The sequence below is a fragment of the Salvia miltiorrhiza genome, chromosome 6 (assembly GCF_028751815.1).
Source record: "Salvia miltiorrhiza cultivar Shanhuang (shh) chromosome 6, IMPLAD_Smil_shh, whole genome shotgun sequence".
Taxonomy (NCBI): Eukaryota; Viridiplantae; Streptophyta; class Magnoliopsida; order Lamiales; family Lamiaceae; genus Salvia; species Salvia miltiorrhiza.
Window position 1 is genome coordinate 20,605,636 of NC_080392.1, and position 70,538 is coordinate 20,676,173.

Here is a 70,538-nt window from a genome sequence, read left to right on the forward strand (position 1 = left end):
ATTCAAAACTGTAATCTTTCGCATAGGCATTGTATCGAGCAGGTGGTGTGCTCAGCTTAAAAACCAAAAAAAATAAAATTAATACAAACTCCAACTCCACCTCCAATACGCAGAAACAAATTAAGAACAATCAAGAACACCATTTCATCACGATGCCGTCAATCGATTAAGTTTATATTCAACACAAGTTATTCTAAATCTGAGTGTCAATCTATTTAAGTGAATATCGGTGTCAATCGCTTCTCTTAGCACACTTTCAGATTCGAAGCCGTTAATCGATTACACATTCAAGCGAATATGGGTGTCAATCGCTTATCTTTTTTCCGTTCTTTTTATCCATTGAGCTTCGTCTTGTTTAAAAAGAAAATCATCGTCTTGTTCCTTTTAAATGATGGCTGCACCTCTTATGTTCTGTTTGTGTGATGTTTCTTTGGAAATAGATGGCGTCGATCATTTTAATGTAAATGGGTATTTTTTTTTTAAATTTTAATGGCTGAAAATGCCACATCATTTTAATGGTTGAAATGCCACATCATTCTAAAAAAAAAATTAAAATACACTCTGGCGATCCGGCGAGCCACGTCAGTTTTTCGGCGCCGGAAAATGGACACGGGGTATAAGTGATACAAACTTAATAGTTGAAGGTTAAAAAAATTATTTTCAATAGTTCAGGGTATAATTGATAGTGCGGAAATAGTTTGGGGTTTAAAGTGATATTTACCCTACATTTTATAGATGTCTGCTCAATATACACATAGATCTACCCTCTCACAGTCAAATCTGAAGTTTACTCTGCAGTTCAAAACTTCTTCCAAATGGTTAAATGTCAGTTCAACACATCCATTAAAAGTTTTAGATCAGATTGTGGTGGTGAATATATGAAGTTAGTTCCATTCTTTCAGAACTTAGTTGTTATTTCCAACACCCTTGTCCACATATACACTCTCAAAATGACAAAGCCGAATGCAAACAACAACACATTGTAGACATAGGTCTCACTTTACTTAGCCAAGCTTCAATGCCTTTAACCTACTGGTGGAATGCATTTGAAGGTGTTGTATATCTGATTAATCGGCTTCCTATTGTGTCTTTAGCAATGAAATCTCCCTATGAATCCTTGTTTAACAAACTACCGGATTACAATACTCTTTATGTGTTTGGATGTACCTATTATCCTTATCTCAAACCATATCTCCGACATAAACTAAATTTCAGATCTCAAAAGTGTCTATTCATTGGCTATAATAATAACCACAAAGGCTACAAGTGTCTAAATGTTGATGAAAGAACTTATATTGCAGATACCGTACATTTTAAAGAAACTGAGTTTCCTTATGCTGATATGATTTCACAACTGTCAGCATCTGATACTCTTTCCATGGTTTCCACAGACTCTCTCCCTATTCTTCCAATTCAAAACTTAGAAAACTTATAGGACTTCACAGACTCTTTATCTACTTTAGTAAGTACAGCTCATCTTCAACTGCCACTCTTTCTCCTCCTCCATCTCCTCCTTCTCTTCCTCCTCCTCATCCTCCTCCAACTCCTCCTCCAGTTACTAACCATCACACTATGCAAACTCGAGCAAAGAGTGGAATTCACAAACCAAAGATCTATACAACTTATTTGTCTGAACCTCCCACCTCTTCAGCTATTCTAGCCTTACCATTGTCCTTACAAGAGGCTCTTACTAATGAATGGTAGTATCAGGCTATGAAAAAAGAGTTTGATGCAATTCTTGGCAAAGGTACTTGGATATATACTTATCCCCCCTGATCCAAATCAGAAAGTCATAAGTAATAAATGGATTTTTCGGGTTAAGTTGAATCCTGATTACACATTAGACAAGTTGAAGGCTCGGTTAGTAGCAAGAGGTTTTGAACAGTTAGTTGGGGTGGACTTCATTGAAACTTTCAGCCCAGTAGTAAAACCAGCCACCATCCGTTTAATATTTTCAATGGCAGCAACTAAAGGGTGGAATATTCACCAAATTGATGTGAATAATGTATTTTTGAATGGTGAACTTACAGATAGCATATACATGGCACAACCAGCTGGATTTGAAGATAAAGTTCATCCAGACTATGTATGCAAACTTCAAAAGGCTATCTATGGGTTGAAACAGGCGCCTAGGGCCTGGTATGACACACTCAAAGCATAAATCTGTAGCTTGGGATTTAAGAGGTCAGATTCTGACTTTTCATTGTTCTATCACAAGGAAGGTACCTCTACCACTCTTATCTTCATTTATGTTGATGATATTTTAATCATTGGTTGATGAGTACAAGATTCAACTAAACATTTCAATGGTAAGGGATTTTTCTTGGTTCACCTGATTTTCCATGAACATAACAGAGAAAAGCGTAAAATGTTGTAGGTGGTAAATATCGTGTCTTTCTCATTATGAAATGAGGTTATTTATAGTCGTTACAAGGAATGATATTATAGTACTTTTACAATGTTTCACGCGCTCCGCGCACTAACTACCTAAACCTAAGAGGATACAGTACAAGGAAAGGTGTCAGGTCATTGTCAGGGCTTCTGTCGTTTAGTGCAGGGCTGTGGAAACCTGGTCTGGAGATCCGCCTCTAGAATTTAGTCCCAGTCTCTGTCTCTGGCTACGGGCCTCCGACTTTGTCTCTGGGATCTGACCTCGGGCTACATCTCTGAAATTTGGCTTCAGGCTTCGGTTCTGGGGTCTGGTCTTGGGCCTCAGCTCTGGAGTCTGGTCTCGGGTCTAGGCTCTGGAATCTCTTTCATCTTCTCTGGTTCTCTAACTTACGTGTATGGGTCACGTGTCAAGATCTCAGGGGAGTACATATTTCATCCCTCATCACTGGTGATGATACAAGTCTGGTTCAAAAAGTTATTGATACTCTACATGCCAAAATATTCAGTATCAAAGATAAGGGTAATGTCAGCTACTTTCTTGGTATTGAAGTCACTCATTCACATGGTCAATTTCACTTATGTCAAAGAAAGTATATTCAAGAACTTCTGGCTAAAACAAAAATGGCAGGATGTAAGCCTTGCTCTACTCCAATGACATCAGCTACTAAGTTGTCTAGAGAATCAGGCACTATCTTTGAGGATCCAACACTCTATCGAAGTACAGTTGGGGCTCTGCAATACTTAACGTTGACAAGGCCAGACATAGCTTTTTCGGTTAACAAGCTAAGTCAATTTCTGGTTGCTCCAACAAACTTACATTGGGCTGCGTGCAAAGGCTTCTCCGATACTTAAAAGGTACAGACACCATCTCTTTATCCTTTGGTCCTGTTGGATTTGTATACTGAAAGCAAGAACATTTTATGCTTGTATACAATGTTTCCTAAGTTCACTATTTAATCTCCTATCTGATTGTGTTCATGATTGCATATGTATGTCCTTTGTCTCTATATAAGTAGATTATATGGTGTGTTGTAGATCACAGAAGACCATATAATTGGAATAACCTTAAGAGATATAAACTGATCACAGCCGAGATGACTCTAGGATGAGCCGTTGGTTTAGGCTGCAGTATAGATGGAAGGAGTTTGTCTTAACAACTTGTCTATACTGGTACGTCGTAACGTATTGATAGGATCACAGTGAGATGTATTCTTCTATCTGACATATGTGAAGGATCATGATCTCGGTGACTTAATAAGATCTTAATACTAATAAGGTTTCAAATATATATGTTGATTCGTGTATCACTTTGATTTACTATGGGTGAGAGTTATATATTAACTTGAGTACTCTGTATCTTGGGTGATAGTGGTTAATATATGATATTTGGTTATCTGTATTAGTACCCGTATCCGGTATAGGATAATGACATCCCCTTAAGGAGCTCAAAAGGTTTATTGCGTTAAACCCTGCAGGTTGATTAAGTTCAGACGCAATAATAAGGGTTTAGTGGTACTACTTAAGGATTACAAAGAGATTAATTAATATAAGCTGTCAGAGCTTTAATTAATTAATGGATGTCGGATATTTTAAATACGAAGGTCTAATAAGTCTAAATACAAGCCCGACTCATCATCGGTAATAAAGGGGTAAGTCAATATTGATTCTCTAGTGGAATGAATATATATTTATGAATTAATTGTGATCTGGGCTGATCATAAGAATTAATTCATTTGAGGCCCATCTTTATTTCTTATATCTGATCCCTGGACTGGCCCAAAGTCTCCTGAGCCCAGTAGGAGTCGCCTACTACAGTTATTAAGGCCCTCTAGGTCTGTGTTTTGTCTTTAAATACATATATCTGCTCTCAGAATAAGATACACAAAAATTATGATTTTAGAGAGCAGAGCAATAAGGAGGCGCCAACTGTAGGGGTCGAATTCTCTTGGAGTTCTCATAGTTCGTTGTCCATACAATGTTGGGAACTGAGTCAGATTTTCGCAGGAAACCAAATTCTGGCAGTCTCCGAAAAATAGTTCTCTACAGAACTCCGATTGAGATGAAACAAGCGGCCACATAAAGCTCTTTCGAAGATGAAGAAGTTGTATTTCTGCAAAAAATACGATTGGAGGTCGTTTGAGGGATCAAACGGAGTGTTGAAGTTGGCTGACCTGTTCAGTGACGAATTGGATCAGAATTGGAGTCTTTTGATTCAATCGTCAACAGCCTCTGCGTTCAATTCACAAGTAAGTGATTCTAACTCCAAGGTGCAGCACTTAAATTAATAGGAGCATGCTAGGTTTAATCGATGTATGGTGAATTAAGATAATCCAAGAGAGGCAAATCAAGTATTAATTAAATTTAATATTCCTTCAGGTCCATCTTCATCTTCACAGTTAGTAGCCTATTCCGATGCCGACTGGGCTTCTTGTCTTGATGATTGACGGTCGACTAGGGATCATTGCATTTTCTTGGGCTCTAATCTTCTATCTTGGTCAGCCAAGAAACAGAAAGTGGTTTATAGAAGCAGTGCCAGAATGCAATTGATGTATCTTGGCAAATGCTACTACTGACTTAATATGGCTAGCATCACTTTGCTCTGAACTTGGTCTCTCTATGTCTCCTACACAACAATTATGGTGTGACAACAAGAGTTCCATTGCTCTTGCTAGTAATATGGTGTTCCATGCTCGTACAAAACATATAGAGGTAGATGTTCATTTCATTCGTGAAAAAGTGATTGCAAAGGAGCTTGATGTTGGGCATGTTCCCTCCAGTGATCAATTGGCTGATATTTTCACTAGGGCACTTGCTGACTCCAGATTTTTTTTAACTATGTCAAAGGCTAAATCTTGGCTAGGTTTCAAGGGATGCATTAGATATTTATGGATGGCTACGGCTACGTCAGCAGCAGTTTAGCATGGCCACATCTAGAGCTGGCAAAACGGGCCCGGCCCGACGGGCCGGCCCGGCCCGCCCGTGTTTAGGGCTGGGCTGGGCTGTATAAAATATAGGCCCAGAAAAACCCGGGCCTAAAAAGCCCGCCCAATCAGCCCGCCGGGCTGATCGGGCTCCGAGGCTAAAAAGCCCGGGGTTTTCGGGCTAAAAAGCCCGCTCGATTGAATAAGATTTAAATTTATTTTTATTAATTTAATTTCAATTAAATATTCTGTTTTTAATTTTATTAACCTAATTTTTAACATCAAAGACGTGAATGACTTAATGTGAATATGTGATTCTGAAAGACTGAAACCCTAAACTTCTCACCACCCACCCAGCGCCGCTACACCACCCTGCGCCGCTGCACTTCCCTTCGCCGCTGCACTTCCCTGCGCCGCACCACCCTGTCGACGATCACGGAGCCGCCGCGGTGCCGCCTATTAAACATACCGATGTCGAATGATTGTGAAATAGGTATGTTCTGTTCCTATGTCGAATGATACAGGTTGTGCATGTGAAAATATACTCTTTTGTGATTGAACTTGTACTTGGTCTACTTTGGTTAATCGATTTGAACACTAGTAGTCTGACTATATTATATTGTGGTTTCAATCAAGAGTTCTGCATCCCTAAGCAATTACATATTAGTGGATATTTCCTGTACATTTTTTTAGATGCCTAGGAAACTAATCATCTGAACTTGAAATTGATGAATTACAAAATGAAAATTTTCCTTTAAAAGAGTATAAAACATAATAAGTTAATGTTGATATGAAAATTAGTGGAAATTTTCGTAGTAAGTGGAAATTAGTATAAAACATAAAATATAGTATAAAACTCTTACTGTCTTACATTAGTATAAAAACATAATAAGTGTTTCATTGATGTATTATGTATATTATAAAACATAATAATTTAGTGGAAATTAGTGGAAATTAGTATAAAACATAATGAGTGGAAATTAGTATAAAACATAATGAGTGGAAATTAGTATGAAACATAATAAGTTAGTGGAAATTTTCCTGTTCATTGATGTATATTATAAAATATAGTTACATAATGAAAAATTTCCTTTCTCCTTATCTGATTTCTTACATTTGTTGCTTTTCTTAGCTCTATAATCTATTGCTTTCTTATCATATGATATAAAGTTGTTTCAGTTACAAAGTGTCGTTATATTCAGTTGATATGCAAATCAATATATAATTATATACTATGATTCTCATATATACATGAACTTGATTTTGTATTCATACGCAAATTAATAAAGCATGAATCTTTGTTTTTTTTTGGAAATAAGTTAATGTTTTGCTTATCTGGGTGGCTGGAATATTTTATTCCATATTGCTATGTTTGTGTGTCTTTGATATTAATATACTTTTTTAATTTTCAATGAACAGATTTAACTCAAACCACGGATGCTATGGACGATGATGACGTGCAAGTGGTGGAATCGGGTAATGCTCCGACTTCTATGAGCTCTCCAGGTACACTTGATAAGTGTAAGGGTAAGGGTAAAAGTGTTAGGGAGGATGATTCTACTGTTGGGAAGGAGTGTAAAAGGTCTAAGTCTGAAGTGTGGAACTTCTTTGATAAGGTTGGCAAAGTAAATGGGGTGGAAAAATGTAGATGCAAACATTGCCAAAAACTATTTACTTGTATGGTTGAGTCTGGAACTACTCATCTAAGACGTCATGCTGAGAAATGTTTTAAAACTCCCCAATTTCATGATGTGAGTGCTCTGTTGGACAAACAAGCCTCATTATTGAAGAAATGGAAATTTGATAGTAAGGCATATCGAGATGCATTGGCTAAAGCTATTATTAAGCATGATCTTCCATTCAATTATGCTGAATATGAAGGGATTAATGAGGTGAATAAGATTATCAATCCTGATTTCAAGCCTATCTGTAGAAACACAGCCAAAAGTGATTGTTTGCTAGTGTATGAATTTGAAAAGCAAAAGTTAAAGAGTTTATTAGCTTGTCATCGTGGACGCATTTGCTTGACATCTGATTGTTGGACTGCTGTGACTACACACTCATATATGACTGTGACTGCACATTTCATGGATTCAAAATGGAAGTTGCATAACAAGTTACTTTCATTTTGTAAACTTGATACATCACATTCTGGGCTTGAATTGTCTTCTAAACTTCTTGGTGTGCTTAAAGATTGGGGGATAGAATCAAAGATTTTTTCACTCACTTTGGATAATGCAAGTTCTTGTGATAGTATGGTGAGAATTTTAAGAGATAGATTGAATTTGCAAGATGCCTTATTATGTCGAGGTGAGTTCTTTCATGTGAGGTGTTGTGCTCATATTTTGAACTTAATTGTTCAAGATGGTTTAAAGGTTGTTGATGAAGCTTTGAAAAGAATTAGAAATAGTGTGAAATATGTGAAGGGATCGGATGGGAGGTTGAGGGATTTTCAAAAATGTGTGCAAGAAGTGCACTTAAGTGATGTTGGTGGGAGTTTCTTGAGGTTGGATGTGTGCACTAGATGGAATTCGACATATTTGATGCTTGAAAGTGCAATCAAATATCGTAAGGCATTCACTGCTTTGAGTTATAATGATCCCAACTACAAATTTTGCCCGAGTGATGAAGAGTGGGATAGAGGTGAAAAGATTAGTAAATTATTACTCCCATTTTACACTATCACTAACTTGATATCTGGATCATCCTATTCCACCTCGAATTTTTATTTCAAGCAAATTGCAACAATAGAGATGAACTTGAATGATTTTTTAAGTTCTAATGATGAGGTGGTCAAGGAAATGGCGAGAAAGATGAAAGTTAAGTTTGATAAGTATTGGGAGTCATACTCTACTACTCTTGCACTTGGATGTGTTCTTGATCCAAAGAGGAAGTTGGCATTCTTGCTCTATGTGTACAAAAAGCTTTATCCCAATGACTAGTGGTGCCGCCGGTTCCGGGCCCGAACCGGCGGTTCAGGGTCCAGAATCCGGCGAACCTGAACCGGCCCAGATGATATTAAAAGGGCCGGTTTTCTGACCCTGAACCGGCGGTTTCGGTCCGGGCCGAGAACCGGCGGTTCAAGGGCCAAAAACCGGCGGTTCCGGGCTTTTTCGTTTTTTTTTTTTTTTTTTTTTGAAAAATTTTGAAATTACTCAACTTAAATAATATTTTAATTTTAATCAAATGTAGGTTCTCTATTTATAGTGTACTACACCTTGTAGAGAATCCTACATTTTTCAATGTGGGATAATTTCTATTTATAGTGTACTACACCTTGTAGAGAATCCTACATTTTTTAATGTGGGATAATTTCAACTTAGTGTAGCTTCACTATTTATAGTGTACTACACATTGTAGAGAATCCTACATTTTTCAATGTGGGATAATTTCAACTTAATGTAGCTTCCTATTTATAGTGTACTACACATTGTAGAGAATCCTACATTTTTCAATGTGGGATAATTTCAACTTAATGTAGCTTCCTATTTATAGTGTACTACACATTGTAGAGAATCCTACATTTTTCAATGTGGGATAATTTTAACTTAATGTAGCTTCAATATTTATATTGTACTACACATTGTAAATAATCCTATATTTTTCAATGTGAGATCACTCAACTTAAATTATCTATAGCATATATAGACTTTCATTCTTAATCATTCATTGGTCTTTTTAATTTGTCTAATGGCGTGAAGATATAATGGTTACATTTTTTTATTTGAATTGGGAGATGGGGGAAAATGAATTCAAGGCCTCTTTATTAATATATCGAATTTTTATTCGAATGGATGTATCATGGCACACTTATTTAAAATAATGTGTTTTTTAGTAGATTTGACATAATTACTTTTACTAATTTTGAAACCCCTCTTCTCTCAATCAAATTGTTGGATTAACATTAAATTATGGGAGAAAACCCATCAAATGAACCGTCAGGTATGACTTTCAAAAAAATATTAGTAATCAAAATCAATTAATATTTTTTTAGGCCCTCAATTAATTATTAATTAATTTTTCTATAGAGTGTTCATAAAAGGGAGTCAAGAATCAACGATGAAAAGTAACATAAAATTAATCAATTGACTCTCTATTACAAAAAATATATGTTTTCAAATGTTTGATATAAGTATATAACTAAGGCACGTTATCAAAGGCATACATATGTCAATTGACGGTGCCAGTTATATTTCTAAGTTATAAGTTATAAGTTATATATTTATAAATTATAAGTTATAAGTTATATATTTATAAGTTATAAGTTATAATATATTACATGAGAATTGAATTGAAATAAAATAAAGGAAAAATAATTAACACATTGAGAACCAAAAATTCAAATGAATTCATAAAAATAGATATCTTTATTGAATTTATTCTACGTACCAAAAGAATATTACAAGGATACAAATTACATAATCTTTAAAATTGAATAAGTAAACTAACTAATATTAACTAATTGATCCCTAGACCTTATAAGTTATAAGTTACATATTTATAAGTTATATATTTAGAAGTTATAAGTTATTACATGAATTTAAGTTATATATTTATAAGTTAGGTTGAGTGATCCCACATTGAAAAATGTAGGGTTCTTTATAATGCGTAGTACATTATAGATAGTGAAGCTACATTATCCCACATTGAAAAATGTAGGATTCTCTACCATTTGTAATACACTATAAATAGTGAAGCTACATTATCCCACATTGAAAAATGTAGGATTTTCTACCATGTGTAGTACACTATAAATAGTGAAACTACATTTAGTTAAAATTATAAGGATTTGAATATAAAATTAAAGAAAAAAAAAATTGGTCGGACCCGGCGGTTCAGGGCCGAACTGGCGGGCCGGACCGGCGGTTCAGGGTTGGCAACCCTATGAACCTTAACCGGCCCGGATAACTGGCGGTTCGGCCCTGAACCGGCCCGTTGGTCAACGGTCCGGGCCGGAACCGTTGACCGGCGGGCCGGTTCAGGGTCGAACCGCCGGTTTCGGTCGGCCCTTGGCAACACTACCAATGACTATGAAGCAAAGTTGAAAGTTGTGAAGGACTCATTGTATAAGCTTTTTGGTGAATATGAAAGAGTTGGAGCCTCAAACTCACGTATGACTCCAATCACAACTTCATCATCTATCGATGTCGCTCCTGATATGGATGTAAGTCTACTTGTTTTATTTTTATTATATATTTCATAGTTAATTTTGTTGTTGTCTACTTGTCTTTGATGTATTTATTTCTTTTTAGGAGTATGATAAAGAGTTTCTTCAACAATCGGCTTCTACTAATGAATCTGAGCTTGATTTGTATTTGGAAGATAAGACTGTTTTAGATGTCGTTGAATATTGGCAACTAAGTGCTAAACGATTTCCTACACTTGCAATGATGGCTGCTGACATCTTAAGTATTCCAATCACAACTGTTGCTTCTGAATCAACATTTAGCATTGGTGGTCGCATCTTGCACAAGTATAGGAATTGTTTGCTTCCCGAAAATGTACAAGCACTCATTTGTACTCGGAATTGGTTGCACGGCTTTGATGTTTCAGTTGGTGATGATGGTAATGATATTCAACATTCTATTATTTTAGTTGTAGTTTTTCACTAAGGTATTAATGTTTGCATTCCTCTTTTTTCTATCTTGTAATATAGATGAGAAAGAAGATGAAGAAACAACTACATCCAAAGAAGATTCGAATGTTGTAGATGTTGAATCTATTGGTTGACGATGATTCTTCTATTTTGTTGTTTGGACTTGGAGTTGTTGTTTAGACTTGGAGTATTATTTGAATAATTTGTTGTTTGGACTTGGAGTATTTATTTCTAATTAGGACTTGGAGTTGTTGTTTAGACTTGGAGTATTATTTGAATAGTTTGTTGTTTGGACTTGGAGTATTTATTTCTAATTAGGATTGTAGTTGTTTGGACTTTAATTGAGTATTATTTGAATATTTTGTTGTTTGGACTTGGAGTTTTATTTTTTAGTTTTCATTTATTTGTCGGACTATTTGAATTGAAAATCTATACATGTTGAATTGTCGATTGTAGTAGACTAGTAGGATTTTATATTACTATTTTTTCTATAATTATTATTTGGATTTATTTTAGTTTATTTAATTTTTTGTAAAAAAACAGGATTTAGTGAAAAAAAAATAATTGGGCGGGTTTGGCCCGACCGCCCGATGGCCCGGTCGAGGCTGGGTTGGGCCTGGAAAATGAAAGCCCGGTCAATTTCGGGCCGGGCCGGGCCGGCCCGGAAAATCTCGAAAGCCCGCTGGGTCGGGCCGGCCCGGCCCGCCCGATTTGCCACCTTTAGCCACATCAGCCTGTTTAGTTAGACGGTTAGCATTAGTTTGTTAAGCAAGAGATATTTTCTGTAATTTCGTTTCCTTCTTTTCACTTGTATAAATAGATAGGATATCTTGTAAAACAATTTCAGTTTCAAATCAATGAAAAGTTTCAGCACAAATCCTCTCTCAAATCTCAGCTTAGGTTATCCTTTCAATATTATTATATAAAATAGCTATAATAAGGATAGTAGCGTTAAAATGAAGATGAAACAATCTTATAATTGCAAGCTTATCTAATGAATGATCAAGATCTTGACAAAATCTTTCTATCTAATGATTATTATTATCTATTTAAAATTTCCACCAAAATATCTAGATATTTTTCTTTCAAATTTTCTATTAGTCTTGAAAGGGTTTTTGGAACTTTTAATTACATTTTACTGATTTGCATTTCACAACATATTTTTTTGAGGCGTTAATTGACTGTAAATCCACAAACTATTAGTGAATTTAGGTATTTATTAAAACTATATAAAAATTAGGGTTTTAGAGAGCAGAATAATAAGGAGGCGCCAACTGTAGGGGTCGAATTCTCTGGGAGTTCTCATAGTTCATTGTCCATCCAACGTTGGAAACTGAGCGGGATACAGTTCAGAAGATCTGAGCTGGAGTCGGATTTTCGCAGGAAACCGAGTTCTGGCAGTCTCCGAAAAACAACCATAACTTTATCTACAGAACTCCAATTTAGGTGAAACAAGCGGCCACGGAAAGCTCTTTCGAAGACGAAGAAGTCGTATTTATACAAAAAATATGATTGGAGGTCATTTGAGGGGTCAAACAAAGTGTTGAAGTTGACTGACATGTTCAGTGACGAATTGGGTCAGAACTAGAGTCTTTTGATTCAATCATCAACAGCCTCTGCGTTCAATTCACAAGTAAGTGATTGCGTTCAATTCACAAGTAAGTGATTCTAACTCCAAGGTGTAGCACTTAAATTAATAGGAGCATGATAGGTTTAATCAATGTATGGTGAATTAAGATAATCCAAGAGACGATCCTCGGACAAATCGAGTATTAATTAAATTTAATATTCCTTCAATTGGTATCAGAGCCCGGATTAGTTTTCTTGGCTCTGACTGATAATTCACGTTCGATTAATATGTGCATGTTTTTACTTTGTTTAATTGTTGTTGTTCTTCGATTAATATGTGCGTGTTCGACTAAAATTAATTTTAGGTATATTAATAAAGTTAGAGCAGTTAACTCTTGAATGATATGTTAATTAATTAAAGTTGTCAGATAAGCTTAAATTAATTAATGGATATGGATTATCTTAAACACAAGAAATAATTAAATGAAAATGAATCATATTTGTAATATAAATTATGATAGATATTCTAGTATTATTCCTTTAATGAAATGGATTAATATTGATAGACTTGATCTCTAGCTTAGCCCAAAAAGCCCTATAAATAGAGAAGAGAAGATAACAAAATTCATCCATAAGAAAAAACAAAAATTTCATCCCCCTTATTACAGGTGGCAAAAATTTATGTCTTCCCTTCCCTCTAGAGGATTTTGTGTTTCTTCTTCTTGCCGTTTGACTTGTCAGATCGTTGTTCATCCAACGTTCAAGTCATAGGAGGGAATAAGTTAGAAGATTATTAGGTCGAATTAGTAGCTGTTAAAATATTCAAAGGCCATAAATCACAGCCACATAAATTTAGATCTTGATATCTGTATTATTCTTTTTAATATACGTGAATATTTAATTTTATCATCCTATGAGATTCTTGACAAAATAATGAACTGCTTGATCGGGTTCCAACAACATCTTCACCATCGTCAGGACAGTAGCTCCTCTCTCGCCTTTATTTCTCTCCCTCACTACCTCATTTCTTTAGTGCCACCGTCGCCCCGACTTCCCTGTTGTTGCCACATTCGAACTATTATTACAAACTTTTGTGATTATTACATATTTTATTTTCACAATTACATAAAAAAATGTGTAACAGTGTGAAAAGCATATACTCCATCCGTCCCACGAATCTTGACACGTTTGGTTTCGGCACGAGAATTAAGGAATTGTAGATTAGTGTTTTAAGTGTGTAGTTAATAAAGTATTAAAGTGATAAAGTATGAGAGAGAATGTAATAATTATTACCTTATTTGAAAATGTGTCAAGATTCGTGGGACGACCCAAAAAGAAAAATATGTCAAGATTCGTAGGACGCAGTGAATACTTTTTTAGAGTAGGTGAGGTTTTTATTTGATCTTAATCACAAGAAAGAGAGAATTGAGAGAAAACGTGATGGGCTTTGGAGTTGGGGCTTGGTAAGAAAATATATATGGGTTGGGTTGTTATTGATACATAGATGGATTGGGCCTTGAGTTATGAAGCGACAAGACAACCATCCTTTACTTTCCTCTTTCTCTCATCAATGAATATTCTTCTTCTTCTCCGATCCATTTGAAGCCTCTGGTTTCATCAAGTGCTACAGCTAAGAATCTATGCATTTGATGGGAACTGAATTCTCTCTTTATTGTGAAAGCCCAACTGAGAAATATCGAAAAGCCAGTTGTGGCGATTAGAGCTCCACACCCACTATGTGTGTAATAATATCCTAAAAAGGGAAAATTGCAATTAAGTTGTTCCCCCAAAATTGAAAATCCCCATATCCGTCTTCCTTCCACATCGCATCAATACTGGAGTAATTTGTGTTGGTTTTGGTCCTCCATGAAACGAAATTATGAATCTTTCTCCATGTGATCATATAATTCCACTCACTCTCACCGCTTGCTCTATCTTATGGACTCCAATCTCAACCCCACTTCTCACAAGGTTGCTTTGCTTCTACCTTCTTTTCTCTATTCTCTTAATTTCCCTTTTTATTTACTTTTTCTTGTTTCAGGATTACTACAAGATCTTACAAGTAGATTATGATGCAACTGACGACAAGATTCGATTGAATTACCGGAAGCTCGCTTTGGTTGCTACTTAATTTATCTTCTCTCTCTCTCTACCCACCCTGCGCATGCGCATCTAACTTCTATTTCACCTGAAAGCCCCTTTTCTCTTCATTTGCAGAAGTGGCATCCTGACAAACATAAGGGTGATGCTGCTGCTACCGCTGTATTTCAAGAAATTAATGAAGCTTATTCTGGTAATTACTCCCATTTTCTAATTATTGCTGCATTTTTCAATCATAAACAATGTTGCCATGGTACTACTCTACATCTTAGATCAGTCACAACTTAAGCATAGTTTGTGGACAGCATCACTTCAAACAAGGACTTTTGCATTTTAGCTGTGTTCGAGTTGAATGAATAAAATCCATTCAGCTGACTTAAAAATCTACTGCCTCTTTAACGAGGAATGCCTTTTAAAGATTCCAACCGCTGGCAATTCTGCTGGCCTTTGATATGTGGATTGGTAGAACTATAATGTTGTTGATTTTCATTCTCAACACTTGTTCCTTGCAGTGTTAAGTGATCCAGATAAGAGGCTTGAGTATGATTTGAATGGAAATTATGAGATCGACAAGTATACCCTACGGGTTAGTATTTTGTGGCGTGTCATCTTTTGAAGCATTATCTGATACAAGTAATTTTACTTTGTTATCATTGCCAATCTTTGATGTTTTTTTGCTAATAGTTTTGTTCGACCTCTCCCTTTTGAAGGAATATTTATCGAGATTCAAAGGAATGATACTCACCTGTAATGGTCTTGGTATCAGCAGCACATCAAAATGGTAAACATGGTTATCTGACTCTGATGCTCGACTTGTTTGGTTTTCTTCTCAAGTACATTATGAAACTACATGCATGCATGCCTTGTAGGGTCTCACCATGGCATACTGAAGCTAGAAATTTTTAACTGTTTGTAGCATCGATCTGTACCATCTGTACTGGTGACTAAAGTCTTTTGATGCCAAACTGTAGAGTGAGGGAAATGTATATGAAAGGGGGAATCTTCAGACATATATAAGTTGAATCCATATATTTCACTGCTAGACTATTACACACTGATCTTTCCTGTAATATGCAGCCAATTGTGCTAGAACTAATGAATTTGCAAGTTAAGAAAAGTAGGATGCTTTAGTATATGGAAAAGGGGTTTGCTCTTTCACTTAAATTCAAGACATCAACTGCACAGTGCTGAAACAATACCCCTCAGAAAGTTTTGCAAATATGTGCATGTTAAAGACAGCTTTGTCCACTTTTGTGCGTTTGCAGTAATTTGATATTGATGGTCTTGTTTGTTTATATTTGTCAGTGTTGCATGTCTGTCATAGGAAACTAGTAGGGGTGAGCAATCGGTCGGTTCGGTTGAAAACCGATCTGATCTCCTAAACCAAATCATCCAAACTTTTAAAAAATGTCAACCAATCCGAACCAAAATTTTCTTTCTAACCGATCCGATCCAAACCATACTTAAACTTCGATTTCGGTTCGGTTTTCGGTTTAACCAAACTTTGATATAATATTTAAATTTTTAATTTTAAAAACGTATTTCCTGTCAATTAGAATTTTGTAACAAAATAAATTAAACCAACCTCAAGTCAAATATTAACCATAAATATAAAATTTGCCTATCCATTGACCAATTTCAATTATGATCAAATTGTATATATATAAATATTATGACTTATTAAATTAAAAAACTTCGGTCGGTTCGGTTTTATCCAAATTTTTTAAATACAAAACCAATCCAACCAAAAAAAATTCGATTTTTCTAAAATTAGAACCGATCCGAAACCAAAACAATTTAAAACCGAACCAAACCGACCAAATACCAATGGTTCGGTTCGGTTATTTGGATCCGGTTCGGTTTTGCTCACCCCTATAAACTAGACTAGAGAGAGTAATTGTAACAATAGTGGAATGTCTGTCATAGGAAACTAATAAGCAGAGTGAGAATTGAGTAGAAAATAATACAACATTTATGATGTATGTCTATATTTTACAGTCTTGACTATTATTGCTGCTTCCCACAGCTTGGCATTTCTTCTTTGGATGAATAATGCTCTGACTTACAATTTTATGATTTTTACTTTGCTTCCCGGTGGTGTGTTTATTTTTTTTTTGCTCATGCAGGTCACAGCCACTTATGGAACTTAACGATTTAAAAGAAATTTGAGGTTTGGAGCGTCTCATTTTGTTTCTTCACCACTCTCCACCTCAATATTCTTGTCTGTCAACATTCAGAGATGAGACATATATTTGTATCATATTGTTGCAAGCAAAGTAGTGCAGAAAACTTGTTGAAAAACATCATTTATTGTTGATACTAGTTATGCAGGCCTAATTTTGTAGTATTTCTTTCTGCTCTTTGTTGGTGGCTAAGAACAGATGCACATGTGCCAGTTTAGGCAAGAAGAAAACAGCAAACTAATAAGGTAGGATAGGAATATGTTGAACTATAGGAAAATTATCCTTGGCATCTGCATTACTTCTTGATTCCCATGCCACAAATTAACTTAAACAACTTGATGAAAAGCATCTGCAGTTATTTGCATGCTAGACATATTTATTCTCTTTTTACTTTATATAAAGGGAAAGGAACTCGATTCTGATTCATATATTATATTCTGGAACTGTTTTAAGTATTTTTGTTGTGGTGCGACATTTAGTGGATGCATATATCAAAATGAAAATTCAACAGGCAAGCAATAGACACAAGTTTCTATAAAGAAATTCTTAAATTAATCAAAATGTGCAGCCTATAACACTAGCACCTACCACTCTGATACTTGGAGATCTCTCATAACAGAAGCTCATCTTCTTCTTTTTCTGCTTCAAGAAGAATAATCTAACAATGTCACAATTAATTACAGTGCTATAAACAGCTAAAAAATGTTCAACAAATTGAATAGATACAAAAGATCACAAGCTGGAAATTTGATCAGAAGCTACATCGGACCACCTAGCTGAGCTCTTGCGTTGGAACGTGAAGGACTCAGCTAACTTAGCAGCATCTTGTACCCCTAACCGTGTTCCTTGCTGTGCAACAACTACAGATGCGACCTTTGAAGCTAAGGTACCAATACTTGTCAAATCAGATACACCGCGTGACAAACCATACAATATGCCAGATGCATAGGCGTCCCCAGCCCCGCAAGTGTCCACTGGCACGCAAGGGTTTGGAGGTATGTAAACAGATTCTCCCTTCACACCAACATACGACCCTCTAGGGCCGTCTGTCACTGAAACAAACGGAACAAAATGGCTCAGGTACCTAGTTGCTGACATGGGGCTTTCTTTCGAGGAAAAATGACAAAATGTCCTGGCTTCATCACTGTTGGCAAAGATTATGTCTGCATAATTTGCCATGATGTCCCTGACCATTAAAATAAAATGAAAAGAGCTATCAATATTCTGTGAATGTGTTGCAAGATTAATGTTTTAAAAAGACTAGTAGCAATAGATTCAACCAAGCTGCAACGGTCTCTCATTTGACAAGAAACCAACATTCAAACTGAATCTCAGGCACACACATTATAAATTTATAATACAGATAAATCTCAGACCAAATGAAGAGATGCAGTGATTAGGTAAGTCGCAAAATATTTACCAGAAATCATCATAATGTCTCTCAATGCAGCTGACATCTGACGCTGTAATGGCAACCAGAGCACCGCATTTGCGAGCCTCCTCACACGCCATGGCAATTGTTTTGATTGTGTCCGGAAATTCGAATAAGTATCCTTCAACAACTAATATACTTGTTTTGGACATCAAGCTAGCCAAGCAAGAATCATAGTTTACTCTTGAAGAGGTGCCCTGGTATTATTAAAGAGAGCGTTTCAGAGAAATTTATGGGATATATCTCCCTTCCATAAAATTGAAGAATTGTAAAGGAAACTCAGGATAATGAATTAAGTAACTATGGTAATATAGATGTTCCTAAGAAGGTGAAAATGAAGAAAACTTATTGACAGTTGATTTTAACCAGTAACATGAAATAAGTTTGAGCCCATAAAGAAGAGATCAAATTTTTAGAGATGAAGTAGATTAACTTCAAATATTATGGGATATAGCTCATTGCTGAATCATTTAACAGCCCCTAGAGTCGATTTCAAGGTGTCGGGATCAATTATTTTATTTTTACAAATCATATTCATTTGTTCAACAAATGGACCCTACCACACAGACATCACCAGCACTCGATGTTAACATAGTTGTTTGAATAATAAACCTTGACAACGTTGTCTTCATATATCTCACTATGCTGAACATCCTATACTCACAGACATCTTAAACTTTTCATTAACTGAAATGCTACTGAGTACTGACCTGGTATGCAAGCATTGTCCGTTGAGCATCTGGAGTTGTGAGAACAATAACTGTCCCAGTAGTTCCATCCTTCACTGGTGCTGAAAGGAAATTCACATTTGCTCGCCGGAGTTTTGATCTGTATTAACATTCACAAAAGTATGATTCAGAAATGAGACTCATAAGTAATCTAGCAGAAAATAAATTGGAGACAAACAATGTCAAAAGCACACCAACTGCCTAATTAACCTCAGATCATTCTACAGATCACTTGAAAATAAGTGTAAGATTACACAAATATGTGAAAGGAGCCTAGATGTATAACTAATGGATGATAGAAGGCGGAAACTGTAAGATTATGAAAAACACAGACTATAAATCCTACCGGTAGAATTCACCTAAGGGATCACTTCCAACACTGCCTGCCATGGCAACATTCAGCGAAGGTCCTCCAATAGATTGAGCACCAAGCCTTGCCAAGGCAACCAAGGTGTTGGACAGAGAACCACCAGCTGCAGCTTTATAGCTGCATCCATCCATGGCTCGTAAAACTCTACCTCTTTCTTCATGATTCACCACTTTCCTTGTGCCCTTTTCTAATCCGAGTCTATTAAGGAATTCATCATCGACCATTCCCGAAAAGTCCACCTAGACAGTGAAAATGAACTTTTAACTTTATTCTCATAACATCCTAACAAGTAATGATCAGCTCTCATGTGGACATGATTGAATAAGCAAATAGCAGCTTCTTGTTCGGGCTGGAAGGTTGTGTTACACATGCATTTTATATAGAAAAATCAGCAGGAAATCACCCAAGAGTAATTGGCTATTCTAATAGCAGGCTGCTTTAGGGTGAGGTTCTCAATTTATTTGTAATTTCCAATTTCATAATCTCCTGATAATATTTACTACTCTTTCCCCAATATTGTCTCTTATCAAGGGGAGCTAGAAAACGGAAAGTGTTTGTGAAACCAAAGGTGGCACAAAACCAAAATCATGAAATCGTGATAAAAACTGCTCGCCCATCCCATGTCAATTCATTCCACACAAAGTTCATATCTGTAAAAGTAACACCTTAGGGGGTGTTTACTTTTGAGGATAGCATAGATAAATAAAACTAGTGTAGGCTAATCCATTTTTTACTAAGATGGATTGGAACTTTGGAATATCAAAGGGCCCTTGATATCACTTGAGCTAATTTTGCTTGATTCATATCTAATTGAAAGAACTTGTATCATTTGAGCTAATTTTGTTTACTCAATCATGAAAAGTAAACACCCCTTTAGCCTACAAGAAATCCAAAGAATGAAATTGCAGCAAAATCTATCCCCGTGTCAATTCATTCTACTTAAATTTCATATCCATGACTAACCAGAAAAACAAAAAGGAGCAATATTTCCACGGGAAAATCAAAATTAGCGACAAGCAACAGCAAGGGCATGGAGAATTGAAAGAATACCATAGCTTGGCCGAGGCCAAGGACTTGCCATCTGTCAGGCAAATTGTCAGGCGACGGGTGGGCATGAGTGTTGGGGGATTCGTCGTCGTCGGAATCGGAAACTCCTAGGTCTCCAGCTTCAGAGCCACAACGACTGTCGTCAACCAGACCATCCGTAGAGCTGGCGTCGCTGCTACTCGACATAGAAGAAGGAGAAGAGGAGGAAAAGTTAGATTTGGAAACGATAGGAAGAGACCATGTGGGGGGGCCATGGGAACGAATGGGCGGCCGGTTAAAAAGGGGGAATGAATTGAGAGCGGGAGACGGAGAAGAAAGTTCGGATAAAGGGGGGAATTTTCTGATTGTGGAGGATGAGAGAGAGAAGAGAGAGAGAGCCATCGAAGTCCGCGGACGCAGGAGGCGGTGGTGGCGATGAGAAGCCGTGAACCCTGCTCCTGCTCTCCAGACTCGGAATCTCCACCGCACAACTGCGCGCCCATAACCATTTATCTCTCATTTTACCCCTCTTTTTCAATATTCTTTTATCAACAATCTAATTTTCTAATATTTGGCCCTCTTATAATTCAATTTTTATGTTTTATTAATCACTCACTCTAATCTAAAAAATTCATAGAAAAAATTGTTTATCTCACTTCAATTTAAAAATTAGTTAAAATAAATATTTATCCAATAAAAATATCACATGTGTTGTGACAACAAATAATAAAGTTGGTTTTGTAAAATTTGATCTCCCCGCTTCATGTTCAACAAGTTTTTTTTTTTTTTTTTATCTGGGAGAGTTGGGGAGGGTGAGCAGTGGAGTTGTCATTGATAAATATAATCTAAAGCTTCACTTACTAATCGCAATTCACTCTTTTTATTCATCTCTCACAAGTTGATTGTCAATTAATGTACTAATTTCTACTTAATTGAAAAAATTATACTCCATTCATCCACAATATCATATCAATTCTTGTCATTTTGATTTGTCTATAATATCATTTTTAGTTCAATTTATAGTAATAAGAGTCCATATAATATTTTATTTCTCTCCGCACATTTATAATATGACTCGAACTCGACTCACACTAATACCCACTATTATAAATTACTACTCTATCATTCTTTTAAAACACGTGTCGTCCATAATATGGAAACAATATTATGGACGGAGTGAGTACAAGTTTTCCATTCACAATCTATGAAATATTATTCTTTAAAATTATTGGAAAATTATCACTCAAAATTCTATAATCACGAAAAACTAATTTTGCATGCTTCACAAGACCCAACGTGGTCAAAATAAGATTATCTTTATATTTTTTATTTTGAAAATATTATGATCGACGTGTCAATTTTGTAGTATTTAAAGAAAATAGATTGCTAATTTTGTAACAGATTGAAAATACAATGTTTCAAAAATTCTGTTAAAATTATAGTATAAATAAAAGAAAAAGAGGTGGTCTTGGGTACACCCGAGTGTACCGTACAATCGGGTTATACCTTCATTTAAACTTTGACCTGCACCTTGATTTGAACTCATATCCTGACCTAACTCACAATTTATTAAATATCCGAGTGAAATTTATATTCAAATAAAAATAATGACGTAAAAAGAAATTGAAATTCCATATTTATTTAAAAAGGAAAAAAGAAAAAAAACACATTTGTTATCCCTCACGTCAACCTTTGTTGAACTGAAGAATGCCTAACAGAATTGGAAATGCACATTTGTTGACAACTACAAATCTACAACGCGTGCAGTTATTTTCATTGAAAAAGTATTCAAATAAGCATGCAAGCTTACATCACTCATTTTATTAAGGGGTCATAATTTGGTATCCATATAGAAAAAGGTTGAAAGAGTATTAACATCCCTCGATTCGAAAATTGTGTTTAATTAAGAAACATATACTCTCACCATTCATAAAAAATATGCCACAATTTTCTTTTTCGTACTCCACAAAAAATATACCACATTCATTTTTAGTAGTAGGGTCCACACCATTTTACTCACATTTAAAGTGAAACCCTTATTCCACTACCAACTTCACTCACATTTTATTGAAACTCGTGCCGAAAGTAAAGTGACATATCTTTGATGGACGGATGGAGTATTATGATATTCAAATAATTTGATGGATACTTTTATGTAAATACACAAATTTCGAAGGTTTTCTAAAATCACATATAAAATTACATAGTTTTTTTGATTTTGCACACGATTTTAAATTTCCTTGGAATTGAAGCTGATTTGGAAGTATGGAATTCCAACGTAGTCAAATTGGCATTAAGAAATAAACAACACAATCTTGGAACACACTAAATCATCCTCGTTTATATTTATGATTTTTAAATCCACAAATTGTTCGATTGATGGGAATTCATGACGAATTCAAAAAATAATTCATTACCAAATTGAGGTAAAGATTTCAAGAGCATGGTCGAGAAAGAATCGATATCGTGATGACATATTTATGAGAAAGGTAAGGCATTTTTTGTTATCACCGGGTATTACATGTCTGAACTTTTACAATTCAAAATAAACTAATAATGGAAAAACTGAATTAAGAAAATAGAGGAATGTCCCGAACTTTTTTTTTATCCATTTTAACTAAACATGAGTTTCAAATTTAAAAAGTGGCTCCAAGTACCATCGATGAGCTCAACGATGGTCTTGAAAAATGTTGAAAATTTGGTTTTAAGATCAATCTGGAAATTAATTATTTAATTAAATTTTTATTATTTAATTAAAATAATTATTGGATATTAATCTACGTCTCGAGTAAATAAAAGTTCGGGACATTTTGAGATTTGAAACATAAATCAAATTGAAATTTTTTATTTTCAGCGGCAACGTAAATAAAATAATCGCGTGCACATTTTAAAATAAAAATCAAAATTATATAGTACTATATTTTACTAAAGGATCGTGTACTATTTTAGAAATCTTCAAATTTTAATATCCCTAAGTTTAAAATTTTAAAATACATGTAATAAAGATTTTTCGTGAGTTGACTTGAGATAGTGGCAAAGGTGGGCACGCCCACAACCGTCGGATGCGATTACGCACAACCAACTTTAATTATTCATCAATCTAGGTGTCCACGTGTCATCCATCTAACCACACCTCAACCTCATATACTCCCTCCGTCCCAAACGAAATGTCATGTTTTCCTTTTTGGGCTGTCCCAAACGAAATGTCCTGTTTCCTTTTTTGGCAATACACTCTCTCTCTACACTTAATATTTAAATAATTTTCACCAACCAACTTTATCTACTTTATACATATTTCTTAATCTACGTGCCAAAAAAAAATAGACCATTTCGTTTGGGACGGAGGGAGTACCTTTTTCCCTCCTTCTTTACCCAAACTAACCTCACATGCTCTTTTAAATCTCATTCTTACCGTCCGATTTTATTTTTAGCACTACAACTTGCTTTCTTTTCACTTTATGCCCACACCACATCCTTTTTTTACCCAACCAACGCATTTATTTAGAGGATGATTCGTGAAGGTTATAAGTTTGTTAAAATTATAAACTATCGAAAAAATTATAAATTTTTAAAAATATTTGTTAAAATAATTTTATAAATAACTTATAAATTGTAAAATTAAACTCTAATAAAATATAAGTTTTAAAAAAAATAAGTTTCCGTCCTCAATTTATTATAATTTTATACGCAATAGTAATTATTTTACAAAAATAATCCAATCATAATTTATTATTTTAATTTTATTCCCTTTCGGTTTTATCTCTCTTCAATTTTATACTTTTTAATTCACAATTCTCTCTAACTTATAAGTTTAATTATCTCCACATTTTGACAATTCGTAAATTTTTTGTGACATTATATCTTATAAAATTTTGAAGTTTACAAGTTCTTTAAAATAAGTGTAATCAAATACCCCCACCCTCTTTGTTTGCTAAGCTTATTTTAAAGAGCTTATAAGTTTTGGAGCTTATAAGATGCTTTAAGAGTTTATAAAATGTAATTTCTTGAGAATTTATAAATTGTCAAAGTGTTTGAATAATTGAGCTTATAAGCTTGAGAGAAAATTTTTAATTAGAGAGAGAATAAAAAAGAAATAGAATTAGAATGATATCTATAAAAATAAAAGTCATAATTGAGTTATTTTTGTAAAATAAATATTGCTTATAAGATAATGAGAAAATAAGTTGGGGTAGAGGAACTTATTTTTTGGGAATTTATAAGTTCTTAGAGCTTATTTTTAAATCTTATAAGCTCTTCGAGAACTTATTTTGTCAAACACTTTGAAGAAGCTTATAAGCTCCTAAATAGCTATATAAACTATTTTAAAGAGCTTAGAGCATCCGCAACAGATCTCTCAAAAGTAATCATAACTTTAAATTGGAGCTAAAATAATAAAAAGTGAGATAAAATGACCATCCATCAGATCACCTATATTAAATTGGGCCCACACAAAAATTTACACCCCCTCAAATTTAATCCTAAATTTACACTCCCTTAAATCTAATCCTAAATTTATAAAATAAATAATGAAAAATAGGAGAGCTGATGTGCGTAATTGTAAAATAGGGGTTAAAAATAATTTAAGAAAGATTTTAGGAGTATTTTTAGGAGTAAAATTTTGAGAGATCTGTTGCGGATGCTCTTATAAGCTCAACCAAACACCCTCAAATCTTTCCCTCCACTTTTAACTCCTCCCCGGCTCCCCCTCATGCTATTACAATTTTACACATTTTCTTTTCTTAATTGTATGATTATAGCGTGCACAAATATTTATATATTGTTAGTAATTTTTTGAACAAATCAACAAATGAAATTGAGTCGAAACTGAATAACCGGATTAAATCCTTAAATTTTGACTAGTTCAGTTTAATTTGATTTTTTTAGAAATAAATATATGCGGGTCTAAAGCTCGTACTTCTAATTTTTTATTCTTTAGCTGCATAAGATTCTCTCTTACTAATGAATCATAAGTACATATTTACATGATAATGATATGTTAATTAAGATAAGATTAACAACTAGATCTATGATATTTTTTGCATATCGTCGAAAATTTAAAATAGGTACAAATTCTCCCAATTTGTGATCTACCATTGGTTATATAAGCAGACAAATACTTTGTGCCATTATGAATGGCAATCGTATGGCGAACCATTATAGGTATGATGGTACGTAGGTGCACAAGATTATGTTACAATGAGTACTTTTTTTTTGTGTTTTTTGATTAAATTTAATTTTTTAAATTCATTTTTATCTACAAAAATATTTAATATACTCCTTTATTTTTGTAAATAATAAGAAATAAATTTGATTTTTTTGCCTATTTACTACGACGATATCACTATATTTATTTCTTTTACTACTTCTTATTCTTATTCCAAGAGCATGATAACCCTAAGAGGTTGTGAGTTTTCTTTATATCAATTGGGGCTCACCCTTCACCGCCCCAATGGGGATGGTCTACAAGCTTCATAGCTACTTTTCTTACTATTACTACATGACGATTACCTAGCCAACGCTTGGATTTGGCTCTACCCAAATTTTTCTGATTCGCCCCAACATCTTTACTTGTTCAACTGTTGCTGAGCAATTTTTGGATGTCAAAGTGACATCCTCATAAGGTGGTCGATTTCCCCTCTTTTGCTATTAGTTTCGCTACGATACTCGTTTCCAAGTATGATTTTTATGTTATGCATGGTCATGTCCAAAGGCATATCGATTGAAGCATATTCCTCTTTCTGGTCAATCAAAACGATTCCCATAGCTATACAATCTTCTTTCAAAGTATATGACTTTACATATGTAGATATCTATACAGATGGATCTTATATATATGGTACATGTGTGGATATCTATATGAATTCAAATATGCCGAATCACCCATGGGATGACCTTCTACATCCTACGTCTTCCCATTCGTCACCTAGCTCATGTTCTCCATATTTGGTTTAATTTTGATTATAATTCATAAGAATAAAACTTTGTCTAACATAGTTCATTTTTTGGATAAATATTTTGATTGTAATCGAATCGAACAAAGTTTTAATGCTCAATATATATCTGTTGAAGGTGACTTCATATCTCATACATATATACAGGGGTTTAAGTGAAAATACTGGAAGATGGAGGAGCCATTTGCAATAAGCTGAAGATTACAATAGAATCTGTTTTAACAGACTCGGTTGCAAGCAACCAACTTGCGGGTTTCGTGGTGATCAAGTCTTTAGTTAGTTTTACCCAATTTTCTGTATATATACTCTTTGTGGATTAGAGTATTAAGATTGATGAGATTCAGCTGAAAAGAAAGAGAGAAATCGAGAGATACAGTAGCTTGAAAGTAGCTTGTGAGCTGTGAGATTTTCTTCTTTTGTTGCTGATTGTAACTTGTAAATTCTTGATTGATTCATAGTGAAAACTCATCTGTAGCTGTGCTACCGTGGATGTAGATCTCTGTTGAGATCGAACCACGTAAAAATTATTGGTGTCTCGATTCTCGTTTTTTGATTTAGAGCATTCAAACTTTTACTTTCAATTCTTGTTTGTGAATTCTACTTTGCAAACTGAAACAGAGTGTTGAGAGTTGTTGTTTGTTGGAGTTTTGAGTTTGTGATAAGAGCTCAGTTTTACAACAAAGTGGCGCCGTCTGTGGGAAACCAATTCCTACGTTGAAGAAGAGTGCTCGTGAAGAAGAGAATCACCTTGAAATCAAGTTGTCTGGTGGCAAGAAGGATCTGCGTGAGTTCTTGTCGAAAGCATGGCGATGACTAAGTTTGAATCTGAAAAGTTTACTGGAAAGAATGATTTCTCCCTTTGGCGGTTGAAAATGAAGGTTGTTCTCACGCAGCAAGGGCTGCTGAGTGCTTTAGAGCCAAACAAGATACCCAAGAAGGAAGAAGACAGTGAGAAGATTCAAGATATGTTGCAACGGGCACACAGTGCCATTATACTTAGACTTGGAGACAAAGTATTGAGAGAAGTAGCTCGAGAAGAAACTGTTGCTGGTGTTTGGGCCAAGCTAGAAGCTCTTTACATGACTAAGTCTCTAGCTAACAGGCTCTATATGAAAATGAGATTGTATTCCTACAAGATCAGTGATGATAAAGGCATCTTGGATCAACTAGATGAGTTTAACAAGGCTCTGGATGACCTTGCAGACATTGAGGTCAAGCTGGAAGATGAAGATAAGGCAATATTGTTTCTAAATGCCTTACCTAAGTCTTTTGACAATTTAAAAGATGTTATGCTATATGGCAGAGAAACATCCATCACTCTTGATGAAGTGGTAAATGCTATAAAGTCAAAAGAACTCCAGAAAGCTGCTGATACCAAATCTGAGACCCCAAATGAAAGTTTGAATGTAAAGGGAAAGTTTCAGAAAGGAAAGTAAAATAAACCATGGAAGGATAAGAAGAAGTCAGGCTCTCAAACGAAGTCAAAAGAGAAGGACTCAAAAGAGACAAGAAAATGTCACTTCTGTCAAAAGCCTGATACTGCAATATCAAGAAGCAGAAGCTCTAAACATTATCTCTAACTCAACTGAAAATGCTTGGATACTTGATTCTGGTTGCTCATTTCATATGTGCCCTACTAAATCATGGTTTGCTGATTTGCAGATGAAGGATCTTGGCTCTGTAATTCTGGGAAATAATGAAGTTTGCCCTGTTAGAGGAAAGGGCTCTGTCAAGTTAAAGCTTCATGATGGCTCTACAAGAATGCTGAATGAAGTCAGGTATATCCCTAGCCTAAAGAGAAACTTAATTTCTTTAGGTCTACTGCAATCAAAAGGTTATGAATTTAAATCTGAAAAAAACTGCTTGCATGTTATTAAGGGAAATAAAATCACCCCGAAGGGAATAAGGAAATACAGCTTGTATCATCTTCTTGCTTCTACTGTTATTGGAGAATTAGAACTTGTTGTTAATGATGAAGCTATTATGTGGCATAGTAGGCTAGGTCATGTTAGTAAACAAGGTCATGCTGAACTTAATAAACAAGAACTTATTAAGATAAAAACTGATGATAGCTTCAGCATGTTAATAAGTAGAAGCAAGAAGCTAGTGTATCCTGTTGGTAAACATACTTCTATTGCACCTTTACAATATATACACTGTGATCTGTGGGGGCCTTCTAAGACCACCATTATAGGTGGAGGCAACTACTTCATATCTCTTATAGATGACTATTCCAGAAAAATGTGGGTGTATGTTTTAAAGAACAAATCTGATGCTTTTGATAAATTTGTTCAATGGTGCATAGAAGTTGAAAATGAAAAGGATTGTAAGGTTAAGTGCTTAAGAACTGATAATGGGCTTGAATTCATTTCTGAGAAGTTCAGTGAGTTTTGCAAATTAAAAGGTATTAAGAGAAACTTGATTGTTCCTGATAATCCTCAACAAAATGGGGTTGTAGAGAGAATGAACAGGACTTTACTTGAAAGAGTAAGGTGTATGCTTGAGAGTTCAGGGCTTCCAGCTAGATTTTGGGGTGAAGCTGTAACCACAACAACATATTTGATAAATAGATGTCCTTCCACTGCATTAGATTTGAAAACCCCTGAAGAGAAGTGGAGTGGAAAGCTTGCTGATTACTCAAACTTGAGGAGTTTTGGCTGTCTTACTTATGCTCACATAAGACAGGATAAATTAGAACCTAGAGCCTTGAAATGTGTCATGATAGGATACCCTACAGGTATTAAAGGTTATAAACTATGGTGCATTGAGGCTGGAAAAGGTAAAGCTCTAATTAGTAGAGATGTTGTTTTCAAAGAGGAAATAATGCCATATAAAGTTAAGACTCCTGGTACTAAGGTGGAGGTGGAGCATTCTAAGAAACCTCCTGATCCTAATGAGAAAAGAGAATCTGAAGAAAGCACAGAGAGAAATGAAGTAAAAGAAGAAACTGACAACTATTCTGAGGATACAGAAAGCTCTCTCAGTGAATATCAGTTGGCAAGAGATAGAGTAAGAAGAGAAATAAGGCCTCCAGCTAGATTTGCACAAGCTGATCAAATATATTTTGCTTTGAATGTTGCTGAGAAAATAACCTATCAGGAACCAAGAAATTACAGAGAAGCTACTACTTGCAAACATAGCCAACATTGGATTAATGCTATGCAGGAAGAGATTGATTCTATGTTAAAGAACAACACCTGGAAATTGGTATCAAAGGCTAAATCTCATAAATGTGTCAGTTGCAAATGGATATACAAGAGAAAAGTGGAGGTGATAGGAAACACCGAAACTATCAGGTATAAAGCTAGACTAGTAGCTAGAGGTTTTACACAAAATGAGGGTGTATATTTTAATGAGATATTTTCTCCTGTGGTCAAACATAGTTCAATCAGAATTCTCTTGTTTTTAGTTACTCAATTAGGATTGGAATTACATCAGATGGATGTAAAGACTGCTTTTCTGAATGGAGAGCTTGAAGAAACCATATACATGTGTCAGCCAGAGGGATTTGTTGTGAAAGGAAAATAGTCACAAGTTTGTTTGTTGCAGAAATCTTTATATGGTTTAAAACAGAGTCCAAGGCAATGGAACAAGAGATTCGATGAGTTCATGATAAGAATTGGATTTAAGAGATCACTACATGACAGATGTGTGTATCTTAAGAGAACTACGAGTGGAAATTTGCTATATTTGCTGCTGTATGTTGATGATATGTTGATAGCAAGTAAGTTCATGTCTGATGTGAATGAAATTAAGAAAGCTCTTAGTACTGAGTTTGACATGAAAGACTTGGGTGAAGCAAGAAGGATTCTGGGAATAGATATAAAAAGATGCTAAGAAAAGGGTGAGCTTATGCTGTTACAGTCTGATTATATTTTAAAGGTTCTCAGGAGATACAACATGAATGAAGCAAAAGCAGCTAGTATTCCTTTAGCCCAACATGTAAAACTTTCTGAAGTTCAAAAGCCTAGTACAGAAGAGAAAGAAGCTGAGATGAGAAAAATTCCATATGCAAATGTGGTTGGGAGCATTATGTATGTTAGAGTCAAGGGATTTTTTAGGACAGTAACTTAGATTGATTTGGAAATTAGGACAATAACTTTCGGACTTGTAAAAATAGGACACTAATTATTTTTCAGAGTAAAATAGGACACTAATTAATAAGCGTCGTAAAAATAGGACATTTTTCAGTCGATAATTGGCTAAAAAATATCCTGCGGATGCAACACTTATTAATTAGTGTCCTATTTTACTCTAAAAAATAATTAGTGTCCTATTTTTACAAGTCCGAAAGTTATTGTCCTAATTTTCAAATCAATCTAAGTTACTGTCCTAAAAAACCCTCAAACTCTGTATGTTATGGTTTGTACAAGACCTGACTTAGCTCATTCTATAAGTGTGGCTAGTAGATTCCTGGGGAATCCAGGAAGAGCTCATTGGAAAGCTCTGAAAGTTATCCTCAGGTATCTAAAGGCTACTTCAGATGTAGGAATTTTGTTTAAGAAATGTAGTAATACAAGTGATGGAGTATTACTTGGTTATGTTGATTCTGACTATGCAACAAGCATAGATACTAGAAAATCTCAAACAGGTTATGTCTTTACTATGTTTGGTGCTGCTATTAGTTGGAAATCAATGCTTCAGTCAGTAGTGGCTTTATCTACTACTGAAGCTGAGTATATGGCTCTTACTGAGGCCATTAAAGAAGGTATCTGGTTAAGAGGCATGATACAAGAGTTTGGTCTAAAACAGGAAGTTGTTCCCATTCTGTGTGATAGCCAAAGTGCTATTCACTTAGCCAAACACCAGGTATTCCATGAACGCTCAAAACATATAGATGTTCGATCGCACTTTGTGAGAGATATTGTGGAAAAAGGTGAAGTAAAGGTAGTAAAGGTAGGAACTGAAGACAATGCAGCAGACATGCTGACTAAGTCTTTGCCAGTTTCTAAATTCAAATTTTGTCTTAAATTGATTAAAATCTGCTCTCTTACAGAGAGCACTTTGGTTTACTAACTTTGCTGTTGATTGAGTAGCACAAGTATAGATAAGATATGAGCTATGGAGTCAAGGTAGAGATTGTTGAAGGTGACTTCATATCTCATACATATATACAGGGGTTTAAGTGAAAATACTGGAAGAGGGAGGAGCCATTTGTAATAAGCTGAAGATTACAACAGAATCTGTTTTAACAGACTCGGTTGCAAGCAGCCAACTTGCGGGTTTCGTGGTGATCAAGTCTTTAGTTAGTTTTACCCAATTTTCTGTATATATACTCTTTGTGGATTAGAATGTTAGGATTGATGAGATTCAGCTGAAAAGAAAGAGAGAAATCGAGAGATACAGTAGCTAGAAAGTAGCTTGTGAGCTGTGAGATTTTCTTCTTTTGTTGCTGATTGTAACTTGTAAATTCTTGATTGATTCATAGTGAAAACTCATCTGTAGCTGTGCTACCGTGGATGTAGATCTCTGTTGAGATCGAACCACGTAAAAATTCTTAGTGTCTCGATTCTCGTTTTTCGATTTAGAGCATTCAAACTTTTACTTTCAATTCTTGTTTGTGAATTCTACTTTGCAAACTGAAACAGAGTGTTGAGAGTTGTTGTTTGTTGGAGTTTTGAGTTTGTGATAAGAGCTCAGTTTTACAACAGTATCAAATATATAGCCTTTAATTATTTAATTAAAACTTCGTACAAATCTTAAAGGCTAAAATATTTAATATAGGGTTAATTGTTTGAATATACACGAAGTATACCTAACTTTTGATTTTTAACCAACGCTATTTTTTTTTATCAATTACTAATACATACTTCCTCCGTCCACGAAACCTAATCAGTATTTTTTTTCGGGGTGTCCCGTAAAGTTTAATTATTTTTTTTATATGACAAAAGTTTTTTTTTTCATTATTCACTTTTTCATCTACCACATTTAACACATTAAATACTAACTTCTTAAAACTCGTGCCCAAAAAAAAATGATCAAGTTTCGCGAGACGGAAGAAGTAAATTTTAAACTTTTTGATATTAGATCCTGAGTTAAAATTTCAGTCACATTTAATTTTAAGTGGCATTTTTACATGAGTTGTTGGTCAATTAGTACATATACTTTGATATTTTCGAAATTTAGCTCAAATTAAAATTAATGCCGCATTTAATTATATTTTTTCCTTTTTGCTTCTCTATTTTTCGATGACCTTTATTATTATTTTTTTTTCTTTGCTTTTATTTTTTATTTTCCCTTTCTTTTTTATTTCTTTCATTTTCTTGTTTATTCTCCTCCTCACACCGATAATAGATTATAGATAGTATATATTATAAACTAGGTCACTAGAACTGCAAAGACAAATATCTCTTATTTTTTTTTAATTTTTTTTTATGTTTTTTGTTTTGTACTCCCTCCGTCCTCATAAAAAATATCCAATTTGTCATTTTCGTTCGTTCTCATAAAATGTATCCAATTTATTTTTGATAAGTTTTCCACTCACAATAAAGTATGATACTTACTACACTCACAACACATTCAACTTTTTATAAGGACGGAAGGAGTATATTGTAGCTCTACTTGCCTAATTTATAAGCATTATCTATGTTCAAATATTGTTATAAAGAAAAGAAGAAGAAGAATAGAAGAAAAAGAATAAATAAGATCCGAGACGAAATAGAAAAAGAAGAAAAGAAAAATGAAAAAATAAAAGCAAAGAAATAAAAGTAGAAAAGTGTGACGAAAATAAAGAAGAAGAAAGGGAGGGGGGGGGGAACAATTTTAAATGTTGTTTTAAATTTAATTCGGATTAAATTTTAATAAATTTATAATTCATGCATTAATTTATTCAAAATAGTATTGATTAAAAATTAAAATTTAAATATATTTAATGTATTTATACGTAATTAATTTTTTAATATATCAAAATATATCGTATACTTCACTCGTTCAATAAGAGAGTATCATTTGGGGATGATATGAGTTTTAAGAAAAGTATTGATAAATAATGTGTTGAGTGGAATATAGTGATCGTGGTAGAATTAATTGTGGAGTTATGTGAAAATGAGTAATTGTGGTTAAAAAAAAGAAAGTGAGTCATGTTCCAAATTAGAAGTGATTTTCTTTAATGAGACATACGAAAATGAAAACTGTGATATTTTTTTTATGAGACGGAGAGAAAAAATTTTATTGACATTGAATTTATTTTGATTTTATTATAGTTTTCTACTACTACTTTTGATAATAATTTTAATTATAAAAATGAAATATTCAAAAGTTCGATTAATCGGAATTTGAACCAAAATAGTAAATGGGCTGAATTGGAATTGAAGAGAAATTTTGATGGATTTTGAGTATTTGGGGTTGAGTGGCATAAAAGTAATATTGGAAGAAAGCAGTGTCAAATGTATAACGGCAGCGCTCTAAAACCCCAAATCGTGGTCTCCACAAACCCTCTTTAGCTTCCTCCTCTTCTCTTCTCTTCTCTTCTCCGTTTACCATTTCCTCATTCCGCTCTGCGCCGCCATGTCAGTGCTCACGCGCCGCCTTGGTGCACTGGCTGCGCGCCTCTCCTCTCCCTTGCGCCGAGGCTACGGATCAGCTGCCGCTCAGCTCGATTACGATTATTACTATTCTTACGATGCTGAGGAGGAGCCGGAGGCGCACCGCCGAGGAATGGAGGAATCGGACGGCTGGGAGACTCCGGGGAGAGGTGTGCAATGGGTGATCATGGGCGATCCTTTGGTCCGTCGACATGTCTACGCCCACCGCCTCTCCAAGCTTCTGGAGGTGCCTCACATCTCCATGGGATCCCTCGTTCGACAGGAGCTCAACCCTACTTCCCCTCTATATAAAAAGGTTTAATTCCTCTTCTCGCCCTTAAATATTTGATTAATTTTGTGGGCATGAAGAATGATTTTGATGATTTTGGTGTTGAACTAGATTGCTGATGCAGTGAACCAAGGAAAGTTAGTTCCAGAAGATGTAATATTTGGGCTTTTATCCAAGAGGCTAGAGGAAGGGTATTGCAGGGGTGAAACCGGCTTCATTTTGGATGGAATTCCTCGAACCGCGATTCAAGCCGTAAGTGCTTCCCCCCTTTTTTCTAGTCTGATTTGAATGGCTTTTCAGTTGCTGTAGAAGAAATTCAGAAAAAAGATGTTGTCTCATTATTATGCTTGTTGGTAAAATTGCAGGAGATATTGGATGAAATTGCAGACATAGATTTGGTACTGAATCTCAAGTGCAAGGACGGTATTGTGGTAAAGAAAACAAATTTAGAGAGTGGAATATATTCTCCTTGCCAAGAATTAAATCCCATGGCTAGTTTGAGTGCCAAGTCTGACGCCATGTTGAAGGAGAAACTTGGTAGTATGTATACGGAGCAGGTATGTCTTAACCTAATTTGATTGGTGGTGAATGATTAGATATGAGAATGAGATAGTAATGGGTTGGTGTTGGTGCAGATGAAGGGTCTAGAAGAATACTACAAGCAACAGAAGAAGCTTGTGAACTTCCAAGTGGCAGGTGCACCAGGAGATACGTGGGAAGGCCTTTTGGCTGCATTGCAGCTGCAGCACATGACTGCCAATTCTTCTCACAAGTTGACTGCCTAATTTTGCCCCTTTCTCTCACTGCTCCTTATTATCTTTGATATTTTTTTGTAGATCATATCATGCAATTTTGTGATAGGAATGCTTTTTGCTTTTTGTCCTTTTTTTTTTCCCTTCTTTTTGCGTATGTGCTTTCAAAGACACATATTACTATTATTATAGCTAAATGAGTGTAAACCTTGTCCGGCATTATACATGATGATATTTTGATCTGGTGAATTAGATAGGATTTACTCTAGTGATGTGTTATTAGATTAATTTTTAGCCCACGTTTGATTGGATGTTTTTAGAGGTTGGAAAGGGAATCAAGTAATTGAATTCATTACTTGTTGTTTGGTTTGGATAATGAGATAATCATTACCCTTACTTGAAGGTAACTCAATCACCTAATTTGTTATCCCTCAAAATAGAGGGGAGATAATAAAAAGGGAATCCCTTACTAATATTTCATTTTCATTGTTAAATCACACTCAATAAATATAATGGTTATTGTTATCCCTTTTCATTCCTCTACTTGAATCAAACGAGCACAATATCGAGTTAGTGTCAGGTAGGATTAGTTGTCTTATGAGTTTTGACCTTTTACTGTGACAGAATTAATTTAAATTTTGGTGATCCCTAATTAATTTAATCTTGAGTGACTTAACACCTTGTTAAAGATTGTTGGTAGCAAGATGAAAAGTGGTTGCTTTATTATAGATTCAACTTTTGGCCATGAAACAAAAGAAATTGAGTGGAAATTGCAACTACAGTCTACAAAGCCTCTCTCTATTGGTGGCAAATCAAAGGTGGTTTCTTTTGAATAGATTTAACAAAGAAAGTGAGATGAATTTGTAACAAACAACAATTAAGAGGTTGTAATGGGGGTTGGTTTGTTAGTGATTCCAAACTTGGCGAAGCAGTTGATACCTAAGAGAAGGCGGGGATGAGCGGAGGATGAGAGGTGAGTCGAGTTGGTCGAGCTCGTCGTCGTCGCTCGTGTTGAGCTTCGAAAGGCCGCCCACAACAGTAACGACTGATGGTGGCTCATATACAATAGCTGCTGCCTCACACGGAAGGTTCACTATTGCGTCTTCTCCCAAGTCCTGTCATAATCAGTAACAGAATCATAATTTACTAATAAATCTCCCAATTCAAATTAAAATGCAAAGAATAAGAAAGACCTGTGAACTTAGAGCTTGAAGAAGAGCTGCAGGAACGGGGTCGGGGCAAAACTCATCGGGGACAAAAGAGTCGAGAATCCGCATGAGTAGTGCTAGCCCGAATGTAGGACAGACCTGAAGGCGCGAATCAATATACATATGCAGAAATGAATATCATATCATATAAGAAGCAAAGCAAATGAATGAACCTCTTTTCTAATGGATGGGGTCAACAGCATATCCTTGGGAAGCATCATAAGGTCACTCAGCTCGTTTAGCATACTGAAGGATTTTGATGATCTTGTCTTGCCCTCGTCCTTGTCATCGCCATCCATCTCAAACAGATCACTCAGCCATCTAGACCAATTCCCAATCTGTTGTAGCATCACATGTTTAATGGGTTCATATATATGCAAGAAGAGAAAGAAGAATGCAATATCTCTATCCCTTGCATTGTATTTGTACCGCATTTTTGAGCTGCACACCAGCAGCAAAGCTAGGTTTCCCTGGTGGAACTGGAAGCACCTTAGCATCAGTGATGGGATCCGCTAGAGGATCTGTTGGAATCTCATCAGCTGATTCTCGAAGGATGGCATTGAACATAGCCACATCTAGGCGCGCAACCAGTTGCTCCATAATCTAGGCAACGAGTATCATCATCATCATTTGCTTCAAGGGGGAGTATTAGTTAATATGGAGAAGTAGTGTACCAGTTTGGATAGCAAAGGTAAACAGCCACAATCGTGTCCTCCACCTCGAACAGGACATATCTTTTCGCATGCATCCCTGAAAGCCTTCTTCCACAGCTCAACAGAGAAGTTCCCTAGCTGCCGCCTTGTTCCGTTACCACCACACTGCATATGTGGAGTAAAAGTCTGGACAAAAGTGATAATAGCTTAGTGAGATTGGCTTCGTATCATTCAGTGCAAACAATATCAATCATACAATACCTGCCACCACAGAGATTCAATGATTCTTGAAAATATCCATCCTTGTGCCTTTTCCAGTGAACCTACAAGATTCTCCTTCTCACCCCCTCTTGTAAGTGCTGATGATTTCTTCTTTCCACTATTACGTATCTGAATCTCACTGTCTCCAAATGATTTTCTGATTATCGCTCTTAGTACTATGGCATTCGACAGCCAGAAAGTCAATCTATATATATAACACAGACAACAACATGAGGGCAAAAGAGAAAACAAGCAAGGATTTGAGTGTGTCACCAGAAAGATAAGGCATACCTAGGAACGTCATTACCACATGCTTTGGCAACTAAAACTAATCCAGACACAATACTTTTAGATGCACTCTCTCTCCCTGATTTCGGATTCTGCTTATTGGCATTGAAATATAGCCTTGAGAGGCGCCGCGCTGGAGCATGGACTTTATTCATGGAACTTCCATGTTCTGCAACCACTGAGTAAAGGCTCACCTCGAGGGCTGCTGCTTCCCGCAATCCCCCCTCCAAAATCTTTACTCTGTGTTCCAACTGCTGAATCCGGCCTTCTGAAACGAGGCTCCTTGTTTCCATTCTAAATGCCTTGCGCTCACTGCTTATCGAGCCTGTCACATAATGGTTTCTTCTGGTTGATCCGCCATTGTGGGCTAGGACACTTTCTTTGGTTGAAGAAGCCACACCATTTTCCAATGTCATTCCCTTCTGCATATCAACTCGAGGGTATATGTTTAGGTTTAGCACCTCATTCTCAACTTCTTCCTCTTCCACATGCTTTTCAACATGGTTTTTCCTCATTTCATTTAGAGGTGGAGAGTTTGTTCTTCCAGCCACAAGCAGGTCCTCTTGTTGATTTATCACTGCTCTCGATGCCTTGGAAAGACTAGTCATGCTTTCTTCAGAGCTAAGACGGATTTTCGAATCCCTTTTACCAGTTGCAACAATTCCTTCTTCTTCCTTGTGACGTTCACTCTGCCGTTTATCTGCTTCTTTCATTGCAGATGACTGCAAACTGTGAGATTTAACTCTTCTTGAGATCCATGCAATATCAGAAGATAAATCCAGCGATGAGGAGGATTCAGTCGCTTGTTCCTCATGGCCAACTTTTGCACTACCATTCACTGCAATCTGCAAACAATTCCCATCTTCCAATCAAATTGTGATCTACTGCATTACAAAAAGTAGCAACCAAACAAGTATTGCAATGTGATGGGGTCTTATGGTTAAAAGAAATTGCATCTTTGAGATCTTACTTAGACTAGAAAAGAGTGAAACATTAAACCTCTGAATAGAGAAAAGATGACACAAGTCTTGTACCTTTTTATCTGAAAGTGATGAAGTGGCATTTGGGGAAGAGTGATCATGAGTAGTAAATGATGCTTCTTCTGCATATTCATCATTCATCAATGAAGAAACAGATTCTCTGATTGAGGAGGCCGGCAGGAGTTTGAGGAAAAGAAGAGGTTGAGCAGCATTCCTGTAAGTCCTCTTGCAGTGAATAGGAGCGCTAATGCTCAAATCTTGCGTAATAACACCATATGCACTCAAATCCAAAACTACACTTGCCAGCAGCTGACCTTTCAACCCCTTGTCCCATCTCGGTTCATAAAGATTAAACTCAATGCACTTGTTGGTTGTCTCCCTCACTCCAAAAGATTCATTGAATTCAATTCTTCCATCTCCAGGCACAGCTTGATTGGTGAAGCCACAGACCCCGTCACTGTGCTCCCAATGGATCACAACGGAGCCTAGTCTTCTCAGAGACAGAGACGGGGGCCATGGCTTCACCTCGACTATATGAACAACATAGTCAAACTCAAGTGAAGAAGGGCTTTTCTGGGTTGTGGTACTCACACCTAGAACCATTGTGGAGTGCAAAATTGTAGGTAGCAAGAATGAATTACAGTACTAAATATGCAAACATGTAACAATACGCACTCTGAATACATAAGTAGCAGCTCTAAAGCATGATTTCTAGTCAACAACCCTAACAATATGAACAAAGTTGCAAGGGCTTTTCTAGGTTTTGGTCCTCACACGAAGAAGCATTGCTACATCAATGTGGCTACTAGCTAGGATCGCAAACAAGAGATTTTTATTGCAAGAGTGAATTGCAATACTAAATGTGGTGGGTGGGTGACACATCCGCTTCAAAAGAAAAGCAATGACGCATTCACACGCAGAGTCGAAAGCTTAAATTGTTGGAGCTGAAACGGTTAGAGCTTCAAAATCGAAAACAAAGGAGCAATAAATGTATGAGAATGAAATGCTGCAGTTAGGAATGGATACATCATACATCATCATATGAATGCAGTAATACGTATTATATGGAGAAGAGAAGATACTAAACTCGAAGACGAATGCCCAACAAATTTAACAAGACAAGGAATTAAGAAGAAGAAAAGCACTCACAGTCACAGTGATGAGAGAGAGAGAGAGAGAGAGATTGTTGAGGCACAAGAATGTCGTTTTCTGATAATATACACAAAAAACAAGACTCAAATTAAACAATGTAGTATCAAACTAAGCAAGAGGTTTGTATTGCATGGTTATGTTTTTTCACCTTTAATATTAGAATTTCTTAGATTTCATTTTTTTTAATTGGATTGAATAAAATAAAATTAACTTAAATAAGTAGTAGAAATTATTAAAATTGTAAAGTTTTAATTTATTAAAATAATTAAAAAAAATTAGTTTTATTATTTGTATGTATTAAGATTAATACTAAAATAAAGAACGTATCAAAAGATGCGCCTAATTTATAATAAAACATTTTGTGGTAATACTGATTAGAATGGCGTGACTGAGCATTTGTCTGCACTAAGCAAACATTTATGCTTCTTAATTTATTTATTTATGGAAATAGATGTGATGGTGTCACGTGAATACGCATAAAATGTGGTTCGTGCTTTGAGCTTCTGCTCTTCATATACGCCCAACTCTATGCCAAGGCTGTCTTGTTATTTAGGAAAAATATATTTTCCATTTTTCTTATGATGAAATCGCAACTAAATATTGTAGTACATATTCTACTACTCACCTAAATTTGGATAATTTTAAGATAGTTGCAGTAGTTATGTTATACTGAAGCTCCCTTTTTATTTGGGTGAGGCTCAAAAATGTGAATAGGTCTCATTTTACCAGCAAGAGAGAGAGAGAGTAGGTTGGGGTGTCATGATCACAAGTAGAAGAATGAAATCTTTTGTCTCTCTCTAGAAATAAGTAAAGTTGTGAGAGAGTGGGAGTTGATGTTTGAGAATTGTTGATCATCAACTTTAGAATGGTAAGTTGAAAAGTCAGCGTCGTCTCAATATCAATGCAGACTACAACTAATCTTTTATGCTGCTAAGCCAAGCTAACTCAATGCCTAACTCTATTAGTAACACAAATCAATTCACTGCTCATTCAAGTGCTTCCTTCCTCCCAAGGATAAATAAATAAATAAATAATCAAACTGTGGGAAATCAATCATTTACATTTTGGCAATCTCACTCTCTAACCTGTAAATCTACTACTATGAAGTTAATAAAAGAATGAGGCTCCTTCTTAACCGAAGCTCTGATGAGACGCGCTATCTGCATCGGCCGTGGCCTGCACTTGAGCTGCGTACTGCAAGTTCCACAGCACGTCTTCAAACGAGGGCCGCCCTGAGGATTCACCCGATATACATTTGTTGGTGATTGATATCACTATCGACAACGATTCCTGTGAGCTCGTCGTTAGCACCATTGGATCCACTATCTTTCGCCTACCATCTTGGCTGCTGAACGACGTCTGAGATACATACATACACATATTAAGAAAACAACACCCTTCACATGCATACATAGATTATCAACTACAACTGCATACCATCTCATTTAGTAGAAATGCTTCTCCTTTTCCACTTGTTATAGGACCTACCAAAGACTCCAGTAATATGAACCCGAAATTGTGAACATCATCCTGCAACTTATCGACCTGCCTGCAATAATATTATCAACTTTATAAATAAACGACATGGCACGACAAAGAAGCTAGTGGGAGTAATGTAGCAGTTTTTGAGTTGTGTACCCTGATTTGATCGCGTCTCCCTTTGCCTGCAAAGGAGACAAACTATTGGTTAGGTCTTACAAGATTTAATTAAATGTGATTTCAAAACTGAATGGAGGGAGGAGCCTACATCAGATTTTTCAGTTTCATCTGCAATGATGGACATTCCATAATCACTAAGCTTTGCAATCCCATGCTCGTCGATCAGTATATTGTTGGTCTTTAGACGATTGCTCAGAGACGGGGGAATTACCCCGGTATGCAGAAAATGGATAGCCTTGGCTGCACCAATTAGAACGGCCAATCTTTCTGCCCACTTCAGGACCTTCTCCGGGGAGTTCTCTGTACACCAACACGACAAATTCATCATTTATAAACTTGATAACCTTCGTCTTGTATAAAAGATCGGTGCTTCATATTCTTTGATAATTTTAGTACCTGAAAGATGAGAGCGGAAGTTTCCATTAGGAACGTATTCTTGAACGAGATACAACCTACGTACAGACGAGTCATCTTGCATTCCATCATCAATGCAGTGACCAAGAAGGGCAACCAAGTGAGGGTGACGAAGCTTTGAAAGCAAATCAAGCCGCAGCTTGAGGTTTTGAATTGAGCATTTTCTATATAGAGTTAAAGACCGTATAACGACAGAGCTTCCATTATCCAACCTTCCCTTGTAAACCTGAACAAGTGAAGGCAACGTAGTAAGAAACAACTTAAAACTATAAAAAATATGAAGGAGGTATTTTTCTTCAAATTATGCTTTGAATGTCGTTAATCATAGTAGAAATTTCAAACCATAGGAATTTAGAACGTGGTTCTCATAGTCGAATCCGAAAACTCTAGTTACTGACTAATTTCTTCTTTTGGCATCAATTAAAATTATGTTTCTAATTAATGCAGCATATGCAAAATCACATCAAAGAGTCGAAGACTGTGTTCTGAGGCGAAAATAACTCCATAATTGGCTAAGCCTGCTCAATGAGACATGTGACTTCCGAAGCTGGAGCTCATACTACAATAAACTACTTTCTGTTAAGCATGAGAATTTCCTCTCTCACTCTCTACTCACCTAAACGAAACTTGAAACTATGCCATTTTTGCAAGCAGGATCAACAATATTTCCATAGAATACTAGCTTTTCAGCAGTACTTACGAATAATGCTCAAATTAAAGTCACCTAAAGAAAGGGGCAACACAGAGACTATGACATGGTGTAGGTCTCAAGCTACCTTTCCGAAAGAACCCTCGCCCAAGAAAGTCGACTGATCAAAGTTTTTTGTAGCTTCTTCAAGTTCTGCTACAGTAAACACCCTATACGATGCAGAACTTTGATTCCCAACTTTTGATGCTTGAGAAATGATCCCTGATAGAAGGAAAAACAAGAATTCAAGATTAAAAATATATATATACTTGATTAAAAAGATCATAATGTAGAAAAGAGAACATACGGGCAGTTGCTAGGAGTTCGGAGGAAATCCCAGATGGTGGATCGTCTTGCTTAACCTTAGGTGCAATATGCTGAACTACAGCATGCTGTGTTCGGTGCCTTTTACAGAAAAAGAGAAGACCAACGAGCAAGAGGATTATCACTACAACGACAATTCCCCCAATCACACCAGCCAGAACGACTATCTCCCTCATTCTAGATCCTCCTTTGTCCTTATCAACGTCTCTGCAGTATGCTGCAGAATGCTGATCTCTTGCATCAGTGGAGAAACAATTCCCACTAATTTTGACTATTCTGTTCTCTCCTGCACTGTCCAAGCAATCGGGAAGCTGGCCTACCAATTTATTATCAGAAAGATCGATCAAACTAAGTCCCACTCCACAGTTAAGATGCTCAGCAAGTGATCCACTAAGAGCATTGGATGACAGATTCAAGTAACTAATATTTGGGAGAGAGAAAAGCAGAGCAGGAGGGGTTCCACTAAGATGATTATTCGACAAATCAAGATGCTGAAGTTGATCCAGCATAACAAATTGTTGGGGTATGCTACCAGAAAACGAGTTGTTGCTTAGAAACACATTAGCCAGCCCTTTTGGCAGGGAAGGCAATTCGGAGTCCAAACCGTTCTCTCTCAAATCGAGCAACTGCAAACTCGAGAGGCTGCTCAGATCAGGCAACTTCCCAGTGAGCAAGTTGTGTGACAATACTAGCTCACTCAGTGCTGTAATTCTTGACACTGCAGAAGGGACTTCACCACTCAATCTATTGTTCTTTAAGCTCAACACAGTGAGATTCGACCACGAATCCAACCACTCGGGAACACTACCATTGAAATAGTTCTCATCAAAGCTCAAACTCCTAAGCTTAACCATTCTTGACATTTGAGAAGGGATCAAACCAAACAAGAAATTTGAACTCATGTCTAAAGCTTCTAGCAAATATAGCCTATGGATTTTATCAGGCAGTGGACCCCATATGCCTAGAGCCACTAGAGTGACAACCCTTAAGCTGGACAACCTCGTCAACGTTGTAATGAAAGAATCCATAGAGAAACTCTGAGACAATGTGAGATTTGGGATTGCAAACCCGCTGAATTCGGTACTCACCTTTGCAGGCTTGTCTCCCATGATTCGAAGCTCGGTGACAGAATCATTCTCACATTTGATGGTGAGCTGCGGTGGAGACGACAAATTGCAGAAATCGGCATCGTAATTCTCCCAGCTGCTGAGAGGCAGAGGGTACTCCAAATGCTTCCTCAGCTGAAGAAGAACTTGCGTTTCGTAGCTTTTCAGCTCATGAGTGCTCGAAGCAAGCAGCAGCCATGAAAGAAACACTAAAACACAGTAATTTGAACACCCCATTTGCACAAGTTCAGCAAGAGCCCTAAAGATTGCAGCTTTGGTTAAAGGCCCATCAGCTACTTGTTTCTCAAAATTCAGAAATTTGCGGAAATATGGGACAGGGGTAGAGATAAGATATTGAGAAGAATGTTGGATAGTTGAGAAACAGACAATAAAAAACGAAGACAAAATCGATGGAAATGAATAGAAGGGAAGTGTGGAGCAAGTGGGTGAAACTTGAAAGAATTTCACATAAATGGGAAGGAATTAAAAGAAGTGGGCTAATAATGAAAGGCGGTTGAAAGGGAAGAATCAGCATTTACTGCTACCGGCATTGATGCATTCATTCATTCATAATCATGGAAGAAAACAAGACGAGAGTAGCAACTTCTTTTGTCGTCTTTAGATCTATGCATTAATGGCTGAGGTGATATGGTATGGTTATGGAGCACTGTCTGTCACTGTGAAACTCAACACGAGAAAACAAAGGAAAACAAAAACCAGTTACATGTTAAAAATCCTAAGTTTCAAATCTATACACAGACAAAAAGATTTTTGTCACCAAAGAAGGTGCAATTATGATTTGCAAAAGATATCTTAACTTCCTTCCTTTTTCTTTTCACACCTGATTACTTATTAGCCAACTAGTACAATTAATTGTATATATTACACCACAGTCCACAATTAGCATGACACTTAATAACCTCGGTAGTATAATTGGATATATCAATTACTCCCTCCGTCTCCCTCGATCTCATGAAATTAGTTTCTTATTTTATTTTGGGATGTCCTAAAAAGATAGTCCACTTTTTTAATTAATAATATATAAAAATATTATTTTTACTAAATTAACCTTATTTAATACTTCACTTAAATATGAAAATAATGTGTGAAAATAATAAATAAAGGTGTAAAAGATAAAAACATAAAGATTGAATACATTTTCTTAATATGTATGAAAAGTGGGAGGAGACTTAACTGGTGGGACGGAGAGAGTATAAATTATAACCATTTTGTTAATTTTATTTTCTCTTTTTACAATAAAATGGAAAAAACTTTAGTGGTAACATTTGTATATAAATAATAAAATAAATATTATTGCTCCAACCGAGTTCAAAGCACCAAGTTCATATAAAATCACAGTCAAAATAATTGGGAGAGCGAAACATGGAGACAATCCCATCAAAACTTTAGCGGTAATGTTGATACATTTTTCTTACTTGGTAATATTGATATGTATGCGACCGTTTAATTTGAAAGATTAGGTATGATTAATCTTATTATTTAGTAATGTCACGTAAGATTAGTTCTGACTTATAAGTCAAGGTCTGTTCCCTTTGGCAATATTAATTTTGAATAATCTTGGATCAATTCAATTTCGAGTAATCTCGGAACAATCTAATTTCAAATAATTGAAAATGACAATTTATAGATATTAATCTATCCATTGAAAAATCATGATTTGTCAATAATTTTCCTTGATTGAGATTGAGAGAACTTTTGATAAATGGGAAAAGTTGTTTTTGTTTTCTTATATGGAACCTAATAAACAAAAAATGCACGTCGTTATTGGTAAGGGAAAAAAAAGAGTAGTGAAGAAATAAAAGTTGGCACACTGTAGTATTTATTTATTGGGAGCTGAAATGAAACCCGGTTTAGAAAAGGAGTCCACGTTAGTACACACAAAGCAACAAAACCAAGTCATTGATTCCTTTAAAACTTGGGCTTTAGAGCTTTAAATAACAATATTAAATAGTTTAGCATGATGATTAGTCAGTCAATTTGCACAAAAACACATGCAAATCCCTCTGTCATCAAAGCCTCACCCCACGTTTCCTTTTCCAGTGTAGTTAAACAATTTTACTCCAAAAAGGGGTAGTAAGTCGGATATTATAATTACTAATTTACTATGAGTAGATATGAAGAAAATGAAATTTCACTATGACAATGTATTCCGAAAGATATTAAAGCTTACTAAGCATACCGTATAATTTTGTTGTTTTCTCTTTCTATTATTTCTTTCACTAAATATGAGATTCAACAAAATTCAAAAATGAAACATATACTAGGGCAGTCAATGTTGTGAGATTTCCCAGGTCAAATAATAATTCAAATAATGATAAAAGAAAAAAGATGATTAAAAAGAAGAAATGTTAACGGTCAGTTGAAAACTTGCACCCACTTTCAGAGAAAAATAGAATGTGAGAGAATGTTGTGACCACTTTTCAGAAAACTGTGAACAGATACCACTACTTGTACTAAAGCTACTAAATAGACAAAAACAAATTAAAGGGGGCCAATTTCAATGACAAAAAGCTAAAAGACAAAGCACCAAACTAACATCATTGTCGTCTACTAACATACAACAATCGATACATTCCACAATTCTTGAATAGATCAAGAATTATAGCAAATGTACTAGAGAGTAATGTTAATCACATAAAGTAGAATAGTTTTAGATAGACGATCACAAGCTGTCCCTTTTGGCAGGGCTCGACCCGACTGCAGCCCGTGACCCGTTTTGCCTACTGATACACAGCGTGCTTTACCAAAGATCGACTCGTAGTTCACTGGGTGGAACCTCGTTCCTGTACAGATATTCTGAAAAATAATGAGGGAAGGAAATATGTGAAGAATCAGAAGTGAAAACGATGACTCATTGTTTAGTTGAAGAGAATGAGGGCAAAACCAGCAGTCACGGTATCTCGTACCAACAAGGGATATATCTCTTCATCACAATTTCTCTTTAGCATCAGAACTAGAGTTAAGATATTGCATAACAAGATCAGCTGCTTGACAGCCGGTTGAGATTGCTTTGCCAACTGATAATCCTCCCTTGTGGTTTCCTAGCATTAGAAATGCAACAGAGGAATTACCATACTACCAGATTTTACCAAAGTGCATTAATCTATCAAAATTCTACGCATTGTAGTTACTATAAAGCTGATGTTTTCCCAAGCTCAACATATCACGTTCCCTCAAATTCATTTCCGAATTTCCACTATAGTTATTCCACGTTTCTGTATATATAATAACGTATCATTCCTTAAAGTCAACCACAAGCCAAGGTGAGGAATATGTTGAAAAAACGTAGTCCAGAGAAATTGGATAAGAATAGCTTTCAGCAAATAAGAAGTTACCACTACTCCATTCACATTTGAGTTTTTACTAGCTTATGAAAAAAGTAGAGGACAACAATAACATAAGGTGAACATTTACCAGCGTAAAAAAGTCCTGGGAGGTCTTTTTCCATCTTGTCAATAGCTTGAATGACCGAACCATAATTTAGCCCATACAAGGGAAATGCTTTGCTCCAATAATAATGACTGCAATCAAGCACATAACCTGTAAGAAAACCTACTAGTAATGGGTTCATTTACTACAAGAGCTCTTTAGTTCAAAAGCCCACTACATGATCCGAGTTGAGCAAAATTACTTCAGAAAGGCAGGTTCCCCCTCTGCACCTAATAGCTGTCTGAGATCAGAAGTCGCTATCTGCTTCAATTCATCACTGCCACAGAAGTAACAGAATTTGTGGGGTAACAGATGTGGACAAAAGATTCTAAAATTAAAGCAAAACTGAAAATATATATATATAGTCAAGCTGTTAACACCTTGAAGCTTTCGCTAGTTCCCGATTTCTACTTCCACCAATGAATGTAGTGTAGAGATAAACATCAGAGGGTGCCCGATCTGGGAACATCATCGATGTAAAGAGGGTGCCTGTAAGCAGGAAACATTATAGCATAAATAAATGGACAGTAAAATAAGAAATCATGAGGCTAAAAAAATCACATTACCAAGTGTTCTCAAACCATTTTGTTGCTCTTTTGAGGGTATAAGAACGCCAAAGCCTTCAAGTGGTCGCTTTACATTCTCCCTCTTAAATGTCGTGATTATGACAGACATTGGTAAATAACTAACCTGAACGAAAAGGCATGAACACCATAATTCTCATTGAAGGCAGTAGATATAGAAGATAGGGTCCCTGATGACTGTGTGACTAATTCTTCTAATGGTCAACTCAAGTAAGAGTTGAAATTAGACCCAAAATATCATAAATTGGTGTCAGTGTCCAATTTGTTCTGCAGTCTTTCACTCTACAGGCAAAATTTTAATTTCTCCTCCACAGCCTTTTCTTCAGTGGGAATTAACTTTGAGATGTTTATAATCATTATACTGATTAAAGAACTTCAAAGTTCAAAGACCTGTCAAATTTGTACAAGTATAGATTACATCTAGATGTAAACAAAGAACAACCAGAGTTGCATACCTCAGGAATGAAATCTAGGGGAAACAGGCTTCCTCGTTTGGTAATCTTCATTTGTTTAACATCAGAAAGTGGGGCCTAATGGAAGACACTGGAAACTATAAACACCCATCCTTATGCACAATCTAAGATTCAAAATATAGAGGAACTTGTCATCACATAGCATGTTACATTGAAAACCTTGATAGTCGCTATCATGATAACAAAAAAAACAGAACCTATCAATGTGAAGTGAACGTAAGAAAGTGAGGACTGCTTCCTCACTCTATTTTACTAATACTGGAAAAGCATATGCACTTACTGTGACTATTAATGCGTCAAAGGACTTCTCACTGGAAAGCTTTTTGTTATTCAATTCATAAGAAATTGACCAGCTATCTTGAGGAGACATCTCACTGCAACTACAAGCAATTTCCAGCACCTTAGATTGAAGTTTAAGTTCATCTTTGCCAAGTTCATTGCACAATGCATTGGTGAGAGTCTGTAAACATTTGAAACCAAACTTACATTACGATCATAGTCATTGGCATGACAAAGTTGTGATGATATTATACCATCAAGGAACTATGCCTACAAGTGACCATATGATGTTACAAATTGCATTAAACTTCTGAAAGGATATTTCAGAACGGGTCTCCAAATCCATGTTTCTGGCTCAAGATTGAGACCATGAAGAGACTATTTAGAAGCTTAGGAGGTGCACACCCTCTATATGCTCAACTTTGACTAAAGTAACAATAACTACCGTATCTCTGAAAGTATTGTTGGAAACAAAAGCTAAAATTCTAGGTAGTACATAGACAAAATGCTTTAGTCCTCTTATGTGAGTATGCTAACAATGTGTTGGTGCTTTAATGTATGCTTCCCTGGACAGCTTTTACACGTAATACAATAGAGCAGGCATCCTGACCACCCACAAGTTCCAATTGAAAATCTTTAACCACTATAGTTGCATAAATTAATTTCGAACACAGGAATATATTGATTGCAAATGAAAAGCGTGGTTACCAAGAAAGATGAAGACTATAGTCTATAGGCCTACCTGCATCCCACCTAGAAATGAAAATGAACCATGTTTTTGCTTCTTCTTTGCTGAAGAGTCCATTCCACCAGATGTGTCCTTTTTAGCAGATAACTTAGATTGAATAGCACCAGATATGATTGAACCAAACCTGAAAAATTGCAGAAAAAATTACGACCCTGTTGAAAGACATTTACATGATGGATTAGCATGAGAAATTTGTATAAAGTGGGCTTGTTTTAGCACTCATATAATTACAGCCATGCTTGGAAGAAAAAAAATGGTTTCCCTTGTCTAGGATTAGAATATATATATATATATATATATATATATATATATAGAGGGTTGGGTTACTGTGAGAATGACTATCTTTGTGAAAAATGAGAATAAGGGATAAGCCAATATAAATCTACGAATAAGCTGCTTGTAATGCACGAATACCCCGTACTGGCGTACTCAGTTAATGTGGTGAAATTTTTGCCCCCTCCGTGATTCAAGCCCACGTTTGAATGGCTATTCGTGCATGTACATGTACATGCACGAATACCCGTACTCAGTTAATGTGGTGAAATTTTTGCCCCCTCCATGATTCAAACCCACGTTTAAATGGCTATTCGTGCATTACATGCAGCTTATTCGTAGATGTATATTGATTTATTCGTTATTCTCATTTCACACGATTAATTCGAATAAATATCAGCTAAAGGATTTGATATCTCATGCTCCAAATTCATTCTCATTTTTCACCACATTTAGCCATTGTCACTTAAGCTTGCACGAATAGCCTATTAAGTTAATGTGGTGAAATTTCCTCCCATCCAGGATTCGAATCCAGGTTGAACGGCTTATTCGTAGATATTTATATTTGACTTATTCATTATTTTCATTTTACACGATATAATATCAGTCATAAGATTTGAATATCCAGATTCATTCTCATTTCTCACCACATTTGACAATTTTTTGTCTCTCTCTCTCTGTATATATATATATATACTGAGATCCCCTATTTTTAGTGAGATCTTAAAAACGACCTCGTGAGTTAATTTTATCAATCCTATGCTTAATATTGTACCTAGAGGGCGAATTTTTTTCTTAGGGTTCGAATCCTGAAGGGAGCGAAATATTTTAAATTTCATTATTCATCAGTATATACTACCTTATTCATCAGTGTATATATCTTATTCATTGAAAAATAAGGGTCTTATTGGAGCGCACTTCTATATACTACCTTATTCATCAGTGTATATATCTTATAGTGAGAATGCTATTTTTCGTGAAAAATGAGAATAATGAATAACTCAGTATATAGTGTTGCATAAGCTGCTTGTAATGACTGAATAACGGGTATTCAATTAATTAATAAAATTTTCACTCCCTTCGGGATTCAAACACCTGTAAATTTTCGCCCCCTCTAGGTAAATATCAGTAATAGGATTTGAAAATATAACGTTACAGATTCATTGTCATTTCTCACCACATTTGTCCATTCTCATTTGATCTTCTCCCTATATGTATATATATATATTTTATATATATATATATAAAATGATACGAACCCCACGATAAAACCAATGCAACTTAATAGGCTTGCTCTTATTGCACATCAAGTTTCATATATGTAAGTATATATAACCATCACTCCTGTAAGTTTTTTATTTAAGTATTTTCACAACTAATGCAAACATGTCCTCCTAAACTAAAAATTGTGTCCCTCTTTGTTTACGAGCCTGAAATAAAGTAACTGTTTGCAAAGAATTGAATCTAAATAAACTCCGTGTGTAGCTTACCTTTTCTCAAGATTCCATATATCTGGAAATACATGTTGCATCTGGTCCATATAAGAGAGAATTTCTATCATTAGCCAATTCAAGTTTGAATATCAGGGCAAGCAAAAGAAGTGACAATTGACAACTTAAAGAAATCCATTTATCTTGACTTAGAATCCTGTCTTCATTTGATTATGAAATTTCAAGAAATACACCAACCAATATAGAAATTTGTAAGTACTCACTGATAGAGACTCAGGATCTCCACCGCTAGTTCCAGCAACAAAAGGATCAATAAGATAGTCAACAACCTGAGCAAGAATTATGTCACAAACTAATCATATTTAACCAACCAGCAAACTTGACAACATATCTTCCTCCAGAAGTAGCATAGGCACAGCATGAGAAAGGAAACCATAAAACTTAAAAGACATGACTCTTTAATGTTTTCCGGAGAACAAGTCCTTGCCGAAATGAATGATAAGATGTGGCATTTCAGGATTTCATTTCTCATATATATGAAAATTCTTGAAGGTCAAAAATATAAATAGAAAAGAGTACACCATGTTATGAGGATCACCTCTTTTCCAAAATGTCGCTGGAAGAAAACACCAACGCTGCAGACACAAGCAATTATTAATCATGCTTCTTGAGGCAGCCAGCACTATTCCCCATTACAGTGAAAATAATGATTAAAAACACACTACAATTAATGGATTAATCGAAAGATATGATACGATAACTGTGTCAAGATGACAAGGTTTCTCAGAAGATCCAAACAAGTAGGTCTCAAAATGTTAGTCAACACACAAGAGAATAACAATGGGCACATACAAAAGATGTGGTTCTCACCTGATCATATATATATATATATATGGTTGTGATCCAGTGAGAATGACTATCTTTCGTGAGAAATAAGAATAACAAATAAATCAATAAATTTCATTAATAAATTAATGTAACACGCGAATAGTCGTGACGATGAAGCGCAGTCTGTTGGTAAGACGCTTCCCCTCCAACCAATAGGTCGGGGGTTCGAGTCACCCTAGGAGCTAGAGTGTGAGTGGGTTTTTTTCCTTTCTTTGGTTGTAAAAAAAAAAAAAAAAAAAAAAAAAAAAAACGCGCGAATAGTCGTATTCAGGTGTTACATTTATCTATTCGTGGATTTCACCACATTAACGAATACAACTATTCACTTGTTACATTGATTTATTCGTTATTCTCATTTCTCATGAAAGATAACTATTATCACCGGATCCTCTCTCTCTCTCTCTCTCTCTGTTAGGAGATCCTAACACACACAGAGAGAGAGAGAGAGAGAGAGAGAGAGAGAGAGAGAGAGAGAGGATCTGGTGATAATAGTTATCTTTCATGATCTGGTGATAATAGTTATCTTTCATGATAAATGAAAATAGCGAATAAATCAACAAAATCTACGAGCAAATCAATGTAATGCATGAAGAGTCGTATTCACTTAATGTGGAAAAATCTTGCCCCCTCCAGGATTTAAACCCGATGAGAATGAATATTCATGTGTTACATTAATTTATTCGTAGATTTTATTAACTTATTTGTTATTCTCATTTCACATGATTAATTTGAATAAATATCAGCCATATGATTTGAATATCTCAAGTTCCAGATTTATTCTCATTTCTCACAAAATATAACACTCTCCCTGGACTCTCTCTCTCTCTTTAATAAAACTTTTTATTCGGACAACTCTGGCACTAAACCTACAAGTAATTTGTGATCTTTGCTGCTTGAAGAGTTCAATGCAGCTAATTTATTCGCTATTCTCATTTCTCACGAAAAATAGTCATTCTTATTCATTTTTCTACACATATAATATATATATATATATATATATATATATATATAGAAATGATCCAATGAAAATGCTATCTTTCATGAGAATGAGAATTGATAACAAATAAATCTATAAAATATAATAATAAGTTTCTTGTAATGTATGAATAGCCATTCAAACTTAGACTTGAATCGCGGAGGCGCAAAATTTTTACCATATTAACTGAATTGTGACTATTCGTAATTACTAGCAGCTTATTCGTAGATTTATATTGTCTTATTGTCATTTCTCACAAAATATATATATATAGGGAGAGGTTCCTGTGAGAATATCATATTTTTGTGACACCTAAGAACTAATCACCGCATTGATTTGGACAAATCCAACGGTTTGTTCAACAGTAAGACATGAACATCGCTGTTCATGTGGTTTTGTTTATGTATTTGTTCATGGTTCGTCATGAACATTGTTGTTCATGTGTTTTTTGTTTATGTATTTGTTCATGGTTTTCCGTTCTCACAAAAAGATGAGTTGTCACAGGATCCTGACCCTATATATATATATATATATAGAGAGAGAGAGAGGGAGAAGTAACTCGACAAGATTTAGAAATTAAACTCAAATAACTTTCTTTATACCTTTCTTTTTCATCAGGCCCCTTGGATGCATTATTATTTTTCCACAAAAATGGCTCCAAAAATATTTGAAGCTGAAAAGAGAGAACAACCTTGTCTGAGAAGCTTTTAAAAAAATAGGAGCATAGAAAGGAATTTCACAAGAATAGGTTCACTGTCAAACTTTCAATCTGATTCAGCTTAATAAAACTTTTCCCCGTGGAATAAAGAAGAGCTTATCATTAAGCAGTAAGCAATAAATAACTCATGCTTCTGTACTTGAATGATTAGAATGTTGAACTATAAGAGCGAACCTTTGACCCTGCCGAAAGAAAATTACTTCTGATAAGCGCAACAGGATTTGATGGTAACTGAGATGGTGAAATGTGCAATCAGTTATCCAAAAATGGAAATGAAGCCAGTATAATGCAGCAGCAAAATGGACTGAAGAGCCTACCAGTACCGGCACTCCGTTTTTAGCTATATAACGTTTATGTTGTGAAAGTGGCTGCATCATAAAACAATATTAAATTTTACAGCAACTTGACATGGGCAAATACTCATGGCGTTAGAAGAAACAAAATATACCATTTGCAGAAACAAGGAAAATTTCAAGAGGATGATAAACATATCAAATCTAAAGAAAGGCAAAATCAAAATAAAAGAAGCAAACCATACAAATTGTTGCTTATCTCTAAGTCCAAGATTGTCAAGCAAAAACCCAACAGGTGCCTCACTTTCAGTCTGCCCACAAAATAGAACTTGTCAGTGTACGCACAACAAGATAAATGAATACATATCCCTGAGCATGAGTACCATAGTGTTTGCGCCTTCATCCCATATCAAACCATCACGAGAAATGCTTCTTAACTTTCCTCCAACTCTCCCATCAGCTTCGAAGACTGTGACGTTTAACCCTTGCAATTTCAACTTATATGCTGCAGATAGCCCACTTCACAAGAAGAAAAAATAAAAACAAAGAGAAACAAAAAAAATCAAAAACTGGAAGGGCATAAGTATATAATGGGGGTTGGTTCTCATGAGAACACTTTTTTTTTGTGAGAACACTGCACCGAACGTATAAAGTGCTTGCATTCGCCGTAAAATTAACCGCAGTAAGTTTTTTTTGGGAATTATTGCCCCTTATGGAGTCAAACACAGGTGATGCATAGGTTCTAAAATTGTAAATTTAAATAAGGGTTCTCATTTGAACCTCATCCTATATAATTCCATTTCGACACAATGAGATAATTAGGTAACGATCACCGTATCCCCTGGTTTTTTTTTCTTCATATGATCAACTTATGCATGCCTCATAATAGAAGTGTTAAACAAGCTGTTCCAATCCAATGTCTACAAATTAACTACATTTCTCCAAGACGATGATAAAGCATATGAAAACATAAAATTCAGCAGAGTAATGAGTGAATTATAGGTGGACTGACCTAACACCAGCTCCAATTACAGCAACATTCTTAACAGAGGAACCTGGAATTACACACAAGCAATTAGCACGTTTTTATGGTTAGAAGAAGAGCAGAGAGAGCACCTTGCTTATCTTGTTTGGAAAGGGAAGCCATGGGCAGACGGCTAACTTGAGGTTTGAGTCGTGGAATTGAAGTTGGAGAAGATAATTGCATAGGGAGGGGTGGAGGAAGTTGCAGTAATGGATGATCGTATCAATTGCAGCGTTAATGGCTTATTGTGGGCCGCTATATGGGCTAGCTCGGCCCGGATCTGCAATTTTCTCAACCCACTCTCTAAATTCAGTTTCTACAATTTCACCTAACTAGATTTGTGCACCAAAATATTTTTATATTCCATATTTATATAAATTTATATAAACTCTATTATCATATTTATAAATATAATAAAAAAAATTAACTAAATATATTTGAGATGAATATTAAAAAAATTTAAAAATCACAATAATAAAAATTGATACTATGAAAAGGAAAAAAAAGATATAAATTTAAAAGATGAAAATAAAAATAAAAATAACTAAAAAATAGATTTACTCAAAAAAGAAAATGAGAGAGGAATTATAATTTTTTTAAACTTTAATCTTTAAATAAATATAACGTTTACATTTTAAATCAAATATTTACATAAAATATATCAAAATAAAACACTTATCATGATCTTTAATTTGATATGCATATTAAATATTTTATAAGTAGTCGATTTTTATAATTTTAGAAAGAAATAAAACAAAAAAAATAGGAAGATAAAGAAAAAGGAAATAAAAAAAATATAGTTTACAAATAAACCTTCAATTTTATTATAACTACAAAATTGTCACTCAATTTTGAAATTGATTTCCAATTGAAGGTTGCCTTTTTAATAGACTATAAATTAATAATAATAGTTAAAATAAAAAAAAGTATGTATAAAATATTACTCACTCCGTCCACAAAAATAGTCTTTGTAAGAGACAACACAAGTTTTAATAAAAATAGTTATTGTATTGTGAGTGGCGAATAGGTCCCACTTAAAAAGTAGTGTTTATAATTATAATTAATTGTATTGTGAGTGGAGAATATGGTCCACCATGTGATTGATAGCTTCCAAAAATGACACCGGATTTACGTGGTTCGGTCGAGAAGACCTACGTCCACGGGGTGTTGGGGGTTTTTCCACTATACTTCGAGAGAATTACATTTTACAAGAGATGAATGAATAAATGAGATGATCCCCCTCTAACCCACTCCTAAGTCTCTATTTATAAGCATGTAAATAAGCCCTAGGGCCTCAAGCCCATTTACTAAGATAACTGGGCTTAAGCCCCTTTAATACATTGACCTTGGTCTGAATCGCCTATGCTTGTTTGACTAAGCCGGAAGCTCTATTATTTCTTTTATTATCCCAAATCTCCAATTAAACCTGCACTGGTTAGCTTAATAATAATAATACTAATCATAAGCATAAATAGAAATGTTCCCATTATATAGTGCACAGCGCTGGTGCATATTTCAGTCCTCATCAGCTACTCCCCCCTGGTCTGGTTGAACCGGGTATTCTTCGTGTTCAGCCAGCCAAGTATTGTTAAAGCCAGCGCTGTGCTGTTTTCCTTAATCCCTGCAAATCATGAAGACATAAGAGTTTTAATATTGTAAGAAAGCAAAGATAAGCATTTTCCCGTTGACTTTGAAATTGTAGTTCCAAGTTAGATTTCCTTCTTGTTTGTTGAATGTTGACAAAGATAAATAATTTCCATTTCTTTGGGCGCATAAGAAGACCAGCGCTGAGAATACCCCATATTGGATACTTTGCATAGATAAGCAATATAAATGCTTTGTGTTGGATGAACCAGAAGACCGCCGCAAGAATACCCGAATAACATAGGAAGACCCATGTCGAAGTTGAGAAATATGATACTCCGATCATGTGAAAAAACCTGTCATAAATATTTGTCGAGTTTGAACAATATACCCTGTTGTTGAGCGCGTAAAGAATCCAGCGCGCGAGAAGACCAATAGATAATCCGCGCGTAGGCAAACCAACGCAGAGAAATGCTGCCCCTCAGAGCAGCCCGGTCAGAACAGAGAAATGCCCTTTCAGAGCAGAGAAATGCCCCTCAGAGCAGCCCGATCAGAGCAGAGAAATGCCCTTTCAGAGCAGAGAAATGTCCCTCAGAGCAGCCCGGTCAGAGCAGAGAAATGCCCTTTCAGAGCAGAGAAATGTCCCTCAGAGCAGCCCGGTCAGAGCAGAGAAATGCCCTTTCAGAGCAGAGAAATGTCCCTCAGAGCAGCCCGGTCAGAGCAGAGAAATGCCCTTTCAGAGCAGAGAAATGTCCCTCAGAGCAGCCCGGTCAGAGCAGAGAAATGCCTTTTCAGAGCAGAGAAATCTCCCTCAGAGCAGCCCGGTCAGAGCAGAGAAATGCCTTTTCAGAGCAGAGAAATCTCCCTCAGAGCAGCCCGGTCAGAGCAGAGAAATGCCCTTTCAGAGCAGAGAAATGTCCCTCAGAGCAGCCCGGTCAGAGCAGAGAAATGCCCTTTCAGAGCAGAGAAATGTCCCTCAGAGCAGCCCGGTCAGAGCAGAGAAATGCCTTTTCAGAGCAGAGAAATGTCCCTCAGAGCAGCCCGGTCAGAGCAGAGAAATGCCCTTTCAGAGCAGAGAAATGTCCCTCAGAGCAGCCCGGTCAGAGCAGAGAAATGCCCTTTCAGAGCAGAGAAATGTCCCTCAGAGCAGCCCGGTCAGAGCAGAGAAATGCCCTTTCAGAGCAGAGAAATGTCCCTCAGAGCAACCCGGTCAGAGCAGAGAAATGCGGCAGAGTATTGAAATCCCGACAGAGGATTGAAATCCCGGCAGGGCATTGAAATCCCGGCAGATGATTGAAATCCCGGCAGGGCATTGAAATCCCGGCAGAGGATTGAAATCCCGACAGAGCATTGAAATCCCGGCAGAGGATTGAAATCCCGGCAGAGCATTGGGATCACGGACGGTGGCAGAGCATTGGGATCACTGCAGAGCAGTGAAATCACGGTAGGGCAGTAAAATCACAGCAGAGCAGTGAAATCACGGTAGAGCAGTGAAATCACGGCAGAGCAGTGAAATCATGGCGGAGCATTCCTCAGCTGCTTCCCTCCTTTGTATGCAATTCCTTTGCTGCTTCCCTCCTTTGCTGCTTCCCTCCTTTGTGTGCATTCTTTTGCTGCTTCCCATCCAAGCTTGAGCACTCTGCGCGGAGCATGGAAGACCCGGGGAGTGCAACCAACTTTCGCGGCTTACGATTGAACAGTAACCCTCTGCGCGGAGTTTGGATGATCCGGGGGGATGTATCCGACTTTCGCGGCTTACGATTGAACAGTAACCCTCTGCGCGGAGTTTGGATGATCCGGGGGGATGTATCCGACTTTCGCGGCTTACGATTGAACAGTAACCCTCTGCGCGGAGTTTGGATGATCCGGGGGATGTATCCGACTTTCGCGGCTTACGATTGAACAGTAACCCTCTGCGCGGAGTTTGGATGATCCGGGGGTTGTATCCGACTTTTGCGGCTTACGATTGAACAGTAACCCTCTGCGCGGAGTTTGGATGATCCGGGGGGATGTATCCGACTTTCGCGGCTTACGATTGAACAGTAACCCTCTGCGCGGAGTTTGGATGATCCGGGGGGATGTATCCGACTTTTGCGGCTTACGATTGAACAGTAACCCTCTGCGCGGAGTTTGGATGATCCGGGGGGATGTATCCGACTTTCGCGGCTTACGATTGAACAGTAACCCTCTGCGCGGAGTTTGGATGATCCGGGGGATGTATCCGACTTTCGCGGCTTATGATTGAACAGTAACCCTCTGCGCGGAGTTTGGATGATCCGGGGGGATGTATCCGACTTTCGCGGCTTACGATTGAACAGTAACCCTCTGCGCGGAGTTTGGATGATCCGGGGGATGTATCCGACTTTCGCGGCTTATGATTGAACAGTAACCCTCTGCGCGGAGTTTGGATGATCCGGGGGGATGTATCCGACTTTCGCGGCTTACGATTGAACAGTAAGCATTTTCCCCTTGATTTGTTAAGAAGCAACTTTGTACTTGTTTTTCCCTTGATTTGCTGAGCAGCAATTTTGAATTTATTAATTGTGGACTATGGGTATGTTCTGCATGAACATGTTAAGTGTGTGTATTTGGTGCTCATGCTTGTAATGATTGTGAGAAAGTTAGCATAGCTACAGTTCCCAAGTAACATAATTCAAGTTGCATTTCAAGCCCTAGCACATTGCAGAAGGTGTGCAGCTTCCAAGATGATGTTGTGATTACATAAATCCCATCAAAGATCATATAAGTCATGGTTTTGCCCAAGTAAAGAAGTAGAATATTTCCCAAATCCCTATCATGCTTGCATGTTCCCACAAAATACCCTAAGATCATAATTTTGCCTAGTGATAAAGCATAATACTCCCCTATCATGCTCACATGCTTCCACGAGGTAAAGTTCAGCGAAGTACCTGAATTACCGCTTACAAGTGGTTTACCGTTTTCATGTTATGGTGTTTACCATATTCATTCAAGTCTTTCCCCAAAGTTGTTTATCCTGTGCTGTAAGAATTCTTTAAGCAAAAGTATTAGTAAAGTATGAGAGCCCCTTGAGACAGGGCTGCAAAGAGAATTAGAACCCTAGATTATATAATCCATTGCCACAACTTGATTCCCATATTCATATCCCGATGAATTCATTCAAATTTTCAAATCCCATCAAAGATCATATAAGTCATGATTATGCCCGATTGTTAAAGTATAACATATCCCAATCATGCTCCTCCCATTGATAGAGTTCAGCGAAGTACCTGAATTACCACTTACTAGTGGGTTACCCTGTTTTACATTATGGTATTTACCATAATTGGTCAAATAATTCCCCAAATTTGTTTATCATATGCTACAAAAATTCTTAAACATGAATATTAGTAACATAGGAGAGCCCTTAAAGGCAGGGCCGTAAATCATAAATCATGTGGGTAATGAACCCACAATAGTTAAAGGTCCACTTACATGCGACATGCGGTTCAACTATCAAAGCAACTAATGAGCAGTTCCATATCATTTATTAATATATGCATTTGATCATGTTCACATGTCTTGAAAAGAAATAAATAATGCTAAATTTCAACAGGCAATAATCATTACCCCTATTTTTTGCATATCCAATTAGTCCAACATGTTCACACTTCGACATTATGCATCAAGTATATAAGAGCATGTAAATATCTTCAAATGAACATATGAATGAAACAAGCAGCCTCTGACTCCCATAATTTTATCAATACCACGTGATCTCCTTAAACTCCCATGTAATAATACATGGGACATCTAATTAGACAAAGATCTCTACGTAAGGTCAATCAACAAACACTCTATAGCATAATAATAATCTATGAATAACATTAGTTCTTACTCGGAATTTTCACCTTCTCAAATTTACATCAATCACATGAAAAAAAAAATGATACGTCCATACTCAGAGAACTACCAGCAAACCCAACAAACCATATGTAAATACGAAGATATTTGATGTGCTTGCAGTCGAAATAAATATTCCAACATTCCAAGGCAGTCAAAGAAATTAGAGAACTTATCTTGTAGAAGGAAGAGACCGATTACCCTGTTCCCCTCGAACCAGGGAGCAGACGAGCGGAGATTCTTCGGTGCTCGGTCGGAGGAGGGCGGAGATTCCCTGGCTGCAGAGGAGCGACAAATCCCTAGCTGCGGAGGAGCGGTGATCCGCTGTTCGCGGAGGGACGAGCGGCGAAAGTTCTTTGGCCCAGATCTGAATTTAGGGATTTCGACCATGGATTTTCATTTCCCCTTTCCTCGTTGAAGATGAACTGGATCTAGGATCATTGCTTGGCTGATAAATTCCGGCGAGATCTCTCACTGGAGAACACGAACTTTTTAATTGAATATTGAGGCTTCGCGATTTCTATGAGAGAATAATTGATCCGAAATTGGGGATCGAAAGAAGTAAGAGGAATCTCCCCGGAAAGAGCTCAAATCGAAGACTTCATGGCCCCGATTCCGAAAATCGGAAATCCCCTCTCTCGCCTGAATCTGGAAAATTTTTTCTTCTTTGAAGCAAGTTTGACCTTTGGCTTCTGGGTACACAGAATATATGCCTAGGGTCTAAGAGAATGTATGTAATCAGCAGTGACTGATTTTGGCTTTGGAATTCTCTTCTTCGATTCAAGCTTTGAGCGGTTAAGCTTTAGGCTGAGTAGCTATTTCGGCAGAGCTTCAGCTTATGTCGTTGAATCGGTGAAGATTGAAGTGATCCTCGAGCGCTATTTGTAGGAGAACTCTTGAATAGATCCGTTGGCGTAAATCGTCCTCAAGATTTCTTCCGTTGGAGAGCAATTCGAATTTGGGCTGAGGCTTCAATCTTCGAGGTTCCTTGTCTGTGTGGAAACGGCTCTCTTTGAAGGACAAGAGATGTGACATCTCTGAAAAGTAGCCACCAGATAGGAATGACCTCTGCAGAGATAAGATATTGAGATATCTCTGCATTTAATGCGGCTGTACTTTGAGCGTACGTGGCTTCCTCTGAACGTTGGAAGATCAGTCCTAGGAGGAATGTTCAACTAATACTTGATTTTAGTATCAGTCTATGGCGCGCATTAAATAATCAGTCTTCAACTGATTCTTCAACTGATACTTCAGTTGGTAACTCCAGTCTTCAGTCTTCAGTCTTCATTCTTCAGTCTTCAGTCTTCAGTCTTCGACACCGCAACTAAACTAGAAACGAACTCTAACACTTGAGTTCAAAACGATTCTAGTCTAATACATTTAAGTCCTATGAATTTTGGTATCATCAAAACAAGGGTTAGGATATTCCACAAGGTTCCCAACAATTTCCCCCTTTTTGATGATGCCAAAACCACACAGCAGTTCTAGACAATAAAAAGACTGAGCTCTCAGTACAAGTTCTAGACGAGGGGTGAAAACAGTTCCCCCTTAACAATAGAACCTAAACAACTTGTACTTAGAGCAAGAACGAAAACAGTTCTAAACACAGAACTTAAAGAAGACAGAAAAACCATAAATCAGAGCCTGGACAAAGAGTCATTGTCTTCAGGGTGAGATCAATAAGAAGTTCATTTCATTAAAAAGACTGATAAGCCATCAGTCGAGGTACAGAGCAAGACTTACATTGGAGTAACAAGAAAAATAAAAAACATCATGGATAAACCATGGACTCCAGCAGTCTGCTTGGCTGCGCCTTGAACTTCTTGATCTTCATCTTCTGTCTTCGTGTCTTCATGTTCCTAAGCTTGTTCCACTCTCACTTGTTTTCCGTTGAATTGAGGTCTCTTCCTCTTGGTGTATCTTCCTCATGATCATCCTGATGAAATAGGATGATCATTTTGCTTGATCGTCTTCAGTCTTTTGAGAATAAGTCTCTTAAGAATTTCCCCCTTTTTGGCAACATCAAAAAGGCGGGATTTTGACTGAAGGATGAAGCTAAGACCACTGCGTGGAAATTGAATCGCAGAATGGTCCAGAGAAGATGCTGAGGGTCAGAGGTATACGGAGAAGGCGGAGGGTTTAGAAAAAGAAAAATGAAGAGTGAGGAGAGGAGGGAGGAAGGAGATGGAGAACGGGGTGGGATCAGGTTGAGAGGAGGGTTGATGGTGAAGAAAAAGAGGCATATGAGAAGAATTGTGTGTAGGAGGAAAATCGACTGAGTGGCTATCGTGAGGATAGACACAGTCGATGTTGCGCCGGTTGACAACGAGCTCCTGCTCATTGTTGTTGCTTGGCATCGAAGCTTCACAGTGGGCAAGAGGCCTCTATGTGAAGACGATGAAGTCTGTGTTATTTCAGACAGATACTTCAAGCCGATGCACCGGGCATGAGGATAGAAGACACTCGCTTCGCTGGATACAAGTGAGGGTAGAGCAAACTTTGACGTCGGAGAGACGTTGTGATCCAGTGGAAGGGTCCGGTGAAGACCAAGACTATGAGCGTCATCCTTCCACTCCATGACTTTGCAGTCATAGATTTCTCCTTTAGTCGGAACAATTTTTCTCTGCAACTTTGGAAAAATTTGAAACTTTTTCTCACAGTAAAGGCTGTGGAGAGTTGTTAGTTGATGCAGAAAAAACGTGAAGACAGCATGATGTATAAATAGACAAGATGTGAACCATGTAGAAGATGAAAAGGTTTTTCGAAAACTGTGCCTAAATTGCAATTGAAGAAAAATTTCGCGTCCGCCGTCACTGCGAGGGACTTTGAAAAGCATCATTACATATGTCATGTCAATGAGCGTTTCTAGAAATATTATTGCAGAGGCAAAAAGGTTGGAAGGATTTTTGGCGAAAAGATCAGGACAAGTTCAATCAAAACAGATTTTCTCTTTATAAAAATCTTGTCCTTTTCGGATATTCCTTTTTCCAACAATTCCAACAATCAGTTAAAGTTTTTGAAAGAAACTGATCAGTTAGAGAAAAGATTTTGAACTAAACACTTAAAGCTCTAAACTGAAATAACTGATTTTTGAAAAGGTAAGCATTTAAAATACTTACTGATCAACTGAACATAGTAGTCAGTTGATACCACGTGATCCTGGTTGAATCATCAGGATGACTTCTTGTTCAGATGAGCATTCGGACTTCATTGCATTCCACGTCGGCGATCGTAGAAGCAGCAGTTGGTTGACCACCAGTCAGCATGACTGTTTGAGAAAATCTTCAAACACAGCATCACTCTTCAGGGTTGATGAGGCCGATCTTTGCACATAGATCATTGAACCTCTCTTTTGGAAGAGCCTTGGTCAGCAGGTCCGCTCTCTGAATAGCAGTGGGAATCCATTACACAGAGATATTCTTCTTTTCGACATGATCACGAATGAAGTGATGTCGAATCTCGATATGTTTCACTCTGGTGTGATGAACTGGATTCTGGGAGATTGCAATAGCACTGGAGCTGTCGCAATAGATAGGAACTTCCTTTTCCTCGATCCCATAGTCCTTTAGTTGATGGACTAACCACAGGATTTGTGAGCAGCAGCTTCCGGCAGCAACATATTCAGCTTCAGTTGTAGAGGTGGCGACTGAAGTCTGCTTCTTTGAAAACCAAGAGATGAGCTTGTTGCCTAGGAATTGACATGTTCCGGAGGTTGATTTGCGATCAAGCTTGCATCCACCGAAGTCGGAGTCTGAAAATCCGGTGAGCTTGATGTCGTCGTCTGCTGGGTACCACAATCCTAAATTGGGTGTGCCCTTGAGATATCTCAGAATCCGCTTAGCTGCGTCCAAATGAGCTTCCTTAGGATCTGATTGATATCTTGCACAAACCCCGACTGCAAATGCGATATCTGGTCTGCTCGCAGTCAAATACAGCAAAGATCCAATGATTTCTCTGTACTTCTTCGAAGAGACAGAGCTTCCTTCTGAACCTGGATCAACTTTCCAGTTTGTGTTCATTGGGATCTTGACTGATTTTATGTGCTGAATACCGAACTTAGCTATCAGCTCCTTGGCATACTTGGACTGGCTGATCAGTATTCCTTCTTTGGTCTGCTTGACTTGCAATCCGAGAAAGAAATTCATTTCTCCCATCATGGACATTTGGAATTTGTTCGTCATGATGTCAGCAAACTTATTGCACATGCGTTCGGATTTGGATCCGAAGATTATGTCATCGACATAAATTTGAACAAGCAAGAGATCTTCTCCTTCTTTGAGAGTGAACAAAGTTCTGTCCACAGATCCCTTTTTGAAGCATTGTTCAATCAGATACTCAGAGAGAGTATCATACCACGCTCTTGGTGCTTGCTTCAACCCATAGAGCGCTTTCTTCAGCTTGTACACCTTTTCTGGTCCAGCAACCTCAAATCCAGGAGGTTGTTCTACATAGACTTCATCTGTGAGCACTCCATTAAGAAATGCACACTTGACATCCATTTGGTGTACCTTGAAACCTTTGTGAGCTGCGAAGGCTAAGAAGAGTCTGACTGCTTCCAATCTGGCAACTGGGGCGAATGTCTCATCGTAGTCGATTCCTTCTTCTTGACTGTATCCTTTAGCCACAAGCCTTGCTTTGTTTCTCACAACGTTTTCTTCTTTGTCTTCCTTGTTCTTGAAAATCCATTTCAAGCCAATCACCTTTGCATCGTCTGGTCGATCTACAAGCTCCCAAACTGAATTCCGGTTGAATTCATTGAGTTCCTCTAGCATTGCGATGACCCATTCAGTGGACTTCAGAGCTTCTTCAATATCCTTGGGCTCTGTAGTTGATAAGAAACAGCTGAAATTCTTATCTTCGTTGATGCAGTTCTGGTTGATGTCGAAGACGAGGTTGCACATTGATCTCCGAGTCTTGACGCCATCTGATGGTTCTCCAATGATGTTCTCCTTAGAGTGGAGTTCAAACCATCTTCGATACTTCTTGATCTCTTCAGGGGATGGTGGAGCTTCTTCGGTTAGAATAGCTCTGGGATGTTGAGCACCTTCTGGAGCAGGGGTGAGTTGAGCTGGGGCGGCTTCTGCGTGTTCAACTTGAACTTCAGCAACTGGAGTTCCCCCTTGACTAATGCCATCTGTATTGGCTCCAGTCTGGACTTCAGACCGTTGGTTGATCTTCTGATACTGAAGCATCTCAGTATCTTCATCTTTGCCAGGTCCCCACACCAAGACAGTAGAGGGCTCGACAGTGTGGATTTCAGCTTTGGAACCTTCAGCGATCTGAACACCCTTTTCAGCATCTTGTTCCCTGAAACCATCTGTAGACTCATCAAAGATCACATGAGGTGTTTCTTCTACACAAAGAGTTTGAGTATTGAACACTCGATAGGCTTTGCTTGAACGTTCTGTTCCAGAGTATCCAAGGAAGACTCCTGGATCAGTCTTGCTATCGAAGGTGTTCAACCTCTTCTTATCATTGTTGTGTATGAAACACTTAGAACCGAAAGCATGAAAGTAGGCAATCGATGGCTTTCTGTTCTTCCATAACTCGTATGGAGTTCTTCCATGTCTCTGAGTGAGGAAGGAGCGATTCTGCGTGTAGCATGCGTTGTTGACTGCTTCAGCCCAAAAATTCAAGGGGAGTTTTGACTCGGCTAGCATCATCCTGGCTGCTTCCTTTAGAGACCAGTTTCTTCTCTCTTCAACTCCATTCTGCTGTGGAGTTCTTGCTGCAGAAGTTTGATGACTGATTCCTTGTTCATCACAATACTCACGAATGACAGTATTGAGGAACTCAGTCCCACGATCTGATCTGATGCTGATGATGTTGACTTCCTTTTCAACGCTCAGTCTTCTCAGCAGCTTTGGCAGTTCCTCCAGTGTCTCCTTCTTTTTGAAGAGAAAGATAACCCAAGTATATCGTGAATAATCATCCACAACTACCAAGGTGTACTTCCTACCGTTGTAGTTTCTTGGAGTGATCGGGCCAAACAGATCCATGTGAAGTAGATGCAGAATCCTTCCAGAGGAGTGTCCTGTCTTTGACTTGAATGACGTCCGCGTCTGCTTTCCTCTGAGGCATGCTTCACATTCTTGCTTCTTCTGGAATACAATAGAAGGAAGACCTTCTACCAGTTGATGTTTAGCAAGTTTGTTGATCCTCATGAAGTTGAGATGGTTGAGTCTCTTGTGCCATAGCCAATTGAGCTCCGAGCTGCTCTTGCTGATGAGGCACGTTTCTGGTGGGCTGTCTTCCCAAGAAACGACGTAGAGACTCCCTTGTCTGAATGCCTTCAGAACCACCTTCTTCTGATTGTTTCTAACAGTGAATTCATCCTTTTTGATTTTCACTGTGAAACCACTGTCACAAAATTGACTCACAGACAACAGATTATGTTTAAGACCAGAAACAAAGCTAACATTACTGATACTGGCGTTACCCATGTTGAGCACACCGTAGCCTTTTGTTTCTCCAATCGAGTTGTCTCCGAATGCAACTTTGGATCCAGCTTTCTCAACATACTGGGATAGATATTCTTTGTAGCCCGTCATATGCTTCGAACAGCCACTGTCCAGATACCACGTTCTGATTGAAGCTTTGGCCTCTTCCTTCTTTTTATGTTTCCTGACATTGACCTGCAAGGAAGAGTTGCTTCAGGCACCCAATCAAACTTTGGGTCCTTCAATGTTAGTTCGAGTTCCTTTTGGAACCCAAATCTGCTTCAGAATTGGTCTGGCTGATCTTTTGCGCATTGTTGGATGTCTGATCGATGTCGTTGGCGCTTCAGGTGGCACGTGAGCATTCTTCTGTTGAGAAATCCTTTTGAAGGCCTCACTCTTGTAGCAGTTCTGTCTGATGAGTGGTTGAGGTCTTCTTTGCTCGGCGAAGTATCTTCCTAGAGATACTTTAGTCTTTGCAGACTTACGGAGATTTGTCTGACGTCCAGTGGCTTGTCGTCGAGGAATTGGCATGGCTCGATTGGACTCAGCATTGCTTGATCTCCATGGATGTTGTTCATTCTGAAACTGAACTGAGGATGTCAGTTTCTGACTGATGTGGCCTTTCTTCCCCTTGGATTGATGAGGAAGATTCTTCTTGGCTCCTGATGTTCCTTCCCGGATCTTTGACTGAAATCTGCTTTCCAGCCTTTTCAATAAGATGATCTGGTTGGGAGCCTCCTTAGCTCATCTGTAGCTTCGTGGAGGTGGAACATTTGATCTGGCCATCAGTTTGCGCTTGTGAACTTCATCCATATCATGGTCTCTTGATTCTTCTGAGATTGTGATTTCAGAAGGATCATTCTTAGAGATGATCATGATATTCTTTCCTTTGGCAGCTGCAACCTTTCCTCCGATGCCGTTGACCAGTCCTTTCGATGGAAAGTTGCTCATCATGGGAGACTGCATCATGCAGTTCTTGACTGTTTCTTCCAGCTTGTGATTGAGCCTCTTGATTTCATGAGATGCTCTTTCACATTCTGAGTTGGAGACTCTGAGCTCTTCTTCCAGTTGGCTGTTCTCCATGATTAGCTGATCAAGACATGTTTCATCCGGAAAGTAGATGATTGTCTGATGTTTAGCTCGTTCATCATTGATCTCCTTGTCCATTTTCTGATTCTGCTTGAGGAGATCTTCGAACATTTTCCTCAGCTGACAGTGATCAGTCAGGAGCTGATCAAACTCGTCAGTTTCAACGGATGAGCTATCTCCAGATTCTGAGTGGTCTCCTGAAAGCATCAGGAAGTTATCAGTATATGGAGTTTTTGTGAGAGATTTTACCTCTGGGCCATTCATTCCATTGTCGTAGCTGTTGTCAGCTACACTTTCTGATTCGTTGGCCATCAGGGCTCGGCTCTCATCATCTGAGCTGGAACTGTTGAAGTCGGATGATTCTGATGTGTCGTTGGAAGAATCAGCATCATCAGCAACCATCGCTTTCTTCTTTGAAGATCTGCGATCTTTCTTAGCTTTCAGTTCCCTGCGCTCAGCTGGAGTCAAATCAGGGCATTCATGTCAAAAGTGCCCTTTCTTTCTACATCCAAAACATTCCAATTCTTTGATGTCGTAAGCGGCTGACTTCCTTTCTTCGCTTCGATCTGTGGAATGTCTGGAGTCCCCTTCTCTTTCTTTTCCCTTGTAGTGCTGCTTGTGGAACCTTCTGTACTTCCGGAACTTGGACTCCATCTTGTTGAATCTGTCAGTCAATAGGGCATATTGACTGAAGAAGTCCTCAGGGTTGAGTTCCGTTGGCTCCTTGATCTGCTTCTTGCCTTCTCTGATCGAGGCCTTCAGTGCAACTCCTCTTGAGGTTGATGGACCATCTTCGTCTGATCCACCAGCCTTCTTGTTACCAAGATTTCTCATAAGGTCGAACTCATTTGCCATGAGATCGGAGAAAAGCTTGTTTGTCGGGAGCTGACTGAATCCTGGCTTATGCTGATGAGCGACTGAGTAGATCTGCCATTCTCCACGTGGCAGTGCTCGAAGAATCTTCAGGTTGATTTCTCGTTGAGTGTATTTGTCTTTGGAAATGGATTGAACTTCATTCAATATAAGATTGAATCTTTGTTCCATTTCCTCGACAGATTCATTCTTGAGCATGTGGAAGGAGTCGAATTTCTGGCAAGCTATGGATAGCTTATTCTCCTTGATTTCCTCAGAACCTACGCACATTCTTTCCAGAATGTCCCACATCTCCTTTGCTGTTCTGCACTTGATGATCTTCATGACATGCTTGTCGGGAACGGTGCCGGAGATGATGCTTTTGGCGAGGTTGTCTAACTCATCTTGCTTCCTTTCTTCTGTGGTGAAGTCTGCCTTTGACTTGGGCTGGTCCTCATCGTAAGGTTCCTGACGGATGTCATTAGGAACCCTTTTTACAGTTTTGGTGATGATGATCAGACCGCTGGTGATGACTTCCCACATTCTGCAATGTTGGGCGGTGAGGAAGCTTTCAAGCCGAAACTTCCATATGTCGTATTTTTCAATACTAAACATAGGTAGAGAAGATAATCTGCTGTGGTTAGTCTCCATCAAAAAAGAGAGAACAGATAACAGCAGATAGAGCAAATAGCAAGCACAAAAATAAGAAAGAGTAAAAACTTCTTCGAGACCTTTAAGAAAGGATCTAGTTCAAGTAGGAACTAGTCAGAGACAGATAGTTCTTGTGAACAACCTGCTCTGATACCAATTGTTAGGTCCGGGGGGTCTCGAATAGGTGTATGGGGGGGGGAGGAATACACCTATAGGCTATTTTTGATCTATCTACCAACCTCAATCAGAGGGATCTCAGTCAGAGATAGAAAAGAAACTTTTCATGCAAACCAGACACCTGTTTAACCGAAATTAATTTTGACCAACAGGGTTGACGACTGATACTGAAAGCTCTTCAGTAAATAGTTATCAGTTAAGTCACTAGATCTTAACTGATCCACGTAAGGGCTTCAGTCGTGTTTGCAAAGATGAAGGTGATATCTCTCTTCCTTACTATCAGAGGATAGTTAGTCAGATTGATATCTTACGCAGCGGAAATTAAACTTAGTTTCGAATAGCCTCGGTGGAGCAGATAGTTGGATTAGGGTTTCTCTTGATGTTAGTCAGTGTTCAGTTTTATCAATAGAAATAGCACAGTTAAGAATGTAAAACTGAAAGCTGTAAATAACACAGAGACTTTTACGTGGTTCGAAAAAACTCTTTCCTACATCCACGGCTGGTTGATCAGACCAACAATCCACTCCGCAAGTGCTTGCCTGGTGCACTGCAAACCGTAAACTGAAGATAAACTCTCTTCAGCACCTACACACCTCGCGTAGGGTTTCCCCACCTACACACCTCGTATAGGATTTCAGCACCTACACAACTCGCGTAGGGTTTCCCTGCTAAGCACACCTCGTGCTCAGACTTCCCTTTCAGAGTTCAGAGTACCTTCCTGAATCTCCGAGTCACTCAAACACTCTTATGGGGGAGAGGTTTAAACGAGTGCCAACTATACTTACAAAGAACAAGTTCTTTGAAGCAAGTTTGACCTTTGGCTTCTGGGTACACAGAATATATGCCTAGGGTCTAAGAGAATGTATGTAATCAGCAGTGACTGATTTTGGCTTTGGAATTCTCTTCTTCGATTCAAGCTTTGAGCGGTTAAGCTTTAGGCTGAGTAGCTATTTCGGCAGAGCTTCAGCTTATGTCGTTGAATCGGTGAAGATTGAAGTGATCCTCGAGCGCTATTTGTAGGAGAACTCTTGAATAGATTTGTTGGCGTAAATCGTCCTCAAGATTTCTTCCGTTGGAGAGCAATTCGAATTTGGGCTGAGGCTTCAATCTTCGAGGTTCCTTGTCTGTGTGGAAACGGCTCTCTTTGAAGGACAGGAGATGTG

General features: G+C 37.2%; 6 protein-coding genes across 10 annotated transcripts; 2 read left to right on the forward strand and 4 right to left on the reverse strand.

Annotated features, from left to right (window-relative positions):
• The first annotated feature begins 14,032 nt into the window (after nt 1-14,032).
• On the forward strand, nt 14,033-16,924 carry LOC130987439 (uncharacterized). The gene is made up of 6 exons (XM_057910980.1): nt 14,033-14,448; nt 14,519-14,596; nt 14,695-14,770; nt 15,090-15,163; nt 15,288-15,358; nt 16,704-16,924. Exons 1-6 carry the CDS (start codon nt 14,416-14,418, stop codon nt 16,744-16,746), a joined length of 375 nt encoding a protein of 124 aa, XP_057766963.1. The 5' UTR covers nt 14,033-14,415; the 3' UTR covers nt 16,747-16,924.
• Nucleotides 16,925-17,289: 365 nt separating this feature from the next.
• LOC130987419 (uncharacterized) lies at nt 17,290-21,010 on the reverse strand. Its single transcript, XM_057910949.1, has 5 exons — nt 20,341-21,010; nt 19,267-19,529; nt 18,903-19,020; nt 18,181-18,389; nt 17,290-17,946 (listed from the first exon to the last, which is right to left on the reverse strand). Exons 1-5 carry the CDS (start codon nt 20,716-20,718, stop codon nt 17,493-17,495), a joined length of 1,422 nt encoding a protein of 473 aa, XP_057766932.1. The 5' UTR covers nt 20,719-21,010; the 3' UTR covers nt 17,290-17,492.
• A 12,576-nt stretch (nt 21,011-33,586) lies between these two features.
• On the forward strand, nt 33,587-35,080 carry LOC130987431 (probable adenylate kinase 7, mitochondrial). The gene is made up of 4 exons (XM_057910971.1): nt 33,587-34,106; nt 34,191-34,331; nt 34,445-34,636; nt 34,715-35,080. Exons 1-4 carry the CDS (start codon nt 33,774-33,776, stop codon nt 34,862-34,864), a joined length of 816 nt encoding a protein of 271 aa, XP_057766954.1. The 5' UTR covers nt 33,587-33,773; the 3' UTR covers nt 34,865-35,080.
• A 448-nt stretch (nt 35,081-35,528) lies between these two features.
• LOC130987407 (uncharacterized) lies at nt 35,529-39,387 on the reverse strand. The gene is made up of 8 exons (XM_057910932.1): nt 38,276-39,387; nt 37,245-38,086; nt 36,954-37,158; nt 36,714-36,878; nt 36,469-36,642; nt 36,213-36,377; nt 36,025-36,138; nt 35,529-35,946 (listed from the first exon to the last, which is right to left on the reverse strand). The coding sequence occupies exons 1-8, from the start codon at nt 38,822-38,824 to the stop codon at nt 35,737-35,739; spliced, it is 2,424 nt and encodes an 807-aa protein (XP_057766915.1). The 5' UTR covers nt 38,825-39,387; the 3' UTR covers nt 35,529-35,736.
• A 927-nt stretch (nt 39,388-40,314) lies between these two features.
• On the reverse strand, nt 40,315-44,363 carry LOC130987408 (probable inactive leucine-rich repeat receptor-like protein kinase At3g03770). Its single transcript, XM_057910933.1, has 7 exons — nt 42,442-44,363; nt 42,223-42,356; nt 41,429-41,672; nt 41,121-41,332; nt 41,012-41,037; nt 40,811-40,922; nt 40,315-40,732 (listed from the first exon to the last, which is right to left on the reverse strand). The coding sequence occupies exons 1-7, from the start codon at nt 43,799-43,801 to the stop codon at nt 40,505-40,507; spliced, it is 2,316 nt and encodes a 771-aa protein (XP_057766916.1). The 5' UTR covers nt 43,802-44,363; the 3' UTR covers nt 40,315-40,504.
• Nucleotides 44,364-46,086: 1,723 nt separating this feature from the next.
• Nucleotides 46,087-54,992, reverse strand: LOC130987415 (protoporphyrinogen oxidase, mitochondrial). Of its 5 annotated transcripts, none has more exons than XM_057910942.1 (19): nt 54,814-54,992; nt 54,710-54,752; nt 54,081-54,216; nt 53,943-54,008; nt 53,722-53,772; nt 53,579-53,635; nt 53,289-53,359; nt 51,421-51,457; nt 51,086-51,151; nt 50,862-50,902; nt 49,093-49,222; nt 48,352-48,531; nt 48,054-48,128; nt 47,581-47,704; nt 47,395-47,503; nt 47,217-47,291; nt 47,000-47,106; nt 46,492-46,626; nt 46,087-46,368 (listed from the first exon to the last, which is right to left on the reverse strand). In XM_057910942.1, exons 1-18 carry the CDS (start codon nt 54,902-54,904, stop codon nt 46,514-46,516), a joined length of 1,572 nt encoding a protein of 523 aa, XP_057766925.1. In that variant the 5' UTR covers nt 54,905-54,992; the 3' UTR covers nt 46,087-46,368; nt 46,492-46,513. The 5 variants fall into 5 exon arrangements, 4 of the variants coding, with proteins under 4 accessions (XP_057766925.1, XP_057766924.1, XP_057766927.1 ...); XM_057910941.1 differs by having other exon boundaries at nt 46,087-46,381; XM_057910944.1 differs by having other exon boundaries at nt 46,470-46,626.
• Between the last annotated feature and the right edge of the window lie 15,546 nt (nt 54,993-70,538).

What these genes read in the sequence shown, in the direction of transcription:
- LOC130987419 (XM_057910949.1), bottom strand. Translation starts at nt 20,718, where the DNA reads ATGGCTCTCTCTCTCTTCTCTCTCTCATCCTCCACAATCAGAAAATTC. An exon ending in CCCTTAGGTGAATTCTACCG is followed by an intron (nt 19,021 to 19,266) that starts GTAGGATTTATA and finishes ATGTTAATACAG; the next exon opens with ATCAAAACTCCGGCGAGCAA. An exon ending in AGACATTATGATGATTTCTG is followed by an intron (nt 17,947 to 18,180) that starts GTAAATATTTTG and finishes TTTAATGGTCAG; the next exon opens with GGACATCATGGCAAATTATG.
- LOC130987408 (XM_057910933.1), bottom strand. Translation starts at nt 43,801, where the DNA reads ATGGGGTGTTCAAATTACTGTGTTTTAGTGTTTCTTTCATGGCTGCTG. An exon ending in GCGAGGGTTCTTTCGGAAAG is followed by an intron (nt 41,673 to 42,222) that starts GTAGCTTGAGAC and finishes TCACTTGTTCAG; the next exon opens with GTTTACAAGGGAAGGTTGGA. An exon ending in CTTCCGCTCTCATCTTTCAG is followed by an intron (nt 41,333 to 41,428) that starts GTACTAAAATTA and finishes GTTGGTGTACAG; the next exon opens with AGAACTCCCCGGAGAAGGTC.
- LOC130987431 (XM_057910971.1), top strand. Translation starts at nt 33,774, where the DNA reads ATGTCAGTGCTCACGCGCCGCCTTGGTGCACTGGCTGCGCGCCTCTCC. An exon ending in CTTCCCCTCTATATAAAAAG is followed by an intron (nt 34,107 to 34,190) that starts GTTTAATTCCTC and finishes GTGTTGAACTAG; the next exon opens with ATTGCTGATGCAGTGAACCA. An exon ending in GTAGTATGTATACGGAGCAG is followed by an intron (nt 34,637 to 34,714) that starts GTATGTCTTAAC and finishes GTGTTGGTGCAG; the next exon opens with ATGAAGGGTCTAGAAGAATA.
- LOC130987415 (XM_057910942.1), bottom strand. Translation starts at nt 54,904, where the DNA reads ATGCAATTATCTTCTCCAACTTCAATTCCACGACTCAAACCTCAAGTT. An exon ending in AAATGGTTTGAGAACACTTG is followed by an intron (nt 47,504 to 47,580) that starts GTAATGTGATTT and finishes TCCTGCTTACAG; the next exon opens with GCACCCTCTTTACATCGATG. An exon ending in GAACTAGCGAAAGCTTCAAG is followed by an intron (nt 47,292 to 47,394) that starts GTGTTAACAGCT and finishes CTTCTGTGGCAG; the next exon opens with TGATGAATTGAAGCAGATAG.
- LOC130987407 (XM_057910932.1), bottom strand. Translation starts at nt 38,824, where the DNA reads ATGGTTCTAGGTGTGAGTACCACAACCCAGAAAAGCCCTTCTTCACTT. An exon ending in CCCCATCCATTAGAAAAGAG is followed by an intron (nt 36,139 to 36,212) that starts GTTCATTCATTT and finishes TCGCGCCTTCAG; the next exon opens with GTCTGTCCTACATTCGGGCT. An exon ending in TTCAAGCTCTAAGTTCACAG is followed by an intron (nt 35,947 to 36,024) that starts GTCTTTCTTATT and finishes TGATTATGACAG; the next exon opens with GACTTGGGAGAAGACGCAAT.
- LOC130987439 (XM_057910980.1), top strand. Translation starts at nt 14,416, where the DNA reads ATGGACTCCAATCTCAACCCCACTTCTCACAAG. An exon ending in TCGACAAGTATACCCTACGG is followed by an intron (nt 15,164 to 15,287) that starts GTTAGTATTTTG and finishes TCCCTTTTGAAG; the next exon opens with GAATATTTATCGAGATTCAA. An exon ending in ATCAGCAGCACATCAAAATG is followed by an intron (nt 15,359 to 16,703) that starts GTAAACATGGTT and finishes TTGCTCATGCAG; the next exon opens with GTCACAGCCACTTATGGAAC.